Source organism: Paramormyrops kingsleyae, chromosome 24 (genome assembly GCF_048594095.1).
Source record: "Paramormyrops kingsleyae isolate MSU_618 chromosome 24, PKINGS_0.4, whole genome shotgun sequence".
Taxonomy (NCBI): Eukaryota; Metazoa; Chordata; class Actinopteri; order Osteoglossiformes; family Mormyridae; genus Paramormyrops; species Paramormyrops kingsleyae.
Genome location: NC_132820.1, coordinates 24,953,295 through 25,025,383, shown reverse-complemented (window position 1 = coordinate 25,025,383; position 72,089 = coordinate 24,953,295). Strand labels below are relative to the sequence as shown.

General features: G+C 41.3%; 1 protein-coding gene, 3 long non-coding RNA genes and 2 pseudogenes across 15 annotated transcripts; 3 read left to right on the top strand and 3 right to left on the bottom strand.

The window, feature by feature from the left end:
* The first annotated feature begins 10,578 nt into the window (after positions 1-10,578).
* LOC140582578 (U2 spliceosomal RNA) lies at positions 10,579-10,758 on the top strand (annotated as a pseudogene).
* Positions 10,759-26,434: 15,676 nt separating this feature from the next.
* Positions 26,435-26,667, bottom strand: LOC140582540 (U2 spliceosomal RNA; annotated as a pseudogene).
* A 6,945-nt stretch (positions 26,668-33,612) lies between these two features.
* On the top strand, positions 33,613-41,793 carry LOC140582172 (uncharacterized). The gene is made up of 4 exons (XR_011985092.1): positions 33,613-34,309; positions 35,264-35,363; positions 38,968-41,539; positions 41,657-41,793. It is a non-coding gene; the product is annotated as an uncharacterized lncRNA (long non-coding RNA).
* Positions 40,910-43,051, bottom strand: LOC140582183 (uncharacterized). Its single transcript, XR_011985106.1, has 2 exons — positions 42,785-43,051; positions 40,910-42,048 (listed from the first exon to the last, which is right to left on the bottom strand). It is a non-coding gene; the product is annotated as an uncharacterized lncRNA (long non-coding RNA).
* A 3,311-nt stretch (positions 43,052-46,362) lies between these two features.
* On the top strand, positions 46,363-51,349 carry LOC140582169 (uncharacterized). Of its 4 annotated transcripts, none has more exons than XR_011985085.1 (6): positions 46,363-47,480; positions 47,941-48,292; positions 48,524-49,294; positions 49,494-49,649; positions 49,730-49,822; positions 50,309-51,349. It is a non-coding gene; the product is annotated as an uncharacterized lncRNA (long non-coding RNA). The 4 variants fall into 4 exon arrangements; XR_011985083.1 differs by having other exon boundaries at positions 47,941-48,390; XR_011985084.1 differs by having other exon boundaries at positions 46,364-47,480; positions 47,941-48,610; positions 49,117-49,294.
* Positions 50,537-59,837, bottom strand: LOC140582160 (uncharacterized). Of its 9 annotated transcripts, none has more exons than XM_072706181.1 (7): positions 59,638-59,837; positions 57,161-57,857; positions 56,631-56,767; positions 56,310-56,401; positions 55,909-56,103; positions 55,743-55,813; positions 51,145-55,560 (listed from the first exon to the last, which is right to left on the bottom strand). In XM_072706181.1, the coding sequence occupies exons 2-7, from the start codon at positions 57,493-57,495 to the stop codon at positions 54,594-54,596; spliced, it is 1,797 nt and encodes a 598-aa protein (XP_072562282.1). In that variant the 5' UTR covers positions 57,496-57,857; positions 59,638-59,837; the 3' UTR covers positions 51,145-54,593. The 9 variants fall into 9 exon arrangements, with proteins under 9 accessions (XP_072562290.1, XP_072562282.1, XP_072562284.1 ...); XM_072706183.1 differs by having other exon boundaries at positions 57,249-57,857; XM_072706182.1 differs by having other exon boundaries at positions 57,161-57,711.
* Between the last annotated feature and the right edge of the window lie 12,252 nt (positions 59,838-72,089).

Here is a 72,089-nt window from a genome sequence, read left to right as displayed (position 1 = left end):
GCTTCTGCTTCCAGATATACGTAGCAACAACCAATGAGCACGCAGAACCATTCGAGGTCAACTTAGCCGACCGTTTCACGTTCTAAAGTTTACAGGATACAGTGGTACCTCAGAACTCGAATTTAAATTTTTTATTTTTTTTTCTCTCCCAAAATGGCGGCGCGTGCACACGCTGCGGCTTAAATTTAAATAAATACTGCAATACTCATTGCAGAAATAGATCTTTTCCAATATTGTGCAGCCTAATAATGAAGTACTTACTACTACGAGATATCTAACAACATACGATGCAACATTCAACAGGGGGTAGTGAAGTGATTCGTGGCTGATCAAAGTGCCAATTCGATGTGGGGCAGTGATTAGCATGTGGAGAATGCTGCAGCAGTATTACAAAATCAGCAACTCTTTTAAAAATAATAGTGATATAAATATATTATTTATTAATAAGTATATAGAATCAGTACACAAAGTATAAGTATATAAAGTTTAAGTATATAAGTATAAAAATCTTAAGTATAAAAATGATATAAGTATAAAAATGTTATAAGTATAAAAATGTTATAAGTATAAAAAATTTAAGTAAAAAAAGTTTAAGTAAAAAAGGTTTAAAGGCCTCAGAGGACTGCTGCTCCTACTCATCAGAGTGGTTCTGATGCTTGAACTTTTTCTTCAGAGCCTCTGCTAAAATGGCAGCAAAGTCCTCTGAGGGCATGGGCGTCCCCTGCGTCAGTCCCCTCCTGGTCACTGGCGTCCCACCTGGCGACCTCAGCACTGGGCGCAGTTTAATGTGCGGCAGCTCCACCAGAACATCCACCATGTTGGGGCCATTGGTGGGTCCTGTGCCACTTCCCTGAGGATGACTCCTCTTCTGCTTCGGGCCCTGGATATTAGCAGGCGGAGGAGGAGGAGGAGGGGGTGGGAAACAGCTTGGAGCTGAAGTGGGGACTACAAAAGGAGTCCCAGTGGTCTGCGAACTGCTCCGGGATATATGTGGATCAGTCAGGGCACCAGCAAGCACGGAGATCTCAGACCTTAAACGGCCCACCTCGTCTTCGAGGGCAGCAATCTTTTTCCAAACTGCCGCCCACTCGGACCCTGCCTCTGCTGCAACAGCAGCATGCTGGAGATCCCCGTGTCCACTGGGGAGGTGGATGCCACTCCCGACCTTTGGAGGGGCGTTGCCATTTATAGCAACCCCCGTTGCAACAGTCGAGGATGGTGCAGTGGGCTTGCGCACACGAAAGCTGGAACGCTTAAAGCATCCCAGACAGGTGTGTAGAAAACCACGCAAGTGACTGAAAGGAGCCATTGCAGACATTATTTAAAGCAATGGAACACAAACAGTAAATGAAGATCACCCAAATCAAGACCGAGAGAAATAAAAATTACAGCTTCTGCTTCCAGATATACGTAGCAACAACCAATGAGCACGCAGAACCATTCGAGGTCAACTTAGCCGACCGTTTCACGTTCTAAAGTTTACAGGATACAGTGGTACCTCAGAACTCGAATTTAAATTTTTTATTTTTTTTTCTCTCCCAAAATGGCGGCACGTGCACACGCTGCGGCTTAAATTTAAATAAATACTGCAATACTCATTGCAGAAATAGATCTTTTCCAATATTGTGCAGCCTAATAATGAAGTACTTACTACTACGAGATATCTAACAACATACGATGCAACATTCAACAGGGGGTAGTGAAGTGATTCGTGGCTGATCAAAGTGCCAATTCGATGTGGGGCAGTGATTAGTATGTGGAGAATGCTGCAGCAGTATTACAAAATCAGCAACTCTTTTAAAAATAATAGTGATATAAATATATTATTTATTAATAAGTATATAGAATCAGTAAACAAAGTATAAGTATATAAAGTTTAAGTATATAAAGTATATAAGTATAAAAATCTTAAGTATAAAAATGATATAAGTATAAAAATGTTATAAGTATAAAAATGTTATAAGTATAAAAAATTTAAGTAAAAAAAGTTTAAGTAAAAAAGGTTTAAAGGCCTCAGAGGACTGCTGCTCCTACTCATCAGAGTGGTTCTGATGCTTGAACTTTTTCTTCAGAGCCTCTGCTAAAATGGCAGCAAAGTCCTCTGAGGGCATGGGCGTCCCCTGCGTCAGTCCCCTCCTGGTCACTGGCGTCCCACCTGGCAACCTCAGCACTGGGCGCAGTTTAATGTGCGGCAGCTCCGCCAGAACATCCACCATGTTGGGGCCATTGGTGGGTCCTGTGCCACTTCCCTGAGGATGACTCCTCTTCTGCTTCGGGCCCTGGATATTAGCAGGCGGAGGAGGAGGAGGAGGGGGCGGGAAACAGCTTGGAGCTGAAGTGGGGACTACAAAAGGAGTCCCAGTGGTCTCCGAACTGCTCCGGGATATATGTGGATCAGTCAGGGCACCAGCAAGCACGGAGATCTCAGACCTTAAACGGCCCACCTCGTCTTCGAGGGCAGCAATCTTTTTCCAAACTGCCGCCCACTCGGACCCTGCCTCTGCTGCAACAGCAGCATGCTGGAGATCCCCGTGTCCACTGGGGAGGTGGATGCCACTCCCGACCTTTGCAGGGGCGTTGCCATTTATAGCAACCCCCGTTGCAACAGTCGAGGATGGTGCAGTGGGCTTGCGCACACGAAAGCTGGAACGCTTAAAGCATCCCAGACAGGTGTGTAGAAAACCACGCAAGTGACTGAAAGGAGCCATTGCAGACATTATTTAAAGCAATGGAACACAAACAGTAAATGAAGATCACCCAAATCAAGACCGAGAGAAATAAAAATTACAGCTTCTGCTTCCAGATATACGTAGCAACAACCAATGAGCACGCAGAACCATTCGAGGTCAACTTAGCCGACCGTTTCACGTTCTAAAGTTTACAGGATACAGTGGTACCTCAGAACTCGAATTTAAATTTTTAATTTTTTTTTCTCTCCCAAAATGGCGGCGCGTGCACACGCTGCGGCTTAAATTTAAATAAATACTGCAATACTCATTGCAGAAATAGATCTTTTCCAATATTGTGCAGCCTAATAATGAAGTACTTACTACTACGAGATATCTATCAACATACAGTACGATGCAACATTCAACAGGGGGTAGTGAAGTGATTCGTGGCTGATCAAAGTGCCAATTCGATGTGGGGCAGTGATTAGCATGTGGAGAATGCTGCAGCAGTATTACAAAATCAGCAACTCTTTTAAAAATAATAGTGATATAAATATATTATTTATTAATAAGTATATAGAATCAGTACACAAAGTATAAGTATATAAAGTTTAAGTATATAAAGTATATAAGTATAAAAATGTTATAAGTATAAAAATGTTATAAGTATAAAAAGTTTAAGTAAAAAAGGTTTAAAGGCCTCAGAGGACTGCTGCTCCTACTCATCAGAGTGGTTCTGATGCTTGAACTTTTTCTTCAGAGCCTCTGCTAAAATGGCAGCAAAGTCCTCTGAGGGCATGGGCGTCCCCTGCGTCAGTCCCCTCCTGGTCACTGGCGTCCCACCTGGCGACCTCAGCACTGGGCGCAGTTTAATGTGCGGCAGCTCCGCCAGAACATCCACCATGTTGGGGCCATTGGTGGGTCCTGTGCCACTTCCCTGAGGATGACTCCTCTTCTGCTTCGGGCCCTGGATATTAGCAGGCGGAGGAGGAGGAGGAGGGGGCGGGAAACAGCTTGGAGCTGAAGTGGGGACTACAAAAGGAGTCCCAGTGGTCTCCGAACTGCTCCGGGATATATGTGGATCAGTCAGGGCACCAGCAAGCACGGAGATCTCAGACCTTAAACGGCCCACCTCGTCTTCGAGGGCAGCAATCTTTTTCCAAACTGCCGCCCACTCGGACCCTGCCTCTGCTGCAACAGCGGCTTCTCTCTCTCCCGACTAAACAGTGTTTTCGTGTTTTTCGTCCTGGAAGTTGCAGTGTTTTTGTACGTCTTTGTCGCGTTTATCTGTTCTTAAGCCCGTATATAGGCGAACATTTTTGCTCAACATCGGCAGAAACAAACTTTTTAAGTTAGACTCTGTGGATGCCGAAGAGCTGAATGATCTGGGTCTGCTCCGCAGGCCTACTCAATCACCGACCCCCACTCCTGCACCTCGCCCAAAATGGAGGTGCCTCAAGCGGCGTGAGAGGAAGCAGAAGAGGGGTAAGAGCGGAGGTATCCGAGCTAGGCTGGTGGCTTGCCCACACAAACCCGCTATCCCCTCCATCGGTCTGGCCAACGTACGCTCATTGGATAAGAAACTGGCCGACATCCGACTACTATGTTCATCTCAGAGGAATGTAAAGGACTGTTGTGTTTTTGTGTTCTTGGAAACATGGCTCAACGCCTGGTGCTGCGATGCTGTTGCGGTCTGCAAATACTGTTCACCAGTGTTGGAGTTTATGGTTATTAAGTGCCGGCCGTTCTATCTACCGAGGGAATATACAGCTATACTGTTGTTTGCTGGGTATATCCCTCCCACCTCCAATGGCAGCAACAGGAGGGAGGCACTGAATGAACTGTACCAGCATGTATCAATAACACACTAGACCTTGTTTACACCACCCAAAGAGGAGCTTACAAGGCTTTCCCCCTCCCCCAGCTCGGTGCCTCAAACCACATTACTGTCATGCTAATGCATGCTTACAGACCGCTCATTAAAGTCACCAAACCGGTTCGGAAGCAGATACAAGTGTGGCCGGAAGGGTCTTCAGAGGCTTTACAGGACTGCTTTAACACCACAGACTGGAGTATGTTTAAGCAGGCTGCCACATACGACAACACCACTGACCTCCAGGAGTACTCACAGACTGTTACAGCCTACATTAACAAATGCACTGAGGATGTAACAGTCACGAAAACCATCACTGTCCGTGCCAACCAAAAGCCATGGATGACAGGGGAGGTCTACAGGCTGCTGAAAGCTCGGAACGTTGCCTTCAGAGCTGGAGATGAGGCAAACCTGAAGACAGCTAGGGCCAACCTGTCCCGTGGCATCAGAGAGGCTAAGAGACAGTACTCCAGAGGAATATCCCATCGCTTCAAAGACAGCAGAGACACATGGAGCCTATGGCCATCACAGATTACAAGCCCCCACCACAGACCTGTGATAGCACCATCTCCCTGCTGAATAGCACCAGTGCACAGAAGACCCCTCCCTCTCCTGGTGACCAGGTGATGACTGTCCCCAGACAGTGTGAGGAGATCCCTCAGCAGGGTCAACGTACGCAAAGCTCCGGGTCCTGACAACATTCCTGGTCGCGTACTGAGAGACTGTGCAGTGGAACTCACTGATGTCTTTACAGACATCTTTAACATCTCACTCAACCAGGCTATCGTCCCCATTTGTTTCAAAACCACCACCATTATTCCAGTCCCAAAAAAGTAATCTCCCTCCTGCTTTAACGACTACCGCCCTGTTGCACTTACTCCCATCTTAATGAAGTGCTTTGAACGACTAGTCGTGCAGCACATTAAGTCTGTCCTGCCCCCCTCCTTGGACCCCTTCCAGTTTGCGTATCGGCCCAACCACTCGACGATGACGCCATCCTCACTGCACTCCATTCAGCACTCACATATCTGGATAAAAAAGACTCATATGTCCGAATGCTGTTCATAGACTTCAGTTCAGCATTTAACACTATAATCCCCCAACAGCTCACTCAAAAACTGGTCCAGCTGGGGCTCAACACCTCACTGTGAAACCGGTTGCTGGATTTCCTTACCGGAAGACCACAAGCAGTACGGGTCGGCAGTAACATCCAGCACCATCATTCTTAACATGGGGGCCCCTCAGGGATGTGTGTTGAGCCCCCTCCTCTTTACTCTGCTGACCTACGACTGCACACCGTCACACAGCTCCACGGAAGAGCCAAGGCCCCACGTTCCCACGACAGCCGCGTCCCCACCCCAGCAGGAGGAGGAGGGAGGTCCCAGGCGCAGCCCCCGCAGCCAAAAGGGCACGAGAACCAGAGGCAACCCCGCGAGGGTGACGGCCGCTCCTGCACGGGCCAGGACCCCAAGCGGCCGGGAGACGGCCGGCCCCCGGCAGAGAGCCCCACCCGCGCCAGAGAGGCCCGAGCCCCCCCCAGGCCACCACCCGGGGAGGAGGGCCAGCAACCATGCCAAGGAGGCAGCCGCGCCCAGGAAGGAGCAGCTAGCCCCGGACCCAGGCCCACACAGACACACCTCTCAGCCATACACATAGACCATACACCCACTCACACAACATACACAGAGACAAAAAGACATAAGCCCATCCACTCCGGACCAACCTCCACCATGCGGGGGAACGGACGCCACCCCCAGCGCCAACCGCAACCCCAGGGCGCCGCCAGCCGGACGACTACCCGAGTGCCCCCCCACCATCGCGGGCAGGGAGCAGGGGTGTAGGAAGACCCGCCCACTCTCCTCCCCCACGCACCTGTGTGAGAGGTGGAGTGTTGGATGCATGTGTTGGTGCATGTGAGTGTATGTGATGTAAGGGATGAGTATGACTGTTGAGAAACTTAAGATGGATTTAAAATTGACGGGGGAAGCGAGGAGGAGCGCTGCTTGCAAACAGCTCTCCTCCCCATCACCCCCCCAAGACCCTCAATGTATATGGTGTGAGTAAAATTGAGGGGCGGGCAGCAGTGAAGAGGTGAGTGAGGCCACCTCAGCGGCCCCACCTACCAACCTCTGAGTAGTGCCCCCACCCCCCAAGGCCCTGTGTGTATACTGATATGTGATGACTAAAGTGCAATTAAAACAAGGGGAGGCAGAGGGCCGCGCCGCACAGCGAGTAAGGCCATGTGAATGGCCCCATCAGTGCGTGCGCGGCACATTCCCACCCCGAGATCCTACATGTGTGCGTGGCATGTTGTGTGAGTGAAGGAGGAGAGGGGCTGGGATTCATAATAGCAGGGGGGAGATTACTACCCCCCGGCAGAAGAGAGCCAGCTGGCTCAGTAGGCACCCCAGCCCCCCACCGCTACATGGGAAGGAGCGGACCCGAGGCCCCCGGCGACAACATCCCGGAGCAGTGCCGACGCCAAGAGCTAGCCCCCCCCACCCCGAAGGGCAGCCCGTACTCAGTCACCCACTCATTCGACGACAAATAGTGGCAGACCAGCCCGGGCTCGAGACATGCCACCCCCCACACAGCACAGGCTGGACCTCCTGACACGGACTGACCCACCCCCCCCCCGGCAGTGCCCCGGAGGGAGCACAGGCCACCCCCGCGCAGGAAGGCACCCACCGAGGAAACGGCCAGGCCCCGGGCACCAGACCCCCCACCCAAGCCCGCACCGAAGAGGCCAACCACCCATCCCAGGGCCAGCCCCCGTCACCACCGGTACCCCAGACCCCACGCCCCATGACTGCCAGGCAGCACCCGCCCAAGCCCCCCCCCACACCACCAGCCAGGGCAGACACCCAGACATCACAGGATGGCAGCCACAGCCCCCCCAGCTCCAAGAAGCCACTAGCCGCCCATATCTAATACACTTGCATCACCTAAAATGCACAATGTAGGTGAGGTTGGGATATAGCAATTAAACCAAATTCATAGATCTTCACATATCCTTTGCCAGAACTTCTGCACCGGTGTGCAGGACCATATGGCATGCATGTAGTTCTCCACAAAGTTACCTGAGCAGTGGGTGCATAGGTTTGAGTGTATAAGGCCCATTTGGAACATCCTTTGTCCTGTATAATGAGCTCTATGCAGAGTTTTGTATGGTATAAGCTGTAAGTTGGGGTTTTTAGTCATTTTGAAGGTGTTTAAACATATTTCTTTCCAAAAGTTTTGATCTGGATCGATGGATAGATCTTGCTCCCATTTTGAGGTTGGGAGGGAAATTGAGTCATCCATTTTTGACAATAACTTATACATTTTTTGCAATAATTTGGGGCTAGAAAGATTTAAAAATTCTAGCACCCATGGAGGTATTTCTAAGTTAAACTGATTAAGATTGAACCTTGCCTGAATTGCTGGTACTCAAGAAATTTACTGTTGCTAATTCCGTATTTTGAGACTAGTTCGTCGAATGAAATCAATTTCCCGTTTTGCATAACATGTTCAAGATTTCTAATCCCTTTATCATGCCATAAGGGAAAGCTCAATTTTATCTTTTTTCGGCAAATATCTGGATTGTTCCAAATGGGTGTTAATTTGCAGGGGATAAGTGGAGACCTAGTTATTTAAAAAAAAGTCCCACCAGGCTGTTAATGAGGTGTTAATACTAAGGCTCTTAAAACACTTATAAAAGGCAGATCAGACAATTTTACTTCTCCGCAGATTGCTTGTTCTAAGTCCAGCCATGGACTATCTACCGGGCTTGATTTGATCCAATTTGTTATATACTGCAGTCTGTTGGCTAAGAAGTAGTGATAGAAACTTGGTACAGTAGTTCTAGACCACCATTACCTTTGGCTTTTTGCAGAGTATTCTAGCTAATTCGTGATGGTTTGTTCTTCAATAAAAATGACAAGATGCTTGAGTCTAGTGATTTAAACCAAGCCATAGAGGGTTTATTATTGATCATTGAGAACAAGTAATTGATTTTAGGTAGGACCGTCATTTTAATGGTGGCAACTCTTCCAATGAGTGATAAAGGTAGAGATTTCCACTGCACAAGATCCTCTTCCACTTTTTTTTAACAAAGGAATATGATTCATCTGTACTAGATCTGAGAGTCTGGTGGAAAAATTTATGCCTAAGTATCTAAGGTTACCTGACTGTAAAGGAGTAGTAGTTGTGTTTTGGATACTACAATTCAAAGGCAAAACTGTTGATTTGCTCCAGTTGACGGAGTAGTCTGATATAGATGAGAACTTATCTATAAGTGATATTGTCTTCAGAAGAGAGGTTGGAGAATTCCTAAGAAAATGTAATACGTCATCTGCATAAAGGCTTATCTTATGGTCTGTTTTTTCTGTTTGAATTCCTTTAATATCTACATTTTGTCTAATTAGTTTGTTGTTTTTAATTGTATTTGATCATTTTAATATTTCATGGCCAATATTAATATTGTCACTTTGAATGTCAGGGGTTTGAGGAACGTTTTAAAACGCACGTTGGTTTTTAATCAGCTGGCATCTTTCCCTTCAGCATTTGTTTTCTGCAGGAAGTCCACCTCCGGGACCAGCGGGACAAGGCTCTCTTTTCACGACAATGGAAGAGGGGTAGATCCTACTGGAGTGTAGGTGGTGTCCACTCCTCAGGCGTCGGGATTCTTTTTGGCGACCGCGCCTTTGAGGAAGTAAGTTAATTTACCGTCCTTCAAGGCAGGGTTTTGGGAGTGGACGCCACATGGAGGGGACAGTGCCTCCGGGCCATATGCATCTACGCTCCAGTGGAGGCCTCGTCCCGTATAACTCTCTCTGAAGAGTTGTCCCCGTTCTGTGTCACAGATCGACACTTGATTTTAGGAGGGGACTTTAACATCGCGTTGGAGGGTAGAGAGGATGTCAGCTCAGGGCATTTTCGCCATTTTATTCATTCCTTTAAACTTGTGGATGGTTTTAAAACATGCAACCCCAGCATGCCGGGCTTCACCTGGCATAATAGTCGCGGAGCCAGCAGTCGCATCGACTACATTTTAGCTTCACCCCCCGTTGTTTTTGAAAAGGTGTCCCTCTCCCCACAGTGGCCCACTGACCACTTGGCAGTGGAGGCCACTGCCTCCATAGACGCTCCTGTATATGGGGGCGGCTATTGGAAAATGAACCTGCAGATCCTGGAGGAGAGCGATTTTAGACACCTTTTCTTAGATCACTTCTCCGAGTGGCAGAAGGACAAGCCTACCTTCCCCTCTGTGGCCGAATGGTGGGAGAGTGTGAAGGACAGGATCCGAACCTTCTCCATGCAGTATAGCAAGCAGCGCAGGATGGAGAAGAAATTCTCCATTCTGCAGCTGGAGAGAAGGTTGCGGGATGAATATGCCACTTACAACAATGGGGGCATGTATTAGGATGAATTCACGGACGATTACGTCACCCACGTGGAATGGAATTAATCCTTTTACTATAATATTCTGGGAAGTTGTAATTGTGGATTAATTCTGATCGTATGTGGACTGATCGTCCTGAAATTCAGATCAATCGTCCATGATTCACCCCGAATGTTACTAGACTGCACGAACATGTTATTTACCGATCCCCTGTAAAACCTAATTTTGCCATAAATAACTTGGGCTCATAAAAAGAAACCAGGATGCTCATCTTGCATCAAAAGCATGCATTTGAGATGACATTTTAATTGTATAAATGGCCATATGTGTTTACTTAGATTTTAATGGTGTGTAAATATATTGGTTGCTTTTATTGCTTTTTTTTTTGCTTATTTTATGGTGAATGGTTCTGCAGATAGTTTGTTTAACACTATTTTAAAATATTTTCAGTAATGTCTTATTGTATTGGCATTCACTTGTATGATGTGGGAAAATTTCAGCCTGTTATATTATGACTATTTCTGAATATCATTGTTTTAGTAGGAAAATGTTTTTAATTCCCTTGTTGACAGTGCCAATTTTTTAAGTGCAGTTTCTATTATATGTTTTAATGTGTTTGTGTCGATGTACATAATTGTGCAGAACTGTTTAATAAAGTATTTGGATCTGAAAAAAAAAAATCTGTTTTATCAGTTTAATATCTGATACGTCCCCTATGGAGGGGACCACATATTAAACGGATTTTTGGAACAGGGAGCCGGAAGTGGGGCTTGCCCCATCCGCTCCACTATTCGACCCGGTATTGCAGTGCTTCCGGGAACGGTGCACCTCTACTGCCCCCTATTGTTGAAAGGCAGAACTGACTGACTGACTGACTGACTGACTGACTATATAAAGTACATGATCTTACCACACTGACATTTCTGATTTTGCTAACAATCATGTACAGTAAATTTAAAAGCTTTTTGTTTTGTCATAAATTATTTATGCTATTTTACAATGCAGATAAAGTATTCCTGTCGATACAAGGAGGATATATTTTTTTTCTCGATGGATATCGTTTTGAACCTAAAGGTTGTTTTTTTGGAAGAGCAGTATATAGTTACTGGCTACATTTTTTGCTGTGCATGTGATTTTGATGAGAATATTACATTTTTATATCTCTGCGTAGATTTTTTCAGCAATAATTGAGTCTATCCTTGTGTATTTAAGGTTTTGGTAATTCATGATTACCAAATAAGATTTGGTGTCATTGTACAAATATAAGAAGATTCAGTGTGCAGTTACCAGGTTACAAATAAACAAACAAATAAATAAAATGGCATCAGAAGAGAAGTACGATGACAGTAAAATGTGTGAAAGTAGTGGAATGTGAAAAATGTGTGTGCATATAAGTCTCCACATGTATAAAGCAGCTGTATAGCATAACGAAAAGGAGCAATGGATAACTGACATAAAGTGCTTACTGTCCATAACGACAATGAGTCATGTACGGCGTAAGATAAACACAACATGCGTTAACTTTGGATATGCATAATGCACACACAAGAATCATATGTCTTTGGCATCGAGAGAACTATCAGATAACTTCAACAAGTTACCAAATGGATGCAAAATCAAAGATAGGCTATTAATTTCTGCCTGGCACTAACCTTGTATTCCTCTGTCACATGACCGGTGGGAAGTAGGACCCAAATGCAAGCTGTAGGGCAGAACCCCCTTTGCGGGGAGCTTTTCTGGCAGGCAGGCTTGGGCACAGAGACGCAAACAGACAAGGACAGAACTGGAGAACATTGGCCTGGGCACTTTACCAAACTAAGGAATGGGAAAACACAAGGCAGCTGGTAGTTACTGACAGAAGGACAGGAACATGAGGTGAGACTAATAAAGACCAAGCGTGGCTCATTAGGGCCACGTCAGGGAGGAGAACTGGAGAGTAAGGTTGACAGGACGGGCAGGCCATGACAGTAACACCCCCCCATCCCCCAATCCTGTGCCCTCCTGGTGCAAAGGCATCATTAAGGGGACACACAGACCAGGGTAAAACCAAGGACAGCAGGGGAGACAAACCGCCAGGACACAACTCATGACAGGCCAGGTAACCCGGCAGGGATGCAGACTAGGGACCAAAAGACAAACAGCGGGTGTCAGTGGGCAAGTGGCAACAAAGGAAACAGAAGAAGGAGACAAAGGGAGGGATTGGACTCCAAAAGGACCAAAGGTGACACAGGACAGACAGGGCAGGACACAACCAGACAAGCAATGTGCAACAAGAATAGGGCCAGGAGAGGGAGCCAGGGGGAACCTAAAGTGGGAAGCAAGAGTGACTGGAGTGGGGGCTGGAAGAGTGAAATCGGGCTAAGAGGTGAAACCAGGGAGAGCCACGGGGAAGCAAGACTACAGATCAAGCTCCGAGGTGCCGCAGAAGGGTCGCGGCCAGGGGGACCTTCGGAGTCCTGTCTGGGCCTGTAGAAGGACGAGCTCCTCTTGTCTGCGGCAGCCGAGGGAAGAACAGCATCGGTAGACGGCGAGGGGTCGGCAGAGCCGGAGGGCATCGAGGAGCAGGCAGGACAGGAACCGGACCACACCTTGGACCCTGCAGAACAAAAGCACAGGCCAGTACCAGTGCCGGAGGAAACCGCAGGTGGTTCCTTTCGGGAACCAATGGATGGGGTCCCCGAAAGACCCCCTTGGACCGAGCCGGGATCAGGTGGTAAGTCTGGGAAGCATACCCCAGATTTTTCCTCCTGGAGCCGAGCCCCCGACCAGTTTTCCTTTGACCCTGCCGTTGTCGCGGCGATAACCTCCTCGGCTGGGGAAACTCTGGTCACGGGGCTGACACCACGGACTGGGACATAGGGCAAGAACTGGAGGGTCCCACTCCATGTCCTCCGGGGGAATGTCCTCCGGGCCTGTGCCTTAATCCATACTAAATGTAATTAAACAGAATGAAGCTTAAAAGAATAAAATGGTAAAGAGAGGAAAATTTAATGTGTACGTTTCAAAAAACGGGCTCTTGCTTTTATCCAGATGTTTGCAGGCGTTGTGACTCTGTGATGAATGCTGACGTATGAGATCCTGAGAATGGGCTACGCCTCCAAGGGTGAGTGGCAGGTGGCATTTCCCAGGAATTACAGGCTGGAGATGTCTGAGGAGCTCTCCTGGAGTGAAGACAAAAGAGAAGAAGGGAACAAGCAGAGGGTGTGGGGAGAAAAAGACTGCAGATCCAGTTACAGGTGAATTGTACAAATGCCCTTGAAGTCTTGGTCCATGAGGGATCCTATTTTTAATTTAAAAAAAAAAAAAAAAAGACAATAAATTATTTAAAAATAGAGCTTATCATTTACATCTGTCTAGGAGTTAAAACACATAAAATCAATTAACTTACCTGGTGATTTTGGAACTTCTGACCCCAAATCAAAATAATATAGATTATAACTAAATGCATCATTTTATTTGGGAAAAAGGGATAAATTAAATAAAAGGTTAACTTTGGAATCTAAAACAAAAACAGCAATTTCACATCAGGAATAAATATCATTTCAAGGGTCTTCAGTACATTTTTCCTGTGTCTGCTCCATTTACACGTAGATAGTGATATAAACATGTACCTTTAAAATATATTATGTTCAGTTTATAAGCTTAATTATTTCATTTGTAACAAACAAGCACAATACACAAGTGCCCTAAAGCCCAACACCTGGTTCAGAAGCTTCCTACCCCACCTTACACCAGCCACATGGACGCCATCTGTCCAACTGGGCATCCTCAGTGTCTTGTGCCTCCTGAAACATCACATCAGTTTCTTCTTCTTCCTCACATCCTTCTTCCTGAATGGTTTCCAGCAATGATCTGCCTCCTTGTGACAAAGTATATCCCAAAACATTCCCTCTCTTTTCTCTCCTTCTCCCTTAACCTCCTCCACATTCACTCCCACCTCACATCCATTCTCCTCACCTCCATTTACCATATGCATTACATCCATAGCAGCCTCTGCCCCCTCCATCTCACCATCAGAGGCATTCCCCTCAAATTTACCCCTTTCTGATATCTCCTTATTTTCCCAAGTAGCCCTTTCTAGGGCTACTGACAGTTTGGCTGCCATTAAAAAGGCCCATTAGTGATATGAAACTGTGTGACGCTACCTTTACGTCAAGATATCTCAGCAACGACTTAAAAACCAAAGACCAAATTTTCTGGATATGTTCATGATATTATTAGCTAGTTTTATTAAAAAATTGATCAATTTTGAAATATAGGTTTTTTTCTTATTGAATTTTAAGGCACATGATCGAGCTGGACAATAGCTTCAAAACAATATGAGGACCATTTCTGTGCAGCTTATATTAAGGTAAATATAGCCAGTCAAAGTCATAGTTCCCCCAGAAAAAGTTAAAACTTTGTTCGCTTAAATCTCCCACAATATTGATCCAAGACTCGCCCAATTTCAGTTTCATGAGTTACTCATGTGACCAAATCAGCATGCCAAGTTTCATTAAAATCCATGACAATGAGGTTCGAAAGTGTGACGATTTGACATGGAATGACCCAATACACCATATGCACAATAAACAGCAAATGACACCAAATTATAACTAACATCAAATAGGAAACAACAGCGCTCCACAACAAGCGAAAACCCAGATGAATGCTACCAAGAACTGTGTTAACACTGATGAAACTAAGAGTATTTTATTTTTATTCTATGCAACATTGTTTTTTAAAAATGTAATAGTCAGCTTGAAACATTTACCTGATTCCGAAAGCAATGCCCCAAATTACTTAAACATTTTACCATACATTACCGTAAGGGTTCCCAGCCCCCGTCCACACTCAGTATTCTGGGGGAGGGGGGGGGGGGGGGGGCTGCCTACCGTCCCGTTTATTACGGGTTCACGCCGTATTAAAAAGAAAACTGTCCGTATTGATTAGTCCCGGATTTCCGTTCGCATCGCCAGTCTCCCACCACTCAACATATTTTATCGTGGAAACCCCGGCAAATTACACCGCCGTTTTAGCGGTCAGGGACATTTTTGGAAATATAAATATAAGATTTGAAACCCTAACTAAACTAACCTGTTTGAGAAGGATTTACTAACCAAATAACTGTCTGTCAACACTTCAGTATAAGAACATCCCCAATAAAAATAAAAACCACAAGTTTTAATGACATTAAAACGTGCAATAATTTTAATGTATTATTGACATGTACTACACTGTAAAAAAGATATTTTTTTTTACAGTTTTTGCCAATGAATTTGACAGTGTTTTCCCTGTTTTTTTAAATTACAGAAATGTTTTATTACAATTACAAAAAAAAACTGTTTATTGACTCATGTGACGTAATTTAACAGAGAAACTTTGTATAAATGGAATACAGTATATATCTGTTTTTTAACAGAAAGTGTTTGAAAAATCTCAACACTGCAATTTTTTATTTTTTTTTTGGGAACAGATTCATATTCTGTTTCCTTTGCTTCCAGTAAAAAAAACTGCAGACCTGGTCAAATTCATTAATAATTTGATTTGGAGTAATTTTTCCATTACATCTGATATATGGAAATAAAAGCTATTAAAAGTATTTATACTTTATTCACTTTTTTAAAACACACTGCTATTTATTTGAACTGTATGCAACTTGTCTTTAATTCTGTTTTCTTGTTGGGTTTTTTTACACATGTGAAAATGTCAAATAAAAATATTTTTTTTTTAACGTTTGCAGGCATACTTTCAACATTTCAGGGATTTTTGAAAAAAATGCAACATGAAAAACCAATGGCGCACTTGCTGCACGTGGAGATGGTGGCCCTAGTTCGAGAGCTCCTCAGCAAATTTATGAAGCCGGAAGCCATCCCACTGAGCACAAAGGATATCATCAAGGTTGATGTCCGGAGTAAAGATTTGCAACTATAAGACAAAAGGTTGTCTGTTGGAAGATACTGCTACTCGGCACTAAACAAGGCCCGTGTGGAGAGGCTGATATGGGTGAGAAACATTTACAACTCTCTCAGAGAAGGGTTCATGAAGTCATCAGAGTTCCTTCTCAAAAACCTTCCTCTGGACAACAAGATAATCACCTCACTTTCTGCACTCACTCCCTCTCTGATTCAAGATGACTCCATCTGTGGGGCTTTTATCACATCAGGAGAGGCCTTGCCTAATGTGGTCGCACCAGAAGAGATTGGTCAGGTGGAGGAAGAGATACGGGCGTACCAAATAGAGGTGGACCTGGTAACGTGTGCCCAGAACTACATTGAAGAAGAAGGCCGAGTTGATGTAGATTGGTGGAGCAGAGTTGTATCCATGAAAAATCCAGAGAGAGGTGTGAGATTTCCCATTCTGGGTCAGCTGGTCAAAGCACTACTTAGCATTTTCACAGGCCCCCTGGTTGAGGGATCATTTAATCTCATGGATGATATTCTTGAAGCAGACAGATGCTCCATGAATGTGGAAACTTATGAGAGCCTTGCAATTGTAAAATCCACGATTAAAGCAAGGGAGTGGACAGCATCGACAATGACAATAGACCAGCCATTAAGGTGGTCTTGCCTGTCATCGTATCAAACATATCAAAAACATCTGCAGAAAAAGAAAGAGGCAGAACAGGCACAAAAGAAGAAAAGGGTGAATGAGGCAGCAAGGATTCGGCCATCACAGATGGCAAACAAACTCATACGGCAGGCCAGGAATATCGCTGGATCAGCCAAAGCCTCCTCTAGACGAGCCAAACACTCATCCTCCTCCACTGGACCATCCAGACCTTTTTCAACCTCCTCTGGACCAGCCAGACCCTCACCAACCTCCACTGGACCATCCAGACCCTCACCAACCTCCACTGGACCATCCAGACCTTTTTCAACCTCCTCTGGACCAGCCAGACCCTCGGCCTCCTCCTCTGGACCATTCAGACCATTTTCAACTTCCTATGGACCAGCCAAACTCTTTCTCTCTCCCTCTGGACCAGCCAAAGCCTCATCTTCATCCTCTGGACCAGCCAAAGCCTCATCTTCATCCTCAGGACCAGCCAAAGCATCATCTTCATCCTCTGGACCAGCCAAAACCTCATCCTTATCTTCTGGACCAGACTCTTCTGGACTAGCCAAACTCTTTCTCCCTCCCTCTGGACCAGCCAAAGCCTCATCCTCATCATCTGGACCAGCCATAGCCTCATCCTCCTCCACTGTACCAGCTCCATCTTCTGGTCCAAATATCTTAAAAAGAAAGAGTTTGCAAGACTTTGCTTACAACCCAGAAAAAAAGAAAAAATAAGTGATAATGGCCTTGATGTCACTTCTAATCTTCAGTTTAGCAGTTCAGTTCTTTAGCACTTTGAGCACTTGTTATTTATGCACTTTAAGCACTTGCTATTGTTTAGCAGTTTTTTTGTACTTTATTTTTGTTATTATTGTCAATATTTGAAGTAAGTCCTTCAAATAAAAAAGTCCCCCCCCAAAAAAAAGTTCAGGCTCAGTTTTTTTTTTACTTTAACCCCTGTTAACCACTATACATGACATAACACACAGCACATTTATAATCACACAAGCGATTACTGAGAACTGTTTATAAGCTATCATCAGTCCAAGGAGTGACGCCGATGTTTCCGTTCTGCCTTATTTGCTGTAACTGTAGTTCCGCTTTTTGCCAGTAGGCTGCGCACAGACAGCGTTTCTGTGGGCAGCACATTGTATGTTGTTAGATTAGTATTTCATAACTGGACTGCAGGACATTGCGTAAAATCATTTTCTGCAGTAAGTATTGGAGTGTTTATAAAGGATCTTTTTAAAAAAATAAATAAATCAGTTTCTCACAAACACCTCCATTCATGACTGACTGAAATATCAAGGATGAAAGTGATTAGGATCAGCTCAGAGAGCACATGCCGAGCTGTTGCTAAAGTAGCAGCAGTCAACTTTAAACCAATGTTAAACAAATACTAGTTAATACTGAAAACAATCAGTCATTAAAATTAAACAGCTTGCTAAGTTGTGTTTCCTTTAACAATATAAATGTTATAGAAAAATGGAAACCCCACGCTCTCCGCGAATATTAATCACCAAGATTTATAAAAACCGCAACTGTACTGAAAAATAACGTTGCTTATGAATGTTGGCAAGTAAAAAAGTATTTGTACTTTGTGATCAAGTGCCATTCTTGGCACATCACACAACGACGAAATGTGTCCTCTGCATTTTAACCCATATATGACATATTAGCTATATTATTTAGCTTCATTCTTAAAATAATAATACTAATACCAATAATAATAATAATAACAAAACCAAATGTAGCCAGGTCTATAAAGCTACCATAAGGCTTTGAAGCTATTATAGAGCGTAATTTGTAAAGAGGGAGACATGAACCTTACAATAAGTGTGTGTATACCAAAGTGGGCAGCTGTCTCTTTAAGACGTTCCTGAGTGCCGAAAGGTAGGGTGGGAGTTTTTTTTTCCGGCGGGTTTTTCTAGACGGAGGAAGGCGGGTAAAGAGAGCGGAAAGAGGAGTGAACGGCAACTTAGGGAAATAAACGTATATATACATATATATATTTGTGTAGATGTCAACGTTTAGAGCACTGTTTATTTTTTTCGGCCTAAGCATACAATTGCAGCAATTAGTGGATAGAAAGATTTTGGTGCAAGTGCTCTCTTTTGGATATCCTGGTAGGTCAATTTACCTGTTTGAAAATATAGATACTGTATAGGGATCATTAGTGTGAAGGAAAAACAGTCAGGATATGAATGTGAACCTTTGCTGATTGTGTGGTTGATTATTTTCTTTACTAATGTATCATTTTTTGTAGTTGTATGTAAAATGCTAAAGCTACCTATAAGGCTACTTGCTAATTGATCGGAATACGTTGACTGTGATATGGTGTTATACAGTTTAGCCACCCTGTTAGTACCATTGCAGGTTGAAATGTTTATAATGTGCATATATAAGTATATACATGTATATGTGTATATTAATGTTATTCAGGAAATCTGTATAGTATGGCCTAATGTGGATCTGAGATTGCGCTGTATGTTAATGGATGATGGAAAAAAATATAATTTTGTGTGATGTTTAAGTAAGACATCTAACTCTCTGTACTTTGTGTGCAGACTGTTTTTTTTTTGGACTTGATTCCGTTCCGAATACAGTATTTTTTCGACCAAGGAAGATCGCTTGTTTCACAGAGTCGCCCCCTCTGCTTTGAACTGCGCAATGTAAAAAGTTTTTTGCAACTGGAGATTTTTTTCTTTCCCAGCGCTTTGTGAAGACATCCTCAAGTGTTGCAACGGGGATTGCTATAAATGGCAACGCCCCTGCAAAGGTCGGGAGTGGCATCCACCTCCCCAGTGGACACGGGGATCTCCAGCATGCTGCTGTTGCAGCAGAGGCAGGGTCCGAGTGGGCGGCAGTTTGGAAAAAGATTGCAGCTCTCGAACACAAGGTGGGCCGTTTCCGGTCCGAGATCTCCGTGCTTGCTGGTGCCCTGACTGACCCACATATATCCCGGAGCAGTTCGGAGACCACTGGGACTCCTTTTGTAGTCCCCACTTCAGCTCCAAGCTGTTTCCTGCCCCCTCCTCCTCCTCCGCCTGCTAATATCCAGGGCCCGAAGCAGAAGAGGAGTCATCCTCAGGGAAGTGGCACAGGACCCACCAATGGCCCCAACATGGTGGATGTTCTGGCGGAGCTGCCGCACATTAAACTGCGCCCAGTGCTGAGGTCGCCAGGTGGGACGCCAGTGACCAGGAGGGGACTGACGCAGGGGACGCCCATGCCCTCAGAGGACTTTGCTGCCATTTTAGCAGAGGCTCTGAAGAAAAAGTTCAAGCATCAGAACCACTCTGATGAGTAGGAGCAGCAGTCCTCTGAGGCCTTTAAACCTTTTTTACTTAAACTTTTTTTACTTAAATTTTTTATACTTATAACATTTTTATACTTATAACATTTTTATACTTATAACATTTTTATACTTATATCATTTTTATACTTAAGATTTTTATACTTATATACTTTATATACTTAAACTTTATATACTTATACTTTGTGTACTGATTCTATATACTTATTAATAAATAATATATTTATATCACTATTATTTTTAAAAGAGTTGCTGATTTTGTAATACTGCTGCAGCATTCTCCACATGCTAATCACTGCCCCACATCGAATTGGCACTTTGATCAGCCACGAATCACTTCACTACCCCCTGTTGAATGTTGCATCGTATGTTGATAGATATCTCGTAGTAGTAAGTACTTCATTATTAGGCTGCACAATATTGGAAAAGATCTATTTCTGCAATGAGTATTGCAGTATTTATTTAAATTGAAAATGCTTAAAACAGATCAATTTCTCACAAACACATCTATTCATGAGTGATTTGGCCCATATTGGAGATAAAGTCATGGATGAAGCAAAATTTCCTGCAGCTGAACAGCTCTAAAACTGAAGCTATGTTAGTAGGCACCCCACACCAGGTTAGGGCCTCTAACATCACCAGTATTACCTGGTGAAGATATCCCATTGTCAACATCTGTTATAAACCTTGGGGTTAAAATGGACACTCATTTGTCGTATGAGGCTCATGTCAAACATCTGTGTAAAACATCTTATTTCCACCTCAGGAATATAGCAAAACTGTATCATTACATCTTTTGAAAACTCCTAAGACTAAACTTCAGTGCATGGGAGATCGAGCCTTTTGCGCAGCTGCACCTAGACTGTGGAATGCTCTTCCTGAGTATCTGAGGACGCCACAGACTGTTGATGCTTTTAAATCTGGTCTTAAAACTTATCTTTTTAACAGAGCTATTCGGGTCGAATTAATTTTGTAGCACTTTGAGATTTGCTTTCAAATATAAAGTGCATTATAAATTAAATGTATTATTATTATTATTATTATTTAAACGGCAAGGATGAAAATGATTAGGATTAGCTCTTGCCAAAATAGGGCTTGTAAACTTTTGTGGTACTCAGAATTAACCCAAACAACTATGACTCTATAATCCTCTATAATCACTCTCACTCTGTCACACTTGAATCAAACTCCAGACCTCGCATGTAATGAGCAAAATTTTCTTCTTTATTCAGCAATCCAGCATAGTGTTCCAGCCACACTCGGGGACAATGCGCAATGCACCCCGCACTCAGAAATCAGCAGGTTAATATACTATAAGACGAATTCCCCTATATGGACTTCTAAGTCCTGATTGGTTACCAAACATCTGTAAACCAGGTGTCTTAAAATGGATGAGAGAGGGATATAGGGCTCTCGAAGGAACAAACAGGCACGATTAGGTTCACTCAAATACACTTTAATAAGTAATACAAAATGATCTCACATTAACACCAATACTGAGCTATCATATTGAAGGCAATGCAAAATAACTCGTACTACAACGGATATCAAATAATATATATCTTATAGCTAATAGTATTAGGTGCAAAGGTATGAATATATATAGAAAAGAAGCAATAATACATAAAAGAAGCAAGGAAACATAAGTTACGAAATATTATCACAAGCGGCGATAATTTACTCGCAACAATCAATGGAAAGCATAAGCAGTTGCAAAGCTATTTACACTCGGACGTGCTATCATCACCCACCTTCATGGACTGGGGAGCCCTTTCAGTCCTGGCAGGAGACCAACACGTGAGTTCCGAGAAAGTGCCGGGCGATGCGCGCTCTATCCCACGGCTGAACTCCGGTCAGTACTGGGATCTCCCCCTTCCTTTATACTAAATTTAGAGTTGCGTGTGGGCAGGGGGTAAGCTGGCCAGGCTCACCCCTTCCCCCCAGGCAATATATGGTGCTCCAATTCCCCCTTTTGTCCGAGTGATTCTGCTTACGATAATACAATACAATGGGCGTCCTGGCGCCAGGTGACTTTGCGCAACGCCTCCCTGTTCCCCCCTACAGGCAATATAGGGTGCTGTATACCAACCCCCCACCCTATCTCCCGAAACCAAGATAAGCATCCTGGCTTCTTTTATGAGCCCAAGTTATTTATGGTAAAGTTAGGTTTTACAGGGGATCGTTAAATAACGTGTTCGTGCAGTCTAGTGACATTTGGGGTGAATCATGGACGATTGATCTGAATTTCAGGACGATCAGTCCACACGCGATCGGAATTAATCCACAATTACAACTTTCCAGAATATTATAGTAAAGTTAATTCCATGTCACGTGGGTGACGTAATCGTCCGCAAATTCATCCTAATACACCAGGTTTCAAACATACAACAAACATAATACGCCACCTCTATTGGTCTACTTCAAGGATGTTCAACTTCCAATCCTCGTTAGGCCTAGGCCTCCTATGAGTCCCACACATAAGCCTGTCTATCCAGCCTAGGAAGGAGGGCAAAAACCCTAAACATTAGGGAAATTCCACTCCCAACCCAGCAAAAAGATGCAACCCCCCCTTCGGTGTCCATGGCTGGCATGGCTCACAACGCTATCAGTAAGGGAAACCCCAACCCTATATTACCTAAATAAAGACTTCAGCGTAAACATATACAACCCTTATGGGTACATAACTTGCTTGTGTGTTCAAATGCTACCATACAACAAACTGCGTCTAGCATAGTATAGCAGCTACATTTCAAGGCTTCCTGCAGGCCCCCTTTCTCCCCCCGGCGATGTTCCCTTCAGCCCAGTTCTCCAAGGTCTGTGGCCTGCAAAGCTGGTTCCGTGCAGGTGGCTGTGAGGCAAGGACACACGGCACCATCCCCAAAACAACAAAACCTGAGACACAAGAACAATCCCACAATGCCTCCCAACCCTGGCCTACCATCACTTTAAATTTCCCTTCCACACTTTGAACTAATGTTAAACATACACTACATAATCCTGAAAAGGAGTGGTCACTAAAATTAAACAGCTCGCAGATCTTCACAATGCAAGAAATGCAAAGATGGAGAAAGCGAAGAACAGTTCACAGCCGGCTGGGCACATTGTCATCATCAAAGATTTTAGGCATGTTTATTTATATAGCACAATTCGGGCACAAGGCAATTCAAAGTGCTTTACAAAGACAAGGATACAATCAAATTAAAATGTCAAAATCACATTTCAAAGATAAGTAAAAGAAATAATAATGAAAATAAATAATTTTATTAATCAATTACAATGAACACATAATAATAAGAAAAAGCCAAAATAAATAAATAGCTAACTGAAAAGACGTCACATTTTAATGACAGAAAATGACTGGTGCTGCACTAGGAAACTCTGACCATGCAACAATTCATCTAATTCCAGCATACAGACAAAATCTGAAAACTGCTAAACCTGTCGTTACTAGAGTGAAACACTGGAGATGTGGAGCTGTAGAGCAATTAAAATCATGCTTTGACTCGACAGACTGGAATGTTTTCAAAACTGCTATTAACAGCGTGGATGAATACACGGACACCGTAACATGGCACATAAGCTTCTGCGAGGACTCTCGCATTCCCAAAAAGTCTGTTGTCAGCTATAATAATGACGAACCATGGTTTACAACTGAACTCAGGCAGCTTCATAAAACAAAAGATGAAGCTTACAGGAGTGGTGACAAAAACCTGTTCAAATTCTACTGCGGGTTTGAAAAGCCACATTCGCGCATCATACAGCCCTCACCTTTTCAATGGCCTTCTTCACACCTGGGTACCTTCACACCTCGCCTACACTATACCCAGCTCACCCCCCCCCCCCACGTCCAGCCACCTCCCCAGGAGAATCAACGACAGAGATGTAAACAAGATCTTCAGTAGCCAGAATACAAGGAAAGCTCCTGGTTCAGACTCTGTCTCCCCAGCCACTCTGAAGCACTGTGCAGATCAATAGTCACCTGTCTTCACAGATATTTTCAACCAGTCACTGAACCAGTCAGTGACTACAGACTGGTGGCTCTCACATCGGTGGTAATGAAGGCTTTTGAGAGACTTGTGCTGTCATACCTTAAAACCATCACAGACCTATCGCTTGACCCCAGGCTACAGTCTGCCTACAGAACCAACAGACCTGTGGACGATGCAGTTAACACTGGACTCCATTTCTTGCTCCGACACTTGGAGTGCCCTGAGACATATGTTAGGATTCTGTTTGTGGACTTTAGCTTTGTATTTAATACTATTCTATCGGAGCTAATGCGGAATGAACTCTCACAACTGTCCGTGCCTGATCCAAAATAACATGTTATAACCACGATGGCCCAGTTTTACGCTACAATCATTGAGTCCATCCTCACCTCCTCCATCACAGCCTGGTTTGGATCAGCCACTGAACGAGACAAGGCCAGACTGCAACAGATCATTCACTCAGCAGAGCGAATAATCGGCAGTAACCTGCCTACCCTCCAGACACTGTAGATCACCAGAATCAGGAAACGGGCATACAAAATCTTTGAGGACCCATCTCACCCTGCTCACCACATCTTTCAAGCCTTACCCTCCAGGAGAAGACTCATGGCAATCAGAACCAAGACCACAAGACATGCCAAGAGCTTCTCCCCTCAGGTAGTCTCTCTCATTAACCAAACCAGTCTCTGAATGGACGTTCAATTAATCGTCAGCTGCAGTGAAATATCCACCAGCATAACCAGTGAACAACTGATAAACTTCCTCTATGATTATATTCTGCACTCTTGCACATTATGCACACATACTGCAAACTCTGTATACATATTGCACTCTTGCACATATAGTTGACTTGGCTGCTACTTAATAACGGCACCATTTAAGAGCCCTTTAAATTATTATACCATTTATATAGTTTATATTCATACTACAATAATTACTATGTACACACATATATAAATATCATAATACCATCATTACTACCATTAATAAACTTAATTATCATATAATTATCATATTACCCAATTGCCAGTCTATTGTTTATTACCTTTCTGCATATGTCTTTGCTAAATGTGGGTAACTCTCGCCAGTGTGGGGAAGCAATAAAAAAGGCCAACAGAATGTTGGGTTATATCTCTAGGTGTGTGGAGTTTAAGTCAAGGGAGGTGATGATACACTTATATAATTCCTTGGTAAGACCCCACCTAGAATACTGTGTGCAGGTTTGGTCACCATACCTCAAGAAGGACATTGCTGCCTTAGAAAAGGTGCAACGAAGAGCTACGAGAATGATTCCTGGTCTTAGAGGAATGTCTTATGAGGAGAGGTTAGCGGAACTGAATCTGTTTAGCCTTGAGCAAAGGAGACTAAGGGGGGATATGATTCAGGTCTATAAGATTCTAACGGGTCTGGATGCTCTTCAGCCAAATGACTATTTCAATATTATTCTAAATACTAGAACTCGTGGCCATAAGTGGAAATTAGCGGGAGAACATTTTAAAACAAATTTGAGGAAGCACTTCTTTACACAGCGTGTAGTTAGAGTATGGAATAGTCTTCCTGCTAGTGTAGCGGAAGCTAAAACCCTGGGTTCCTTTAAATCAGAGCTAGATAAGATTTTAACAACTCTGAGCTATTAGTTAAGTTCTCCCCAAACGAGCTTGATGGGCCGAATGGCCTCCTCTCGTTTGTAAATTTCTTATGTTCTTATGTTCTTTGTAATGTCATGTAAAAGCACCACCAAGGCAAATTCCTTGTATGGAAACATATCTGGATTCTGATTCTACATCCTTCATCAGTACTAGAAAACTTCCATCCAGCGTTGCATTTCACTTTGACACTGTCGCTTTTGAAACACTTTTCTGTGATCTAGCTCTTGTTTTGGTCGCCGACTATCATCCAACAAAAGGTTCATTTCAGCTCTCCTAATCTGACATAAACCACACTCACAAACACTTTCGGGTTACTGTGTCACCGGGAAGGGATGGACTCCGGTCGGGATGGGTTTCCAGCATTTCCTATCCTGGCTGTTCTCTTTAGGGACAAACACAGGAATGGAGTCTAGTGATCACACCGGAACCTGACTTACCTGAACGGAGATGTATGGAGCAGACTCTCATATGCGCAGCGATGCTCTGGAATGCAAGGTCTTTACGCCCCACCGCTAGAAGCTACGCCATCCGACGCCATTTCGTCAACTCTTCCACTTTTGCTCTTGTCTTTTCCAATCCAGAAAAGAGAAGAAACGTATACCGGTCCTGAAGACCGAAGAGAGACCCGAGTCGATATGGGGCCGCCGCTTAGCGGGTCGCCGTTAGCCGGGCCTCCGTGACGCCCCCGCGCAGAGTAGAATGCCCAGGGGCGTCGCAGCCACCGGCGTCCTCCCTGTCCTCCTGTCCTCTCAAAAAACAGCAATCATTTAAACAAACATGAGGGAAAATTCAAAAGGCAAAGATGAAGTCATGCCTTACCTCAGCACAGCTGCCCACCGCACAAACGACAGCGTGTCACCTTACTTTAAAAAAAAAGAAAAAAGGCGGGAAATGGGGGCCGCGCACGGACAGGGCCCCTCCCTCACACCACATGCGGCTAATTAGTTGGCCATCCAGAGGCACTCAGTCTATTAGTCACCCATTCAGTCAGTCAGTTCTGCCTTTCAACAACAGGGGGCAGTAGAGGTGCACCGTTCCCGGAAGCACTGCAATACCGGGTCGATGCCTGGAGGAGATGGGGCAAGCCCCACTTCCGGCTCCCTGTTCCAAAAATCCGTTTAATATGTGGTCCCCTCCATGGGGGACGTATCAAAATGACCTTTTCATACCAAAACAAAATGTAAATCAGCTCAAATACATGAATAATAAATATTATGCTTGTACTACTTACATTAACACATAATCACAATCTATAAAGCTGAAACATTCCCACACTATGCAAATCATGCCAACACAGTACAATAAGACTTTCAAAGATAATATTAAACAATAGAACTACCCACAGAGTGTTCCAAAGTGCATTTTGCAATGTCTATACTTTGAATGTCAAATTACAAACTTCACATAAATCTGACATATTTACAAAGTACACAAAGATTAAGATGAGTTTGTTGCCAAACCAAATATATAAGAAATAATTTATTTGCCAGGAATTAAGTTTATGATATTGAATGAAATGTGTGAGCATGCCCCAGTTAGTGAAAGTGTGTCCCCTACCCCAAGACTCCAGAGGGTTAAAAAGGAACACATCCGCAGACTTCCAAGCTCTGCACTAGGGCTGAACGATATTCTGTTTTGACATCGACATCACAATGTGCGCGTGAGCGATAGTCACATCGCCGGAACATACGATGTGAAGGGTAGAAGCCCATTGTGTATTAAGAGAACGGTAGCACAGTAAACACGAGTTTGTTGTATGGCTTGTTGCTGGGGTGACATGCACGTTCCGCGTGCCTGCACAGTGATTGGTTCACTGTGTTGCTGCTCACCGCTCACAGCCAACATTCACTGCTAAAAATGTGCGAAAAAGAAAGTCGAAATCAGCTATTTGGGACTATTTCGGCTACAAAAAGGAGGATGTTGACCAAAAAGAGGTACTTTGCATGGAGTGTCATAAAGTTGTGGCCACAAAACATGGAAACACCACCAATTTGTCTGATCACTTAAAACGGCACCACAAAGCTCTTTACGACGAATACAAAGCCAAATCTGGATGTCAACCAAAACAAACAAATATTTGTGATGCCTTTGCCAGTGTGACACCTTACCAGAAAGGCTCTCAACGACAGAAAGAAATAACAGACGCAATAACGTTTCATATCGCTAAAGATATGTTGCCATTAAATACCGTCGCCAAAGAGGGATTTAAGAAAATGATCCGAACGCTTGACAGGCGGTATGTTATACCATCCCGCACATATTTTTCCCAAGTTGCGATAAAAGAGCTGTATGAAAAATGCAAATCTAAGATTGAAGCAGAACTGTCGCACGTGGAATACTATGCAACTACAACAGACTTGTGGTCCAGCAGGACAACGGAGCCCTACATGAGTCTGACGGTCCATTTCATCACAGAGGACTTCGAGCTAAAAAGTCGCTGTTTGCAGACGGCATTTTTCCCGGAAAGTCATACAGCCGAGAATGTCGCAGAGGCCCTGAGAGAAGCGGTGTCCGCTTGGGGCTTAGATGAGACACGTCAAGTCTGTATAACAACAGATAATGCAGCGAACATGGTGAAAGCTGCCGATCTGAACAAGTGGACCAGGCTACAGTGCTTCGGCCACAGACTGCATCTTGCAGTTGGTGAGTAATGACCATGATCTTTATCCAAAATAAAAATAAATTTTTACTGAGCTGTTTTAATTAATAACCTGTCCTGAAACTGACAAAACTTGTAAAATGAATTTGTTGCATGTGTGTACGTAGAGCTTTAAAACGTAAGAAAAAATACAGACACTAAACATTTAATTTTAAACAAAAAATAGTTTTATGAGCACATTTGAGGAGCTCTTTTCCAAAACGCGATAACTCCATTTCAATAGTTTTCAGGGAAATTAATTGTTTTACCTAGACCCACACATTTTGTGAATATTCAATTTATCCTGTTAAAATGTTTTTTGCTTAGTCTGAACATGTTGAATAATGATTATTAAATCAAACAACTATATTGTTGTTGATAAATTCAAAGTAATTTTTTTTTTCTTTTCAAAACGCTATAAATCCATCCATTTTTCCCAAAAATTGATGGTTGTCTTTTTTTAAAAGTCTTTTGTCTTTTATTTTTCATGTTCGCAGTTATTAATAAACAATTAAAATGTCTCATTGCAATATTTTACATATTCCTAATCATTACTTTTGCTGGTTCTTTGTGACAGCTTTTAGGTGCCGTGTACATGAACGCGTCCTGCATCAGCACCGAAAACTTAGAGAGAGAGAGAGAGAGAGAGAATAAGATTTTTTTACTTATTTTGAGGAATTATAGCCTAATGAACAAACATCTGTTAAGAGCGCAGCCACGTTGGATTGCGAGAACGTTCACTAGGTTAAAATTAAGTTCGGCGCTTATTGGGGTTTGGAAAGAAACTGTATCTTGCAGTACATTTTAAACAAGGAAATTATTATTGCCGTTTATCGCGTTTTGGAAAAGAGCTCTTCATTTATTGTTTGAAATAAAACAGTGTGCTTCAATAATTAAAGTTCGCAATGTTTTGTTTGTTTTCTCCGCTTAGAAAATGCAGTGAAAAAGGATGATCGTGCTATAGGAGTCTGCAAGAAGCTGGTGAGCCACTTCTCTCACAGCTGGAAGGCCAGCGATGCCCTGGCAAAAGTCCAGAAGGAACTCAATCTACCATCACATTGTCTCATCTCAGAATGCCAAACAAGATGGGGTTCCAGACAGATGATGATCAGCAGGATATTAGAGCAGCAGCAGGCTTTAACTCAGGTCCTGTCTGCAGACAAGAAGCTGCGGCATCTAATTCCAACCTGGCAAGATACAGATGTGCTGGAGTCTGTAAGCAAGTCACTGAGCCCAATGCTGGATTTCACTGATGCACTTTCAGGCGATGAATACGTCAGTGTCTCCTTTGTAAAGCCAGTTCTTCAGCTCTTCAACACTTCACTACTGGAAATGCGAGAGGAAGACACAGACCTGATCAAGAACATAAAGATGAAGATGCTGGACTACCTCAATGAGAAATACGAAGATGATGATACTCAGAAGCTGCTAGATATGGCATCTTTTTTGGACCCCCGGTTCAAGATAGACTTCATCAGTGCAGACAAGAAGACCCAAGTTAAGGCCAGAGTGGTATCACAGATGATGGAATGCCAGGAGAAATCAAGCTGCAGCACTGACGTGGAGCCCAACGTTACCAGTGCACCCCAGGCAAAGAAAGCAAAGAAGTCATTGGGAAGCTTCTTTAAACAGAGAGAAACTGAAGCAAAGGGTGATTCCCTAAAGGATGCTTTGGAAGCAGAGTTAAACACTTACCTGCTAACACCTCCAACAGACAAAGAGGAGGATCCACTTGCATGGTGGAAAGTACACAAACTAAGCTTTCCTCATCTCGCCAGACTTGCCCGCAAAAACCTGTGTATTCCTGCGACAAGCTCGCCGTCAGAGAGACTTTTCAGTACTAGTGGCAACATCGTCACTTGCCAACGAACCTGTCTCAAGCCTGCAAAGGTTGATAGACTTGTATTCTTAGCTGGAAACCTTGAGTAAGCAAAGCATACAGCATGCATGATCATGATCATGCTAAAGAATACTCAGTTTAGAGGTTTTATTTCATTTTGTTTAGCCATGATTATGATGATGACCAACACGGTTTTACTTTGGCACTTTTGCTAAGAAAAGTTGACTTAAAAACAAAAGATTGTGAACCAAAATGCTTATAAGTTGTTTTATAAGAAAATATATATTTAAGTTATGTTATGAACCAATCAGGGGGGTTGGTGTTGCAAAGCTGCTGTTTAAATGTGTTCAGCTTTTCTGTTTACAGGAATATGTTCTCTAATCTGTTTAGAAGATTTAATGCAAAATATATAAAATTTTATTTCATTTTGTTTATTTCATATATTTAGCCATGATTATAATGACCAACACCAACACTGTTTTACTTTGGCACTTTGGCTAAGAAAAGTCGACTTAAAAGATTGTGAACCAAAATGCTTATAAGTTGTTTTATAAAAAATATATTTATTTTAAGTTATATTGTTGTAAATCAATCAGGGGGGTTGGTGTAAAGCTGCTGTTTTATTTAAAAATGTGTTCTGCTTTTGTGTTTACAGAAATGTTCTAATTTTGGAATAAAATATTAAGTAACCTTTTTGTCACTTGTAATGAAGCTTGCTTATTAGTGAAATTATTAATATGTAATTATTGGTAATTATTGACTTTAGCCTGGATTGATGGCTCTCAATATCGCAATATATATCGTTTGGAAAAAAATATCGCAATGTAATTTTTTTCCAATATCGTGCAGCCCTACTCTGCACAAGGGTCGGGCTAAAACGGCATCATACACCTTCCCAAGACACATAAAATCAGTAAGCCTGGGAATGAAATAGGTTAATTGCACAATAAACAGCACAACAGATCAAATAAAATGCTAATAAATGTTAATAATGTTAATATTGATGAATAAGTGCTACAGTGATCAACCAAAACAGTGCTCAGTAAAATCTTTACATGTCAATAAATAAAATCCATACCAAATAAAACACACGCACAGAAAAACAAAGCACACTTACCTAAAACCCGACGTGTCCTCTGTGTGCTTCAGGAAAATGCATCATGTCAACCCTGTAGGATGGAGTGTCATCACCTAGACGTACCGGGGCAGCTTTCGCCTAGGATCAAGGCAGTTGGATGGATGTCAACTTACCTCTGGGGGTAGGTCGTTTAAGTAGATGGCAGCTTCCTTCTGGGGCCTGGGGGTTTGGGTGAATGTCAGCTTACTTCTGTGACCAGGGTCTTTGGGTGGAAGTGAGCTTACCTCTGGGGTCAGGGGGTTGAGTTGAAAGCAGCTTGCCTCTGGGGTTGGAACATTTGGGTAGATGTGAGCTTACATGAGGGGCCTGCATTTTTGGGTGGACAGCAGTTTGCCTCTGAGATCGTCTGCCGCCGCCCCCCAACTTTCACAGCCAGGACCCCCTCCCTTCCCTAAGGTAGAATACTTCAGACTTCCCAACCTGCAAAAACTCAATTCAGGGAGGTGCCCCCAACCGCCCGACAAGGAGTGAGATGTACTGTACAGTAACTTCAACAAACTTGATTTCACAGTTTAATTTCTTCATTAATTTCCTCTAGTCAGCGCACTAAATTACGAAGGTCAATATTATGTATTATTTTGACAATAATATAAGTAGATTATTTTACCATTTATGCAAATTCCTTAATTATATCCCATTGCTTCTTTACAAAAGTCTTCAAGGAGTCTTTCATGACAGCATTAGCAACTAACCAAGTGTCTAACTAGTGTAGACCTGAATAATACAGCACATGAAATGACACTTGTTAAACTCACCTCAACATGCATTTTACAGTCGTTTAAACCGTCATGAGCAATGCTGAAATCACTATTGCTAACATTATTTTCATCCTTATTAAACATGGATACACTTTCTGAAGTGAAATGCGTTTTATATTTCCGTTTTTTGTGGCACTCTCCCTCTGTCATGATGCTCCACTGAACCGATAACTTCGGTCCTCGAGAAGTTAAATAGAAGCCCGCCCACATTGAAATCTGATTGGTTTATTTTGCTAAGTAAACCAATCAGGATGCTGTCTGTCTAGCACGGGCTACAGGGCACACACGCAGGGATCCACACATATGCACGTTCTCTCTTTCTCTCGCTCATTCCGTCGTACGCGCGCGTCTCTCGAGTGCGCAATGCACACACTACTGTCTCGCATGCATGCTCTTGTTTACTTCCTCTTCTTTCCGGGATATTTTATTCAATTTGCGGGTATCAGGGAGTCGCTGTCAATATGTGGGAGACTCCCGGAACTTCCGGGAGAGTCGGGATGTCTGGATAACTGCTTATTTGTACTATAATGATAGCTGTTAATTTTCAGGGAGCTGTGATGATATTCGAAATTGTGCAGGGTTATATAAGTACTGTGAAGCTGTCGTTATCCAGTTAAATGTTTAAAAATATGTATTATTTTATCATATTTTTTGTATACTTTAAGCTTATTCACAGGTCTCTCCTGCATTCATCTTACCGTCCGTCCATGCCTACTTCAATGTAAAATCAGACAGATTGCTTAATTTGCAGCTGTCCAATTACGCGTACATATTTTATTGCTGCAGATAATTAAGGTAGGTAATACAACGCTGAAGGTTAGATGTATAGTACGATTACATATGTACAACATGTGGTCATTTCAGTCAGACAAACGTTTAAAATGGAAAACCAGCTTTCCGTTTTTACCGGCAATTTCCATAGCACGTCTTAGTCGAAGTACTACACTGCCATCTATTGGACAAGTCAGGTTACTGAATCGTGAAATGTGTCTGTACTAAAATGGATAATATCTTTAGTCATGTTTTCTTTTAGGACCACTACAAGAGGATTATCAGTATGAAGGTTTATCAATAAAAATAATTTATTAAACTAAATATTACAGGGCTCTCCCTGAAAATAAGACGCTCTTAGCTTCCAAAGGCAAGGACACATTCTAGTGATTTTCCAGGAGACTGGACCTAACTAACCTGGGGCCTTATGAAAAACAATCAATCAATTCATGTTGAAGCTCACAAGGTGTGGAGAACAAGAAACACAAGTAAGGGAGAAAGGCAAGGTGCAAAGCATACACAAGCAGTGTAACGACATATCAGTTACAATGTATGATTAAACATACATCATTTCTCACAGTATGAATAGTGGCCCGTTGCTCCTACTATAGCCTCACGCCTCCAGGGTCATGGGTTCAATCTGCACCCCTGCTGTAATAAACAGTGACATTATTACAGTAACATACTGTTTAAAATAGTACAATACTGTAGAAAAAATGCTTTCTGGGCAATATTTATGAGAACCTTGTCGATAAAATACTGTAATGTACTGTAATTCTGTACATGAACTGGAAAAAAATAAACTGTAGAATTTACTCAGATTGAATGATGTAACAATTTGCACTCACTTTTTTGGGTTGACTTTATACCCAATTCTAAGAAACATTTTAAATAAATAAAGCTATAGTCTACCCACTGTCACAGTACCATCCTATAAGATTTACTCAAATCAATATTTCAATATTAATATTAATTAATTTCAATATTAACATGAATTAATATTTCAAATCAATATTTGTGCTCACTCGTTTGGGTAAATTGGGATATTATTTTTTATGAGTAAAGTAAACCCAAGTTTAGCAAATAACATACCTAATGTATTTAAATGGTCCTTTTCAGCATTCAACGCAAAGTGGTACCAGGTTTGAAACAAGGGTCTTTGCCAGCATGGCCTGATACAGTTTTCTGTCCCTTTGGGAGTAAAGGTCTTTGCTCAAGAGCTCATTAATATGGCTATTCTGCCAAGACTGGGCTTTTCTGCAGCTGTGGTATATTTCACCCACCGTCATGAAGGAAACTCTCCCAAATACTGACCTTGCAAGATGTTCTCTGTTGAGATAAAAAAAAAAATCGAATAGCTGTGATTGCTCATGTAATGCTTTTTTGGGGTGATGTATTTGTTAATGTAAGGCCATTTTGATTACCCACACTTGGCCTTGTAGCCTTATATTTGCAGAAAAGAGCCTGAGTTGTATGTATATGTATATTTCCATAGCATGACATGGTACTGCCTTTGATTCAGTAGATTTTTAATTAGAGGTCGACCGATATATCGGCAGGCCGATATATCGGGCCGATATTTAGCATTTTTTAATGTATCCGCATCGGCCGATATCCGAGTGCACTACGCCGAATTTCAGACAGGCACGTCTGCGGGTAGCCCAGTGTTATTGTTGCTGTGGAACACGTGACCCATGCTGCCTTGTGCAGGACCACAGCCAGAAGTTTTGGAAGAGTCCTGGGATAAAACGGTAAGGCTTAAATTCTGATCTTTCAATGACCTGTTTATTTAAGTAGTTTGCTATGAAATGTTGCTTTAAAAGAAAACGCGAATTACGCTATTGGGAACTGCGGTAATGATAATGAGCCTTCAACCAACTGTAGCTTACAGGTAACATTAAGGATCATTGATTCTAATAGAGTTCGTTTTGTGCGCTTATTGGTGGGCTCACAGACGTTTTTTAATCGTTAAAAATCATTTTAATTGTTAACATTTTAATTATTACCATATCAGCCCGATGTTATCGGTTATGTTTTTTTTCTTGTGTCGGAGAGTTTCACTCTGTGAGTGTGTGGGGCGGAGCAGGCAGCTCTCAAATACTGCAGCATGTGTGAGAGTTGCGTTACTCTGCCCTGATCACAGACAGCGCCGTCCTCGGAGACACAGAGCTGCTAAGAACAATGCATGGCGGAGAAAAGTGTTTGTTCGAAAGCGTGGTTACCATTTACTTGAGCTGATGCTGACAATGGTCCTTCTGTGCAACTTTTTTTCATTTGAGACCGGAGATTCAAACAATTTGTCAGACGTCTAGATAAAAAGTGCATGACTTTGCGCAGTTAGTTTCCTCATTAAACATGTCTATCCTTTATACGGGCGTATACGTAGACAACGTCACAATCACTAGGGGCTTATGTTGTCCTTGCATACAAGGCTGTGCAATACGACAGTTATTTTATTTTATTTTCCGGGATCACTAGATTCTGATTGTGAATTTGGCTTTAAGCTATCTGTCTGCTAACAACAGAAACAACATGTTAGTGTTACACTACTCATCAAACCATGATGCATTAAGTGTTTTTTTTTCTTCAAAATGTATTAGAGTGTAATTGTTTTAATGTGCATGGAATACTGGAATTGTAGAATGAATTGAAGATGAAGGTACTATAATAAAAATTCTAACCTTGCATTTATTCTTCTGTTTTAGTAATTGCTGTCTGATGGCTGAACAAAAATCTAATCCTGTATGGCAGCATTTCACAAAGCCAACACCAGGAAAAGCCAGGTGCAATATCTGCAGCAGACTGGTGAGCTTGGGAGCTGAAGAATGAGTTTGCTGCTAAAGAGATTCTGATGCTGCTATCTTTATTGTTTATAAGTTTAAGTTGTTTATAAGTTTTATTGTGTTTTTGTTATTTAAGTTTATATTTAAATTTACACAAGTCAGTATTCAGTAAATGCTAAGTTGAGAAATTTTGTGTATCGTTTGTTATTATTAATGTGATATTTTATCATGCAAATAGAGGGGAAAACGTCCAATTTTCGGCCAAAAAATATCGGCAGCATATATCGGCCATCGGCTGACCCTGACTATGACCTATATCGTCATCGGCATCGGCTATTGAAAAACCCATATCGGTCGACCTCTATTTTTAATTCACTGTTATGATGTTGAATAGGACAAGTGCATAAATCCCCAAATATATTGGCTACCACAGCTAAAACGGATCTTGGTGGGGTGTGTTGGTTCGTGCTCCATGGAGTGATCTTGGGTGGGAGGCTAAGATTGGATGTACATAGAATAAAAAACCTCAATGTCTTCTAACATCCCCACCATAAGAAAACACATTAAGTCCTGCTCATACTAATTCTGGTATCTAAACCATCAGCTTTTCAGGACTCTTTGGCAATTATACATCTCAAAACACACAAAGCCAACTGATACAGAGCAATCAGTTTAAACAACCAAAGGAATCCTGAAGTAAAACAAGCAATGATATGTGGTGGAGACTAATATCTGTGGCATTCCATTCTCAACTGCAGTGGGATTCTAAATATTATGTAAACATGGATATCCAAAAATTAAACCTAATTAAAATCGAAATATTAAATGAGCAGAATGATTAAATTTGTTGTTCTATCCCAAGTTGTGATTAAAAAGCAATGAGGCTGCCACCCATTATATCTGCTCTAGGGAAATGCACTTCTGCGGCCACTAGGGGAGCTCTCACCTTCTCTCAGACCTGCTAAATAATGTTGCATAGTCTAACAAGCTTTATAATCTGTGTCAATGAGCAGTGCCTTACCGGAAATGCTTTCCCTGGGAATTATTGTAAACATTCTCGCCAGTGCGGGGAAGCAATAAAAAAGGCCAATAGGATGTTGGGGTATATCTCCAGGTGTGTGGAGTTTAAGTCAAGGGAGGTAATGCTAAGATTATACAATTCCTTGGTGAGACCTCACCTAGAATATTGTGTACAGGTTTGGTCACCATATCTTAAAAAGGACAAAGCGGCCTTAGAAAAGGTGCAGCGTAGGGCCACAAGAATGATTCCTGGTCTTAGAGGAATGTCATACGAGGAAAGGTTATTTGAGCTAAATCTGTTCAGCCTCAAGCAAAGGAGACTGAGGGGGGACATGATCCAGGTCTATAAGATTCTAACAGGTTTGGATGCTGTTCAACCGAATAGTTACTTCAGCATTAGTTCAAATACAAGAACTCGTGGCCATAGGTGGAAATTAGCGGGAGAACATTTCAAACTGGATGTAAGGAAGCACTTCTTTACACAGCGTGTAGTCAGAGTATGGAATAGTCTTCCTGATAACGTAGTGCAAGCTGAATCCTTGGGTTCCTTTAAATCAGAGCTAGATAAGATTTTAACAACTCTGAGCTATTAGTTAAGTTCTCCCCAAGCGAGCTCGATGGGCCGAATGGCCTCCTCTCGTTTGTATAGTTCTTATGTTCTTAAATGAATTAGATTTATTAACTGGCTCCTGAAATTAGGAATTGTAAATGAACTGACCTAAATGAGTATTAATTAAATTAATTCAGAGACATTGCAGTTCATTCCACATGAAAAGTTACAACTTAAGCTAAATCTGCTTAAATCATTTAGAGCATAGTCATAGTGATCAATGAAACACCTATACACACACACACACACACACACATATCCTTATGGGGACCGCTCATTCATTTCTATGGGAAAAATACTAATGCTAACTTAACCCCTACTCAGCCCTAACCATAAGCATAAGTAGGCAACCAAAATACAAGAGTTTTTGCATTTTTAGTTTTTTCATTGCAGTCACGGATTTTTATAAAATAGAGTTTTTCCCTTATAGGGACCAGGACCAGCTACACCTGTACTATTACACAGGCTACATGTGAAGAATGCGAGACAAAAAAGAAGAGCATTTAGACAGCCAGAGAATGTTAACTGCCAGTTTAATTATATTTATTACAGAGCTTATTGAATTGTTCAGTGAAATAAATCCATCCATCCATCATCCATCCATCTAGCAAACGGGCTGGTAGCCTCTCCTCAGCAGCATATGGCACAAGGTTGGTGCTCACCCTGGACGGGAGGCCAACTCAAATGTAATAGTGAATACTGAAAATAGGACAGGGGTGTAAACAGGAGAGATGATTATTTACTAATTCTATGTTTGTAATTTGATTAATTAATCACTTAATTCACGTTCCACAGCCACTTGTCCCATGTAGGGTTACAGGTCTCTGGAATATATACCTGATAATAATGGGCGCAATGCAAGGAGGAACCCAGGAGGGGATGGCAAACCCATCGCATGGCAGGGAATAACCCAGATGGGGACACCAGCCCTTTAGGAGTGCAGGGAATAAGCAGGGGGCGGTGCCAACCCATCACAGGGCAGGGAATAAGCAGGGGGCGGTGCCAACCCATCACAGGGCAGGGAAAAAGCCAGGAGGGGGGTGCCAACCTATCACAGGGCAGGGAAAAAGCCAGGAGGGGGGTGCCAACCTATCACAGGGCAGGGAAAAAGCCAGGAGGGGGGTGCCAACCTATCACAGGGCAGAGAATCTCCCAGGAGGGGCGGCAGTCCATCACAAGGCATGGCAGCTCATTAGATCACAAAAACCTGCTTTGTCAGTTAGACTGAAAAAGGCATTCCTAAAACTCATTTAAAAATAATGAAAAATACTAGAGTAGCTGGTTGGATACAGAACAACAAATTAGGGTTATGAGCATCTCTCAGGGATCCACCCATCTATCTTCTAACCTCTCATCCTGGTGAGGGCTGTGGGGCCTGGAGCCTATCCCAAACAGGACAGGGCACGGGGATGGAGTACATCCTGGACAGGATGCCAGTCATACAGAGGACACATAGACACTAATACAGCCAACTGGACCCCATCTACCTCTTCTAAAACATCCATATAGTTTCCTGTCTGTTTCTGACAGCTTTCACCATTTTTATTTTGCTCCAGTTCTTTGTACTTTTTGAGGTCACAGGTTTTAGTATCAGTACCTTTGCAATCTAGAGGAATGTTACCCTCCAACTATCAATTATTGTTTGTGGTCAAAATGACCCCATTTGTGTTAATTTGCACAATTAATTATAGTATAAATCGATATATTCCAGATCAATTTTTAAGGTGATTTCAATAAAGGCCTGAAATATCATTATCGACCATCATGTGACCCCAAAAGCCATTGGAAAGCCAGTAAGAGGCCCATATGATGCTTAGAGCTGAAAATAGGACAATATGCTGTTTTTGTTAAAAATATCACAGTGCAGTTGTTTTAAAAATAAATCAATGGCTTTGCACAAAATGTAGATGCATGTGGTTTACTAACATAACATACAAGTAGCACAAAGTGTGGTCGTCTTGCAGTCCTTTGTAATGGCATCTCTGCCTTTTCTCAGGTCGGGGCTTTTGTTCCATTGCCTGCGCAGCCAAACTGCTACCAGGACTGGAGGACCTGTACCAGGGACCTTGGGAGGCAGCAAGATAAAAGATGAAGAACATCTGGTGATCCTGTGCGGGGACGTCATTCACAGAAAGCGTACAAAAATGGATGCTGATTTGTAAGTTGGGGCTTTTCTCCTCTATATGTGGGGAACCCCTGTTCAAACAGATGCAATTAACAGGAAACTTCTTCTAACTTAAGGTGTGAACTGCTTCATCTGAGAAAACTAGACTTAGGAAACAGGGAGCATAAACGACAAGTCAATGACTGACATCTCATACAGCCATATTGCAAACAAATACACACATAATGAGGATACAACATGAAACGGTCTGGGGGAGGGGGAAACATTTCCACATGTAGGGGGTTGGAGGTATTTAATCATTTACAGAAAATTCCGTGTAGCCAGTGTAGGAACCTGAGGTCAGGTTAACACAGATCACTGTCCGTGGTGCTGAAATCTCTACTTGATGGGCTGGTGCTGAATGAATAGGACGGCTGGCCAGCATATCTCACTGTGTGATTCCACTGACTGTCACCTTCTAATGTATGGGATTTTTAACAATGAGGAAAAGAATTTTTTTAAAAGTTATTACAGGAAACAATATTTACATGCCTGTACTGTAGCTTTAATCTCTCACGACAGAAAACCCAAAAACTATAACTTTTGGTGAGAAAGAAATACATTCATGTTATATCAAGTATATCACATACTCATTTAAAATCACAAAACACACCTGATTTAATCTCTATATTTTAATTATTTCAATAGTATTGCTTAATTACAGCAGTTAAACATTATCTGTATTACAATGGTACAGAAAAGTTGGGCTTTGGCTTTCCTGAGAGAAGTATGGCCTTGCCAGGATAGATGTCCTGTATGATTTGCGTTCTCTTTCATGCAATTATAGACACGTTTGTATTCATCTTCCTGGAGACCATCCATTCATTTCTGTGGTCAAAACACCTTTTTTAGATTTTTGATTGCAGTCACAGATTTTTTTTAAATTGAGTTTCCCTTTGGGGGACCGAAAAAGCTGGTCTCCACATCGTCAAAATTTCAGGTTTTATTGCATTGTGGGGACATTTGGTCCCCACAATTTAATATATACATAATGCACACACACACACACACACACACACACACACACAAGTTGGTCTTCTTTTCTAAATGGGGACCGTCCATTCATTTCTATGGGAAAAACCCTAATCCCAGTCACGACACCCTTAATCCCTACCCACCCCTAACCTTAACCATAAGTAACCAACCCAAATACAAGACTTTTGGCATTTTTACTTTTTTGATTGCATTCACAGATTTTTATAAAACTGACGTTATCCAAATGGGGACCTCAAAAGATGTCCCCAAAAGTATGGAAATTTTAGGTTTTACTACACGTTGGGGACAATTTGGTCCTCAAATGTGATCAATGCAAATCCACACACACACACACACACACAGGTTTGTAAGTATATCTTTGTGGGGACTGTCCATTCATTTCTATGGGGAAAACTCTAATTCCAGCATCGCAACCTTAACCCCTACTCAGTCCAAACATTAACCATAAGTATGACTTTTGGCATTTTTACCTTTTTGATTGCATTCACAGATCTTTGTGGGAACCTGAAAAATTATCCACACAACTTAAAAATAACAGGTTTTTATCACATTGTGGGGAACATTTGGTCCCCACAATGTAATATAAACATAACCCCCCACTCACACATACACATTCTGCTCTTTTCACCAGCCTTTTATCAAGTTCGGTGCTCTGAGTGTCAAAATGGTGCACAGCTTTGCACGTCCTTCATATGGTGTTGCAGCCATATTACACACATAAAATTCATCAGTGAAATGTACTGTATATGTGCATATGTAAATAACAAGTAAACATGAAAATGATACCTAATAATTTATTTCAAAGTATTTGTTAATATAAGCTTCATTAATTTTGATAGACAATTCATCATTCAGTTTTCCTATGTCAGTCTTTAATTCCAGGGAGAGACTATGTAAATGAGATATACGACACGGCTGAGGGAGGGCATATTTCAGTTCAGGTGGGTAAATTTTGGAACAGGTCAATGTAATTAAGCACAATATTTTTTTTCCCCATTTTATCTTGTTTTGCTTGAGTGTTTGGAATGTCTTCCTTCCTTTCAAGATCGACAGAATATGCCATAGTTCTTGCATTCGTAGATTTTGTTTGGAAAAATAAAGTACAAGATTTTAGTACAAATCTCGTTTGGGTTGACGTGTTGTTATAATTATGCAAAAATATTGAAAATTGTACAAATAAAGTTTGTTATAACAAGATGTATTCTGACTTTTGATTGATACTGAACTTCAGTCTGTATACTTCCTGTTGATTTTCATTTTCAGCATTACATCATCATCACCAGAATTCTAGAATTCTATTGACACATCACTACAGACTGTAATTCATTCCGCTTCATACTATCGCAAGAGTTAGCTGTGTTGGTCTTCAGTTAAAACGTATTTGCTACTTGCAGTGATTATGGAGCAGGTGAGTTTTAACATGAATATTTATAACAGCTTTTACTTAGCTTAACTGAAATTATTATGGATCAAGTTAGTCTGTCCTGATAAGTAATTTCTTAAAACTGCCTTTATGGCTTTGCAGAAAAACGAGAACAAACGCAGAGAGGGAAAGTACAGTCTGCGGGAGACGATCCTGTTAACACAGAAGTTGGCTGACTACTGTGTGGAGGATCTACCAAAGTCTGGCAGGGCTCCAAGGACCACCAAGAAGGAACGCCTGGAAGGGTCAGGAGGACTGGAAAGGCTGAAGGTCAAATATATAAAAAATGCTGCAGTCCTTCCTGACCTCCAAGCCTCCCCATCCACAACACCAGACACAAAACTGGACCTTCTTTCCTTGCCGGTCCAAAACGAAGAGCCCCTTCTTGTCCATGGTCTTCCGGAGAAGCAGTACCAGGACGTGTACCATGCGGTGGTGGACCCCCTGCTGCATCACCGGTCTGGGCAGCCCCGCTCCTACTCCCTCAAGAGAGCCTGCAAAATTAAACGGCGGCTGTGGAGAGCGGTGCAATGCCCACATTTCAAGATGACGGAGGACCCTGATGGGAGGGTCCACTACACGGAAATGTTTACGGCCTCCGGGCTCAAACGGCGCCCCCCACAGTTTCAGCTGGATACCAGCGGGGAGCCTCCAATGAAAAAAAATAAGACTTATTTTTAATTATTTGTATATAGTTCTTTAAATAAAATAATATTTTATATTAATCAATCGTCAGTTTCTTTGTTCATTCTGTAACAGATCCGCACACAACCTCATAATCAAAGTTAAACTGTTGCATATTTCGTTGTCAAATAAGCAACATAAAAATTAGGGATGTCCCGATCAAGATTTCTTTTCCCCGATACCGATCCGAGTCTCAAACCGATACATGTATTTTCCAACAGCACACGGTGCAAACTATAGACCATAAGTACATTAAAATTATTAAAATCTATGGCGTATATGCTTGACAAATTAGTAGGTCTGCAGTGCAGCAAGTACCATCAACATGGTAAAAAATGTGAAATTCTTTTGGAACTTTCACATAGCATGGGTTTATTAAAAAGATAATAATCATTGTAATAATAAAATAGATAAATTAAAAATGAAAAAGGGTTTTAAACCCGAAAACTCAAATGCAGCAGTTTCAATGAAATCAATATGAACGGTGTTCATATCAATATGAGCAGTTTAAACAAAAAGCGTTATCGCTGTCGTGTGAAAACTTACTTTTTTTCTTGAAAGTTTCCTCCAGTTTGCGTTGCTTCTGCGCAGCCTTTCCCCGAGTGAACCGAGTGAATTCGCTGTACTCAGCCGCGTGTATTAACTTTATATGTCTGATCAAATTTGTGGTATTAAACGAAGATCTATTACTACCTCCTCATGAAATGCTCAGTTTACAGACAGTACAAGTTGCAGTTGCACAGCTCTCGTTTTTCAGCGTAAAATATTTCCACACTGCAGGCATCGTCTCACGGTCCCACTTTATAAAGCAGCCGCATTGTGGCGCATGCGCCGCGTACAGAAACGTGGGTGAGAAAAAAATGATCGGGAGATGATCTACTCATTAATCCCGATCTCGATAAGTCTAAAATGCCTTGATCGTGACATCCCTAATAAAAATTACTTACAATTGTGCTCTTAAACTAACAGTGTAAGTTGCCATAAAAGCCAACTGAAATGAATTAACTGTTTCCTTAATTGTTAGTAGTAAACCGGGTTATGTTTTGAACCCCTTTAGTAGTTGCTGTTGTAGGATCTGGCCTCAGCTGTTAAGAAGCAAAGAACTACAGTGACGTAATTTTGTAGTAGGAAATCGAGGTCGTAGTGCATCCTGGGTATATTGAGGTGACCGGTAAAAGCGCGGTCTCCATTTATAAACTATATAAATGGCATAATAATTTAAAGGGCTCTTAAATGGTGCCGTTATTAAGTAGCAGCCAAGTCAACTATATGTGCAAGAGTGCAATATGTATACAGAGTTTGCAGTATGTGTGCATAATGTGCAAGAGTGCAGAATATAATCATAGAGGAAGTTTATCAGTTGTTCACTGGTTATGCTGGTGGATATTTCACTGCAGCTGACGATTAATTGAACGTCCATTCAGAGACTGGTTTGGTTAATGAGAGAGACTACCTGAGGGGAGAAGGTCTTGGCATGTCTTGTGGTCTTGGTTCTGATTGCCATGAGTCTTCTCCTGGAGGGTAAGGCTTGAAAGATGTGGTGAGCAGGGTGAGATGGGTCCTCAAAGATTTTGTATGCCCGTTTCCTGGTTCTGGTGATGTACAGTGTCTGGAGGGTAAGCAGGTTACTGCCGATTATTCGCTCTGCTGAGTGGATGATCTGTTGCAGTCTGGCCTTGTCTCGTTCAGTGGCTGATCCAAACCAGGCTGTGATGGAGGAGGTGAGGATGGACTCAATGATTGTAGCGTAAAACTGGGCCATCGTGGTTATAACATGTTATTTTGGATCAGGCACGGACAGTTGTGAGAGTTCATTCCGCATTAGCTCTGATAGAATAGTATTAAATGCAAAGCTAAAGTCCACAAACAGAATCCTAACATATGCCTCAGGGCACTCCAAGTGTCGGAGCAAGAAATGGAGTCCAGTGTTAACTGCATCGTCCACAGGTCTGTTGGTTCTTTTGGCAGACTGTAGCCTGGGGTCAAGTGATAGGTCTGTGATGGTTTTAAGGTATGACAGCACAAGTCTCTCAAAAGCCTTCATTACCACCGATGTGAGAGCCACCAGTCTGTAGTCACTGACTGGTTCAGTGACTGGTTGAAAATATCTGTGAAGACAGGTGACTATTGATCTGCACAGTGCTTCAGAGTGGCTGGGGAGACAGAATCTGAACCAGGAGCTTTCCTTGTATTCTGGCTACTGAAGATCTTGTTTACATCTCTGTCGTTGATTCTCCTGGGGAGGTGGCTGGACGTGGTGGGGGGGGGGGGGTCGAGCTGAGTATAGTGTGGGCGAGGTGTGAAGGTACCCAGGTGTGAAGAAGGCCATTGAAAAGGTGAATGCTGTATGATGCGCGAATGTGGCTTTTCAAACCCGCAGTAGAATTTGAACAGGTTTTTGTCACCACTCCTGTAGGCTACATCTTTTGTTTTAGGAAGCTGCCTGAGTTCAGTTGTAAACCATGGTTTGTCATTATTATAGCTGACAACAGACTTTTTGGGAATGCGAGAGTCCTCGCAGAAGCTTATGTGCCATGTTACAGTGTCCGTGTATTCATCCACGCTGTTAGTAGCAGTTTTGAAAACATTCCAGTCTGTCGAGTCAAAGCATGATTTTAATTGCTCTACTGCTCCACATGTTCAGTATTTCACTATAGTAACGACAGGTTTAGCAGTTTTCAGATTTTGTCTGTATGCTGGAATTAGATGAATTGTTGCATGGTCAGAAGTTCCTAGTGCAGCACCAGTCATTTTCTGTCATTAAAATGTGACGTCTTTTCAGTTACCTATTTATTTGTTTTGGCTTTTTCTTATTATTATCTATGTGTTCATTGTAATTGATTAATAAAATTATTTATTTTCATTATTTCTTTTTCACTTATCTTTGAAATGTGATTTTGACATTTTAATTTGATTGTATCCTTGTCTTTGTAAAGCACTTTGAATTGCCTTGTGCCTGAATTGTGCTATATAAATAAACATGCCTAAAATCTTTGATAACGACAATGTGCCCAGCCGGCTGTGAACTGTTCGTGCGCTTCAAGAGATTTGTAGTTTTTAAACTCTTTAAAAGTGTACGCACTAATGACAGAAACTAGGTGCTTGACAGTGTCCCCATAAGAAAGCCAAGGTAGCGCATCGGGATCCCTTGTCCATGTGTTTGCTGGCATTTCATAAGGGTCGATGAGGACACCATAAACAGTGGTGTCCTCTCACTGTTCTTCGCTTTCTCCATCTTTGCATTTCTTGCATTGTGAAGATCTGTGAGCTGTTTAATTTTAGTGACCACTCCTTTTCAGGATTATGTAGTATATGTTTAACATTAGTTCAAAGTGTGGAAGGGAAATTTAAAGTGATGGTAGGCCAGGGTTGGGAGGCATTGTAGGATTGTTCTTGAGTCTCAGGTTTTGTTGTTTTGGGGATGGTGCCGTGTGTCCTTGCCTCACAGCCACCTGCACGGAACCAGCTTTGCAGGCCACAGACCTTGTAGAACTGGGCTGAAGGGAACATCGCCGGGGGGAGAAAGGGGACTTGCAGGAAGCCTTGAAATGTAGCTGCTATACTATGCTAGACGCAGTTTGTTGTATGGTAGCATTTGAACACACAAGCAAGTTATGTACCCATAAGGGTTGTATATGTTTACGCTGAAGTCTTTATTTAGGTAATATAGGGTTGGGGTTTCCCTTACTGATAGCGTTGTGAGCCATGCCAGCCATGGACACCGAAGGGGGGGTTGCACCTTTTTGCTGGGTTGGGAGTGGAATTTCCCTAATGTTTAGGGTTTTTGCCCTCCTTCCTAGGCTGGACAGACAGGCTTATGTGTGGGACTCATAGGAGGCCTAGGCCTAACGAGGATTGGAAGTTGAACATCCTTGAAGTAGACCAATAGAGGTGGCGTATTATGTTTGTTGTATGTTTGAAACCTGGTTTGCAGATGTTTGGTAACCAATCAGGACTTAGAAGTCCATATAGAGGAATTCGTCTTATAGTATATTAACCTGCTGATTTCTGGGTGCGGGGTGCATTGCGCATTGTACCCGAGTGTGGCTGGAACACTATGCTGGATTGCTGAATAAAGAATAAAACTTTGCTCATTACATGCGAGGTCTGGAGTTTGATTCAAGTGTGACAGAGTGAGAGTGATTATAGAGGATTATAGAGTCATAGTTGTTTGGGTTAATTCTGAGTACCACAAAAGTTTACAAGCCCTATTTTGGCAAGAGCTAATCATAGGAGCTAATCCTAATCATTTTCATCCTTGCCGTTTAAATCACTCATGAACAGATGTGTTTGTGAGAAATTGGTTTGTTTTAAGCATTTTCAATTTAAATAAATACTGCAATACTCATTGCAGAAATACATCTTTTCAAATATTGTGCAGCCTAATAATGAAGTACTTACTACTACGAAATATCTAACAACATACGATGCAACATTCAACAGGGGGTAGTGAAGTGATTCGTGGCTGATCAAAGTGCCAATAGGGGGTATGCAACGAGAATGCTGACGTATTTCCGCTCATACTTTATACCGGCAGGAAAGCTTCCGGTTTGCAAGAGAAACTAGCGGCTGTGTGGGAGTATCGCGCCTTCACTTAAATAACAAAGCGAAAAAAGTTTTATGTAATACAAGTTTTGTGTTTACTCTACATAACCATGGAGAAGACGGTTTTGCGACGTCAAAAACAAATTAAAGCAGCGTCGGAGCACTGTAGTGTCCCTTTGTGCTCGGTATCTTCACGGTACAACTCCTGTGTAAGTTTTCATTCCTTTCCTGTGGAAGAGGAGATTAGGAAAAAATGGATAGTGAACATCAGAAGAGACAACTTCCAAACAACAAAACACACAAAGGTGTGCAGTGTCCATTTCAGACCCGATGACTTTGTGGAAGGATCAAGTAGGAGGCGTCTGAAAAAAGGTGCTGTCCCTACCGTATTTGAGTGGAACCGTGAATGCCAAATGCAGCCGCCGAGGTTAAGTGTTTGGGAACGACGAGAGCGACCATCGCTGCCAGAATCAGATTTGGAAGAAAACGAAATGGAAATTGATCATCTACGTACAGTTGGACATGATTATTGTTCAGTTCCGGAGCCTGCAGCTGTGGACTTAACATTGTGTGAAAATGAGAAGTTGAAGAGAGAGATAGAAGATCTGCGGAAACAGCTGGAGCAGGCGAAGATGGTTCATCGCTTTGGCCTAGAGAGATTCATGGGGTCTGATGAGGACATTCGCTTTTACACAAGGTAAAACTTTTCATCTGTAACTATTATTTATATATAGTTTTTACCAACCATCATCGAACATGTTCTGTATGTCATCATAAATAATCACGTGCTTTGTCCGTCCACCTTACCCTAATCACTGAAATTGTTTACCCACCTCTTTTTTACCACTACACCCGGTGAACCTAACACAACAGTATGTCTATTATAGTAGCTCAAACAGCAAGTATTTGAAAAAATGAAGGCATTTGAATAATTTACTGAATACAGCCAATACTCATGATGTAGGTCTACCGTGACTGATTTATTGTATTTGTTTGAATTCAGTGCATTTCTTATATTTGCACCTGAAATGGCCTATGTGATTCAAGTATAACTTTCATAATCTGAGAATCAGTTTAATACTGTAGTAATCATCTAATTGTACCATCTATGTGTTATGCATTAAATGTTTTAAAAGAAACAACTTCTTTCTTTGCAGATTTGCAACCTATAAACACCTGATGGCCTTCTGGGAACTGATTGAACCTGCAACGCACAAGATGATTCGCATCACCAGCCACAAAGTCACCAGGGAGACTGGGCTATCTGTGAAGACTCGGGCTCTTCCTGCAATTGATGAATTCTTCCTCTTCATGATGCATCTTGCTTTGGGCCTCAAGCAGAAAGACCTGGCTCATCGCTTCTTTGTCCATCAGACTACAGTGAGCCGCATCATAACAACCTGGGCCAACTTCCTCTATTTTCTTTTAGGCTCCTTGCAAATTTGGTTGCCGAAAGAGACTGTACGAGCCTACCTGCCAGAGGAATTTGAGAATTATCGAGACACCCAGGTTATCCTGCACTCAAAAAAATGAACTATCGCTATAGTTAGTTTTACTAAACCCATCCTTGTTCACAGTACATAAATAATGCAAGTAACTACATTAACGTAAGTTAATTAAGTTATTTATACAAAAAATGTAGTACTGTCGGTTTTACTTAACAAGTGTTTGTTTGGTCAACTCAACATTGCTGAGTAAAACGCTAAACTCCATAAAATTGGACCTTTGCGGATACCGTAGCAGCTCACCTTGGAGGCGGAGCAGCGGAACGGAAGACAAACGAAAGCGCGAAACACCATAAGGAGAAGACGTTAGTGATTGTGTCAGGTATGAATGTTTAATACTTATTAATATTTCTTGCCCATCCTGATAAATACTGTCAGGAAAAAGTGATGTAGGTGTACACAGAGTGTAATTAATTTACGTTATTAGTTTATTTTGTGTTTTGCTTAAAAAAAATATTTAGGCATTTATGCTAATTTTTCAAGGAAAGCATGTGGCAGTGTAAGGACTGCAAAATAACAGTGTCAACTAGATATCAGTTGTTGAAGCACTATAGATTAATGCATGGACATTATGGACGCCGTAATCATTTCCCGTGCACTTATTCTGATTGTCCCTGTAGATTTAAAACATGGAATGCGCTACACAGCCATCTTAATCGTTACCATGCTAAAGAGAACACTGAATTACCATCAACGTTAGCCACATTCAATTGTCACGTCTGTTCTTGCAGCGATATAGCATCAGAACGAGAGTATTTTAGTCACATCTATAACCACCTAAAAAGCAATGAAACGGTTCATTGTATGTTTGAGCACTGTTCTTTTCAGACAAATGTGTGTGGAACGATTAGCATTGCTGTCTGAGGTTCAGAAAAATGACAACTATCAAATTATTAAACAAAAAATGGAAAGAACATTTGCCTACAGAAGACATGAAGTAATTGAAGATGTGCCCTTCATTGTTGACTTCCAAAGCAGATGGCCAGCTCTGTTTTGTGAATATGAGGTAAATATGATTATATAACTGTATTTATTTCTTTAGTAGTTTTAAATGGTGAAACAAATTCCCTTATGTAAAATTATTCTTTATTCATGTCCATGCATAAATGCTGTTTTGTGTTCAGATGTCATTGAATAACCTAGGATATATATTTTTAAACATGAAAACTGTCCTTACAACAATCTTATGTCTCTTAAATCCATAGATTGCTGCTGAGTTCACTCGAATCAACACCATCCCACTAATTCAAACATTTATGTCAAAACTGGATTGTTACACAAGCAAGCTGACCAGCATCTACGGAAGAAAAGGAGGAGTTGCAGGACGTAAAATTAGCAAATTAATGGCTGCCATTGACCAGGTATGTGATCTGTATTTATGATGCTTGTGTATAATTTACATAGTGATTAGCCTCTACTTAATGTCTCTACTCGTCTACAGAATGATACCATCTCAACTCGGAGAGCGTGCATTGTCAGAGCACTTTCTGTGTATCTAAATGAAGACTATGAAAACCTCATGAAGGAGTATGCAGTAAGTATTCTCAGACAGTCTTTTGTGCATATTTAAAGTAAAAAATTATTCCCCAAAATCATTAGACAATACAATAAAGTGCTCACATATGGGCCAAATTCACATAATATAGTCAAGAAATATAAATATGCGAAGTATATTTAACTCGGTCAAGAACAAAAACAACCAAATTGAGTAGTCTGTTAATGAAAAATTTAAACCGAATAGTTCATATGTAACTTTAGTGCGGCTGCAGGAACATCAGTGGTGCTTTATCATTGCTTTATAGAACTTTTGAAATCTAGTGTGCTCTGCCCTTCTCTCTTCCTTCTTCTTCTGGCAACTCATTGATGTGAAACATTAAGGAATGGACAATTGATACAGAATTCTCTGATTATTTGCTTTTTCTGGATGCACTGCTAAGCCATGTTAAATTTGCAATCTGCATTTTTGATGCAAGATGCAGTTAAAATGACTGAACAGTGTTACTGTTTTTGTGTTTTATAGGACGCAGACTCTGAGAATGCAGAAAGAGACATGGCCAACACAGTCATTGGAATTTACATCATCAGACCTGAAGATGCAGAAGTCTGCGACCTACCATCGGATGTTGGACTCATTGTTGAGGGAGTGAAAGTCCTTCAAAATCTTGGCGATGAACACCAAGGCTTGTGCTCTTCTTTTGGGAATCATATACAGCTTGAATGTCAGCTATCCACCAGACCTGAAGTATACTTTTGAGTTCTTTCAAAAAGTTTTACTAGGACTTGATGCACAGAAACTTTCACACAAAATACAGGTGCTCAAAAACAAACTTGTTGATTGAATCAACACATCTTTATTTCTCTTTCATTTTGTTTTTCCGAGATCTGTGACGGTTAAATTGTCTGTGGTTTTAAAAATTAGGGGCCAGTTTTAATGTTACCATTGTTGATGGCCATTTGGAGCATGCTGCCTATCTTAAGCAGACTGGTTTTATTGTTTTTAGGAACTGTGAAGTTAAAATTGTTTGCAGTTGTTTACAAAAAAAATGGAGGCCAGTTTGAATGTTTCCTTTACCAAAGCTTCTAAACATTTTAAATATGGTGTGCTCCCTGACTTGAACAAAATTTCCTTTTGTTTTATTTTTCCAATTAAAATTATTCATTACAATATTTGAAGGCAGTTGCACATTGTATGACTTTGGGAAGAATGTTTGCAATTGACTAGAATTTATTTATTTTTTTAACAAACTGTGACATTTAAGCTGTTTGTGGTCATTTACAAAAATAGAGGCCAGTGTTAATGTTACCTTAATTGTTGGCATAAAGGATCTGAAATATCAGACAGGGAGTTGTGCAGCATTTGGAGGTATCCTGTTTAATTTCAACAGACATTTGATCCAAGTAAGATTTTTATCATTTCTTGAAGACAGTTGCACTTTAAAAGAACTTGTAAAGAATGTTTACTATTGAAATGATTATGCTGTAGTCTAATTGTTTCCAAGGACCTGGTTGTCTATTGCAAGACCTTGCAAAAAATAAAATAAACGTGTTTTGTTTCTGGAAATATGCTTGTGATTATTTAACTATTAGCTCTACAAGTCGAAACCTTGAAGTAAATAAAATCTATAAAACGTGTGTTACATATTAAAAGTTTGTAAATGTAACAAAATTAAGTTAAGTTTACATATAATTTATGTGTAATAGTGACAAATCTGAATTGTTTGGATTTACTTTAAAACGTTTTGTCAACTTTGCCTGAATTTCTGTTGTTCATATAACTAAATTGTTAATTGTAGAAACTACTCAACCTACTTGCGTGGAACCACTTGACACTACTTTTTTATGTAAATCCAACAAATCATTTTTTTGAGTGTGGACTGCACTGAGCTCCGCTGTCAAACGCCTTCCTCTCTGCTATTACAGAGTGAGGTATTTTCTAGTTACAAATCTCACTGCACCTTCAAGGCTTTGATAGGAATGGCACCTCATGGCGCAGTAACTTTTGTCTCTGGACTGTATGCGGGGCCAATCAGTGATCGGGAACTGTTCAAGCAATCAGGGATCATCGACGTCCTTACCCCTGACATGGCCATAATGGTGGACAAGGGCTTCTTAATTGAAAGCCTAGTACCATGCAAAATCCACTGGCCTGCTTTTGTGACCAAGGGTGCACAAATGTCTGCTGGAGAGGTGAGACACACTCAGTCTGTGGCCAGGCTCAGAGTGCATGTTGAACACCTGATCCGGCGGGTGAAGGAACACAAGCTGTTTGATACAGTCATCCCCTTGTCCATTTCTGGTAGCAATAATCAATTGTTTACAGTGTCATGTCTTCTCCTTAACTATCAGAGTGGATCACTTGTCAAGGCATGGGCCCAGTGATTCGACACACTGTTGTAAATATGGTCTGCAACAGTATGTTGTAAATATTCTGTTGCAGTGTAAATATAGTGCTATAAATATCTGCAAATTGTCTAATATTCTTACTATGACGCCCTGTTCTTATTTTTGCTTGTTGCCACGTTTTGTCTTACCACATACAATTTGTACCAACATTCTTTCTGATTAATCTTCTTCTCGACCAGTTGGTTCATTAAAAAAAGTTTACAATCCAGACTTTGTCTCCTTCCTTTGTTACAGCAGCCATACTTAAACCTGCAATTGCAACAAAATCCAGAGTCTAGGGGCTGCCACTGCAAAAGCTCGATCTCCTCTATACTCTAAGTGCTCTTTTACAGTTAAGAAAATGAGTAACTTGGTGAAAGACAAGACTAAAATACAGTATCGCAAATGGCTTTTTAGTTTATTTGAATATTCAGTCATAATATGTGTGTGTGGTGTATATATGTCTTATGACTAGGGCTGCAACTAACGATTATTTTGATAATCGATTAATCTGTCGATTACTTTTTCGATTAATCGATTAATCGGATGGGGGGGGGGGCAAAAAACTATTTGATTTCCAGCAATTTTTAATAACCCAGTCTGTCTTTGTACAAAAGTTGTTTCCAGCAACTCACATAAAAAACAAATGTATGCTACATTAAGAGTATACAAAATTTTTTTATAATTTGTAGCAGCTGAATCAACGTAATGAAATACACAAAATCTTGTTTTATAAAGTGCAACCAGCATGGTGCTTTAGATAATGTATTCAGTACTCCAGTTTTTCAATGTAAAAGCACAGACTACCGCTGCTGCTACTAAGAATATTATTAAATAATTGTCTAATGTTATTTAATGTTGATACACATATATGACAGTGGGAGAGAGCACGCCAGCGAGTCTGTCTGCATTTATTACGGACAAATAAAGTAAACATTTATTGCGAAGAAAAAGCCTTTTCCGCATCTTACGCTAAAAATTACTGAGCAACGCAAATAAGACGATTGGTGACGAAAAACCCGTGAACGGCAGGCGGCAAATTTTGTTTTAAAACGTGTCCGGTTGTTTCAGCATACTACAGTGATGAACTGTAAATAAGATAAATAACATAAGGCTATTTAGTTTGTTTAATAAAAGGACAAGATATAAACCTGTTCTATCGGAAAGGTAGCCTTAAATGACTTCTGTTGCGATCTGGAGCTATATAGAAAATGAAATTAAATAAAATTAACTTGGGGCGCCCACCTAATAGAATGGTAGGGTAAACACGTTGTGGTATACTGTATGTAGCCGCATTTCTAGCCCCATAATAGCTGATTGTGTTGACAACCACGACTTCCCCTGCGTTCATTTAAACACATGTGCGTGTGTGAAGGGACGGGGCGGGTAACGCGGCCGGCAGTAACGCCATTGGTTGCAGTTATTAGTTATCCAATCCGACAGTAAACGGCTCATTAATAAGAATATTCTCAGAGTTATGGTCTCGAAATAAAATCCCGAGTCCTTGACAAGAACGAGTACAAATACGGCTGCTTCAAAGACAAGATCGAGACCTTCAAAAACTGGTCTTGAGTACTACAACATTTGATATTGCTATAAATTTCTATCGTGAAGAAATGAAGCAGTGGTGTAGTGGTAACAAGAAATTTAAGGTGGGTAAACTATATGCACAGCAGTAAAAACGGTGGGTAACTATATCATTAACATTAGTGATCTTAAAAAAGGTGAGTAAAAGCTGTTTTGTAAATTTAAAAGGTGCGTAAATGGCGTTTATTTTTTTCTTTTATGGCGGTCGGAATCGGTTTATGTGCATTACTGCCACCGCGGCTTTGGTTAGCTTACTGCTCCCAAATTAGGAGGTTGCCACTGTACTTATAATTTAATTAATTGATTAATTGATACTTTATTGATCCCCGTGGGGAAATTGTTTTTACGCCTCCCTCAACTTGCTCTTTGTAGAAGGGCAGCCACCCGTAGCGGCGCCGAGGGAGCTGGGGATTGAGGATTGAGGGATTGGGGATTGAGGACCTGCTCAAGGACCTGCAGACGTGCTGAGGCTGGGCTTGAACCGGCGACCTTGTGATTACAGGCACACGGCTTAGCCCACTGAGCCACACGCTGCCCCCATAACTATATGTGTATAATAACGTAGACCCAACTAATTGATTATTAAATTAGTTGGCAACTATTTTAATAATCGATTTTAATCGATTAAATCGATTAGTTGTTGCTGCCCTACTTATGACAGTCACCTATAACATTCCTTCAATCATTTAAATAAATAGATACATAACTAAAGCATACACACATGCAAACAAAAGACCCTTTTGGAGCACATCACAATTGTATGCTAGCCTACATAACATTCACATAGTAGTATAAAAAAATTTGGGAACAAGAGTAGTATACAGCGTCGGTGAGATTTACTGCAAACACTTTTGTATGTAGTGGTAAAAGAAAAAATAATCTGCTCTGTCTCTAATGGTTTGCATTATATCAAGGTCTTTATATATTCGCTCAACTAGCATGTCCTCCTGAGCACAAACAACAAAATCACACCACTCTAGCCCTGTCAAGAGCATCTGACCTTGAACTTGACAGTAGTACTTGTGCTGCCTCTTGAGTTTCAAAGCACCACCTATCATTTTTATATAGGGGCAGTCCACATAGCTCTGGACATTGGGGCATTTGATATCAAGGAGACCAAAAGGTGGGTTCCCAGAGGGATCAAAGATGACTCCATCAGGAGAGCTACCTAGCCAAGGAGCATCAGGGTGTACAATGAACCCGCATGGTGAATAGTTCGCATTTTTAAGCACGCAATACTCTTTGACTACGAGTGGCTCCATATCAATACCTCTCCTCATGTCCTGGGTCTGACCAGTCCCCCTGAAAATCCTCTCAGCCAGATTCTCAGCAGATGTATGTCCACCAACATGGCATATCTCATGGAAACGTGTAGATGTCACTCTCAATCTTCTCAGACGATGCCACTCCTGGCACGAACTCTGCCCTTTTGTAGCAGCTTCTATCCTGTGTGCCATGTTGAATGACACCTCCAGAGACTTCAAATGCAAATGTTCCTGTGCTGATAGAACATAGGCACAGGAAGGTGGTTCGAGTCTATAGCTGTCGATGGGAAGGGAAGGTAAGGCAGGGGCAGATGGGATGTTGATGATTTCCCGCATTGCCTGTTGTTTCTGCTGAAAGGACAGCACGCTCCCTGCCTGGACAGGTCCGAAAGCAGACTGGACTAACGGGACAGCAGCCGACATGCCCATTGTTGTTACCAAGGGAGCAAATGAAGGGGTAAAGTCCTTGTACACCTCTGATACTCTCAACATGGCAAGATTCGGCATTTCCCCATCCAACGCCTTGTAGAGAGAACTCCTGAAAATATTAACAGTAAAAAAAAAATGTATGTGTGTCTGTATATATATATATATATATATATATATATATATATATATATATATAAAGTAAAAATCACTTTACCAAACTTCTGCCATAACATATGTAAAACGGGTTACATGTAAAAACCACACTGAGAAACAAAGTTAAGATAATCTCACCTTATGCAGTCTGTTGTGGAATTTCTGGGATTTCGAATCTCCATTTGTCCAACTGGGCCTGGCCTAACACCCTGACAGCAGAGACACATTCACCATGGCATAACAATAGCTATAATGTGCACAGAAATAGCTATAATGTGTACAGTTGACATGTTAAATGACTTACCAGTGTCCTTGGTTTATGCCAGATCTGCTCAGTGTCTGTGCAGCTGTGCACCGGGGGTACAGCAGGAATGTTTAGCTGCGAATAATGAGCAGTCTGATAAAGAAGTGCAACCAAATGATTGCATAAGGCAGAGCCAGCCACACAGGAACAATGGGTGCTCAACAAAACAACAGGTTTTGAGTGATTTAACACCATCTAGGGAGAAAAAGAAGCTTGGATGAGCTATTGCTTGACAGCTAAAGCATTAATAAGAACAATTATGCTGAATTCTATATGAGGTTAACAGACGAAATATCAAAATATATTAATTTTTAGAAATATATTTTGCTCGGATAATATTACTTTTAGGCTGACAAGCACTTTATCAGTTTGCCTAATCATTGCCCTATTAATAACCCTACTCTCAAGTCGTGTGGCTTTTCACTTTTCCTCATTGATCTATGACAGACTGCCCTCACGCTGACCTCTCCTGTCACCTTGTTTTTCATTGACACTAGGAGGAAGGACGATGAACAGACAATTTGAGACAGTAACGTTACATTTCTATACAGTATCTTGATAGTATCTGTATGAAAGAAAACACACCAACTCACAATCCGAAAGTTAGTTAACAAGTATGTCGGTCTTATTCAAACAAAACAGCTAAATTTTACTTTAGCCATCTAAACGATAGCATTTTAACGCTAGCTGCTAAGACGTAACATTTCAACGTAACGACTTACCCTCATAATTGTCGATGTAGCTGCCGATATACATCTTAAATCCCTTTTCCCGTTTGCTGGAAGGAGTGGGGCATGATGTCCTGACAAGTCTGTCCACATCATTGACTGTCAGACGAGGTAGGTCTTGAAGACAGCGACTGTAAAAAAGAGCCATGTCTGTCACGCCGGTGTAACCGGAAGTTAATCAGCCGGTATAAACCAACCCGGAACTGTGACGTGCATTGAGCGTATTCGATGTGGGGCAGTGATTAGCATGTGGAGAATGCTGCAGCAGTATTACAAAATCAGCAACTCTTTTAAAAATAATAGTGATATAAATATATTATTTATTAATAAGTATATAGAATCAGTACACAAAGTATAAGTATATAAAGTTTAAGTATATAAAGTATATAAGTATAAAAATCTTAAGTATAAAAATGTTATAAGTATAAAAATGTTATAAGTATAAAAAATTTAAGTAAAAAAAGTTTAAGTAAAAAAAGTTTAAGTAAAAAAAGTTTAAGGGCTCAGAGGCCTGCTGCTCCTACTCATCAGCCTCTGCTAAGATGGCAGCAATGTCTTCTGAGGGCATGGGCGTCCCCTGCGTCAGTCCCCTCCTCGTCACTGGCGTCCCACCTGGCGACCTCAGCACTGGGCGCAGTTTAATGTGCGGCAGCTCCGCCAGAACATCCACCATGTTGGGGCCATTGGTGGGTCCTGCGCCACTTCCCTGACGATGACTCGTCTTCTGCTTCGGGCCCTGGATATTAGCAGGCGGAGGAGGAGGAGGCGGTGGAGGAGGAGGAGGGGGCGGGAAACAGCTTGGAGCTGAAGTGGGGACTATAAGAGGAGTCCCAGTGGTCTCCGAACTGCTCCGGGGCATATTTGGGTCAGTCAGGGCACCAGCAAGCTGGGAGATCTCGGACCGTAAACGGTCCACCTCGTCTTCGAGGGCTGCAATCTTCTCCCAAACTGCCGCCCACTGATCCCCGTGATCCCCGTGTCCACTGGGGAGGTGGATGCCACTCCCGACCTTTGCAGGGGCGTTGCCATTTATAGCAACCCCCGTTGCAACACTTGAGGATGTCTTCACAAAGCGCTGGGAAAGAAAAAAATCTCCAGTTGCAAAAAACTTTTTACATTGCGCAGTTCAAAGCAGAGGGGGCGACTCTGTGAAACAAGCGATCTTCCTTGGTCGAAAAAATACTGTATTCGGAACGGAATCAAGTCCAAAAAAAAAACAGTCTGCACACAAAGTACAGAGAGTTAGATGTCTTACTTAACCCTCAATGGGTCCTTGTCAGAAAGTTACGTTCCAGGTCCTTGGGGTTCAAGTTGCACCCCTATCCATTGGCATATATAATTCAATGGTACCAAGCTCAAATTCAATTAACTAAAGTTAAGATACATTTATTAGTTAACTGAATGATGCTTGCACAGCTTACGCAGTGAGATAGTGCAGTTAAAGGGGTTGCGGCAGTGGGGGGGGGGCAGCAGAGGGGACTGGTCATATAATGCACATTCCGACTGTATCCTCTTGCAGAATGTGTCGAAGAGCTTCAGCTGTGGAATACCTAGCCATGGTGTTATATCTTTTCTAACAGTTGAAATGTAAACAAAACAAAATGGCTGACTTTTTTTAATATCCGAAAATGTTCTAGAATATAATAACATAAAAAATTATAGTAGCAATTATCACTAATTAACTGAATTTGTCGATCATATCAATCTCATAAATTAACCCTAAAAAGGGTTATGTAATAGCAACTGGACTTTGTTTTTCATAGAAGACGTTTTGCACTCCATCCAGAGTGCTTTCTCAATTCTGACTGACTGGCATAGCAGGTTGATGAACCCTGTGGAATCCTCAAGTTGTTAGCACTAGATGGTCACCTGTGGGTTTTTGTTGTTCCTCCTGGCTTTCATGTGTTTCACTGATACCACCTGAGGCCGAGCGTGAACGACTTTGGAAGCGTCTTGGCAAAGTTGAAAGAACTGCATTGTAGGTGGACCGGGAGGACAACTGCTTCAAATGAACGACCGTCGTTGAACAGAGGAGGTGGCCTAAGACGTCTATCACCTACCTACAATGCAGTTCTTTCAACTTTGCCCAGACTCTTCCACAGTCGTTCACGCTCAGCCTCAGGTGGTATCAGTGAAACACATGAAAGCCAGGGGGAACAACAACAACCCACAGGTGACCATCTAGTGCTAACGACTTGAGGATTCTACAGGGTTCATCAACCTGCTATGCCAACCAGTCAGTCAGAATTGAGAAAGCACTCTGGATGGAGTGCAACACTTCTTCTATGAAAAACAAAGTCCAGTTGCTATTGCATAACCCTTTTTTAGGATAACCATGACCTGGATAACTGAGAATCTCCACAGACATCTGTCATAAATTAAGTTTTTTTTGGGGTGCATTTTGCACCCCCGAAGAAAGTATGCCAGCGATAATTGACGTCAACACTTTTTCTATCATTTTCTGCATGACCGTATGTAAAACTGGTGCACTTACAATGTCCTAGAGGATAACTGCTGTAATTTTAATAACAACATGGTAGTAGCCATAGAAATGGGCAGGGGGTGCAGAACGCACCCCAAGGAACCATTGAGGGTTAAACATCACACAAAATTATATTTTTTTCCATCATCCATTAACATACAGCGCAATCTCAGATCCACATTAGGCCATACTATACAGATTTCCTGAATAACATTAATATACTGTACACATATACATGTATATATTTATATATGCACATTATAAACATTTCAACCTGCAATGGTACTAACAGGGTGGCTAAACTGAATAACACCATATCACAGTCAACGTATTCCGAACAATTAGCAAGTAGCCTTATAGGTAGCTTTAGCATTTTACATACAACTACAAAAAATGATACATTAGTAAAGAAAATAATCAACCACACAATCAGCAAAGGTTCACATTCATATCCTGACTGTTTTTCCTTCACACTAATGATCCCTATATCTATATTTTCAAACAGGTAAATTGACCTACCAGGATAACCAAAAGAGAGCACTTGCACCAGAATCTTTCTATCCACTAATTGCTGCAATTGTATGCTTAGGCCAAAAAAAATAAACAGTGCTCTAAACGTTGACATCTACACAAATATATATATGTATATATACGTTTATTTCCCTAAGTTGCCGTTCACTCCTCTTTCCGCTCTCTTTACCCGCCTTCCTCCGTCTAGAAAAACCCGCCGGAAAAAAAAACTCCCACCCTACCTTTCGGCACTCAGGAACGTCTTAAAGAGACAGCTGCCCACTTTGGTATACATACACGTATTGTAAGGTTCATGTCTCCCTCTTTACAAATTACGCTCTATAATAGCTTCAAAGCCTTATGGTAGCTTTATAGACCTGGCTACATTTGGTTTTGTTATTATTATTATTGGTATTAGTATTATTATTTTAAGAATGAAGCTAAATAATATAGCTAATATGTCACATATGGGTTAAAGGAAACACAACTTAGCAAGCAGTTTAATTTTAATGACTGATTGTTTTCAGTATTAACTAGTATTTGTTTAACATTGGTTTAAAGTTGACTGCTGCTACTTTAGCAACAGCTCGGCATGCGCTCTCTGAGCTGATCCTAATCACTTTCATCCTTGATATTTCAGTCAGTCATGAATGGAGGTGTTTGTGAGAAACTGATTTATTTATTTTTTTAAAAAGATCCTTTATAAACACTCCAATACTTACTGCAGAAAATGATTTTACGCAATGTCCTGCAGTCCAGTTATGAAATACTAATCTAACAACATACAATGTGCTGCCCACAGAAACGCTGTCTGTGCGCTGCCTGCTGGCAAAAAGCGGAACTACAGTTACCGCAAATAAGGCAGAACGGAAACATCGGCGTCACTCCTTGGACTGATGATAGCTTATAAATAGTTCTCAGTAATCGCTTGTGTGATTATAAATGTGCTGTGTGTTATGTCATGTATAGTGGTTAACAGGGGTTAAAGTAAAAAAAAATCCTGAGCCTGAACTTTTTTTTGGGGGGACTTTTTTATTTGAAGGACTTACTTCAAATATTGACAATAATAACAAAAATAAAGTACAAAAAAAACTGCTAAACAATAGCAAGTGCTTAAAGTGCATAAATAACAAGTGCTCAAAGTGCTAAAGAACTGAACTGCTAAACTGAAGATTAGAAGCGAAATCAAGGCCATTATCACTTATTTTTTCTTTTTTTCTGGGTTGTCCTGCAAACTCTTTCTTTTTAAGACATTTGGAACAGAAGATGGAGCTGGTACAATGGAGGAGGATGAGGCTTTGGCTGGTCCAGATGATGAGGATGAGGCTTTGGCTGGTCCAGAGGGAGGGAGAAAGAGTTTGGCTAGTCCAGAAGAATCTGGTCCAGAAGATAAGGATGAGGCTTTGGCTGGTCCAGAGGATGAAGATGATGCTTTGGCTGGTCCTGAGGATGAAGATGAGGCTTTGGCTGGTCCAGAGGATGAAGATGAGGCTTTGGCTGGTCCAGAGGGAGAGAGAAAGAGTTTGGCTGGTCCATAGGAAGTTGAAAATGGTCTGAATGGTCCAGAGGAGGAGGCTGAGGGTCTGGCTGGTCCAGTGGAGGTTGGTGAGGGTCTGGCTGGTCCAGAGGAGGTTGGTGAGGGTCTGGATGGTCCAGTGGAGGAGGATGAGTGTTTGGCTCGTCTAGAGGAGGCTTTGGCTGATCCAGCGATATTCCTGGCCTGCCGTATGAGTAGGTTTGCCATCTGTGATGGCCGAATCCTTGCTGCCTCATTCACCCTTTTCTTCTTTTGTGCCTGTTGTGCCTCTTTCTTTTTCTGCAGATGTTTTTGATATGTTTGATACGATGACAGGCAAGACCACCTTAATGGCTGGTCTATTGTCATTGTTGATGCTGTCCACTCTCTTGCTTTAATTGTGGATTTTACAATTGCAAGGCTCTCATAAGTTTCCACATTCATGGAGCATCTGTCTGCTTCAAGAATATCATCCATGAGATTAAATGATCCCTGAACCAGGGGGCCTGTGAAAATGCTAAGTAGTGCTTTGACCAGCTGACCCAGAATGGGAAATCTCACACCTCTCTCTGGATTTTTCATGGATACAACTCTGCTCCACCAATCTACATCAACTCGGCCTTCTTCTTCAATGTAGTTCTGGGCACACGTTACCAGGTCCACCTCTATTTGGTACGCCCGTATCTCTTCCTCCACCTGACCAATCTCTTCTGGTGCGACCACATTAGGCAAGGCCTCTCCTAATGTGATAAAAGCCCCACAGATGGAGTCATCTTGAATCAGAGAGGGAGTGAGTGCAGAAAGTGAGGTGATTATCTTGTTGTCCAGAGGAAGGTTTTTGAGAAGGAACTCTGATGACTTCATGTATCCTTATCTGAGAGAGTTGTAAATGTTTCTCACCCATATCTTCCTCTCCACACGGGCCTTGTTTAGTGCCGAGTAGCAGTATCTTCCAACAGACAACCTTTTGTCTTATAGTTGCAAATCTTTACTCCGGACATCAACCTTGATGATATCCTTTGCGCTCAGTGGGATGGCTTCCGGCTTCATAAATTTGCTGAGGAGCTCTCGAACTAGGGCCACCATCTCCACGTGCAGCAAGCGCGCCATTGGTTTTTCATGTTGCATTTTTTTCAAAAATCCCTGAAATGTTGAAAGTATGCCTGCAAACATTAAAAAAAAAATTATTTTTATTTGACATTTTCACATGCGTAAAAAAAACCCAGCAAGAAAACAGAATTAAAGACAAGTTGCATACAGTTCAAATAAATAGCAGTGCGTTTTAAAAAAGTAAATAAAGTATAAATACTTTTAATAGCTTTTATTTCCATATATCAGATGTAATGGAAAAATTACTCCAAATCAAATTATTAACGAATTTGACCAGGTCTGCAGTTTTTTTTACTGGAAGCAAAGGAAACGGAATATGAATCTGTTCCCAAAAAAAAAAAAAAAAATTGCAGTGTTGAGATTTTTCAAACACTTGACATAAACTTAAGACATTTTTCAAGATTTAGCTTAACTTTAAATTACTGAAGTAATATTTTGGTGCATAATCATTGTTTTTGTCAGATGTTAATCAGATCATAATCAGATGTTATCATCAGTTAAATCTTTAAAATGTTTTAAGTGTATGTCAATGTTTGTGGCTGAAGAGAAAAGAAAAAATTCACAACACTGCTATATTTTTTTCTTAAGATAAATATTCCTTCTCTTCATTTCCTGTAAAAAAAATGCACACTTAATAAAGTATTTTACATTTTTTGCCTTGGAATTGAATGTCTAATCTTTCCATTACATTTGAAATATGGAAATAACATACTGATTAAAAATAATTTCACTTTATTCACTTTTTTTTAACAATAAACTGCTATTTATTTGAACACTTCTATATAACTCTGCATAACTTCTAAAGCTGGTTATGATTGCTGTAGTAGAGACCTGGCTGTTCCCTTTTCGTAAAAAACAACAACTGTTATTAACTTTCATTACATTTAGCCTAAAGTTTTTGCCTTCACAAGTTAGCCTGCTACAAGATACCTCTGAACATGTCGACCATGACTTTGAATCGGTCAAACTCTGTAAAGATCACAGAGATTCGTGCCTTCCGGTCAAGGTTGGCTTGTGTTCCCATTCGGGATGTTGTGGCTTGTTCTTGTTGAAGAATTTCTACTCTGGTCTTTTCCTCAACTGTTAGTGCATATCTCGTCAGCAATTCATTAAGAAGCCTTCTGTATCACACAAACACACACACACCACTGTGGCTATTTTCATTGCTTATTCCTACATAAAACCTAACAACACTCTAAACTAGCACATCACTCTACATGCAATATAATACAATAAAAATGGTTAACTGCAGAGACAGCACATTAAAAAATACTTAATTTATACTACAAAATGATTAGCATTACCTGTATTTGTGTTCTTCATTTGGATTCCCTCCCCTGTTGCAAGTCTCGACTTTAGTGTTGTGAGATGTGGTGACTATGTGCTTATTGCTGAGGTGTTTTTTTTTCTGTTCCTATATTGTACTTCCTACTGGAGTACAGTCTGGGGGCTGTTTTTTTTATTCACCTCCACTCTCCTCACGTAATCTGTTTCTCTGAGTTTTCCTACAGTCCCCTGTCTTCCTGACCTGTCTGCCCCCCTATAATGTTTGTGTATGTATGGTCGGGTTGATGGCCCGCTTTTCGCTGATACTTGTGACTAGTGACATGGAGAATTGCAACAGCAATAAAGGGAATCAATCAATCAATCAATCAATCAATCCAGCACATAGTAATAATGCACCACCAGTACATCCATGAGTTCATTCAGCCTGGTGCACACCTCCAGCATCTGAAGAAATCTGTTGCTAATAGGTCTTATCAAGCTCTTGGAAGGAAGATGGAGCAGACTCTGAAACTCTGAGAAAATCTCCTTCTGTTTTGGTGACTTCTCAATATCATAATAGACATCGGAGCAGAAATTTTCCACTTCTGTGCTGAACGGACTCATGAGGGCCTTGGCAGCATTGGAAACCATGTGCACGGTGTCTCCAGATATGTCAAGGAGGTATGGGTTCGCCTTCCTTGCTTGAGTTTCAAGGCCAGACTTTTTTCCTCTCATGACTGCACAGTTGTCAAGGAGGATGCTGGTAACTTGTCTCCACTCAAGACCATAAGTCTGCATGACATCTTTAAGTTCCAGCATAAGGTTTGGGGCATTTGCAATGTTGACTTTTCTGCTTGCCAGATGTTGTGTTATTACTCTGTTGCTTTCATTATCAAAAAAGCGAACAAGCACATTGAGTGTTTTATCCATATTCAAGGTTGTTGCTTCATCAACATTGAGTGAGAACATGCATTTTTTTAGCTTTTCAGACAAACATTTTTTGAACTGTAATGCAATTCCATGAGTGTTCATGTAACTCGCATGTTGATTTGAAACCGACAGGCTAGTTAACGCTTTTTTGTCTTCTGCCAGTTTTTTACACAGGGTGACCAGTGGATGCGAAATTCTGAATGACAAATCATGTTCTGCTATAAATGTGCACAAACGTATTTTTAAATCGCAGACACGGTCAGTCATAGACAACGGTGTGTCAGCTGTAACAGTTGCTCCCGGCAACGTCGTGGTAAGTTTGAGTGCACGGGCAGCGGCTCTATGACCGGAGTCTAAATCATGACAAGCAAGCACTTTCTTACCGCTGCTGGCATACAGTAGCTTCCTCGAGCAAGTCGTGCAGAAACAAGCCCCGGGCTCTCTCAGTTTCTTGCACCAACTGCCAAAAGGCTCGCCATTTCTACTTTCTTCAATCCACACCCAGCGCCATTTATTTTTGAGTCCTTTATCTATTGCTAGGACATCATCCCCAGGCTTCATAAACTTGCGCTCCATTTTTTTTTCTCCGACAACGCTAACGTGACATTGACGTATGGGTGTCAATCATACCGTGTTGCAAGGACCCGCCCTTCTCTACTTCTGATAGGCTTGTAACGTTAGTTAAAGCTGCGTTCCTCTCATATGATTGGTAGGTGAAATAAATTGGCTCGAAAATATTAAACCGCATGCGCAGGCTCTAAAATATTATTATTTTTTTCCCTCACGGCCGCACGCCGGAGATCCGGCACGGTGCCGGAATACTTTAAGCCCTGCACTAAAGATCTGGTCTCAGTTTCGTAAACATTATGGCCTAGCCTCCATGTCTGTTTACGTCCCTGTCATGGCCAACCTGCTATTTCCAGCTTCTCTATTAGATAATGCATTCAGACAATGGTTTAAAAATGGAGCGTTGAATATTAAGATGTTATATAAGGATGGCGTCTTCATGTCATTTGATCAGGTTAGACAGGAGTTTGCTCTGCCAGCAAATCACTTTTTCAGATACCTACAAGTTAGACATTTCACACAGAATAACGTCAGTCATTTTCCTTCACTACCTCAGACATCATTTCTTGATTCAATCATAGAAAGTCAGCCAGAGGTTAGGGGAACCGTCTCAAAGCTGTACACAAATATATTTGACATGGAAGGTTCTTCACTGACAATAGTAAAAGAAGGATATGGGTACAACTATTAATGATGGTCAATGGTCTAACATACTTCAAAGAATCCACTCCTCCTCTATTTGTGCGAGGCACTGCCTCATTCAGTTCAAGATTGTACATAGACTTCACATATCTGGGGTTAAGTTATCCAAGATTTACCCCGGGGGTTAATCCTATTTGTGACAGATGTAGACAAGCACCTGCTACTCTCTTTCACACTTTTTGGTCATGTCCAAGTATGACTGCATTCTGGTCTTCAATATTTGAGGTGTATTCTGTGATTTTGGGGGTAACCTTTGACCTTTGTCCTTTTATCGGACTTTTTGGCGTACCATTGAATGATCTCCCATTACGAAAGACACAATTAAATTGTATAGCCTACTCCTCCCTTTTGGCTCGGCGACTCATTCTTTTAAATTGGAAAAATGAGAAACCCCCCCTCCTTTGTTAGATGGATATGTGATGTCATGTTTTTCCTTAAGATTGAAAAGATTAGATATGCATTGCATGGATCAGTGGGAAAGTTTGATATGGTATGACATCCTTTTATTTCTCATATAGAACAGCTGACAATGCACCTTGACTCTCGATAATGTGTGATGTGTACAAAGTAACTGAGTGACTACTTTTTTTTTTTTTTTTTTGTCTTGTGGTGTTATGTTTATTTGTCTTAATACTTGTATCTGTGGGGGGTTTTTGTATGTCTGAAAAAACCAATAAAAAATACATTGACAAAAAAAAGAAACAATTGCATAACATAGGATACCATAAAATCAAGATAGGATAGGTTAAAAGAAGAAGTTTAAGATAAGATTGTATAAGATAAAGGATAAGATTAAGATAATGATAAGTAGAGATAAGGTTAAGATAACATTATATAACATAACATAGGATACGATAAAATTAGGATAGCTTACGATAAAATAATATATAATAAGGATAGGATAGGTTGTATAACATTAGATAACATAGGATATGATAAAATTAGGATAAGATTGTAAAAATCGAACGCGAGAAATTGTGAAATTTACGTGACGTCCCCTTGTCCGCATCTGAAAACGAACACGGAAAAGTGAAGCGTCAATTGGCCTTAAGTGTCACGCCAGATGCGTTAGTTGGCAACCCTGTTAAGCCCCCTAGACCCCGTCCATGAAAGAATCATGATGGCCATTGAAAGGATGCAGGCAGACACTGGAAACAGTATTGAACACCTGGTCCAGACCATTCAAAAAAATCCCCCTGGCCCGGCGCCCATGGAGAACATGTGTTTTGAGAAGCCCTGCAGGACAGTGCAAGAGCTTGAGGGATTCAAATTCCAGTTGGAGGGCCCAGAACAAAAACAAAAGATGGAATGTTGATATGCTATATTGCTGTTTAAAAGGGTTTGTCTAATTGCAACACTAAGAATTGTTTTTAAGTATTTATCTTCATATGTTGTATAGATCCGTTTTTTTAGTCTGATGGGAGGCTGCAGCATTGGGGATGTTGTGAGGAGAATCCTCAGAAAGATGGCTACAAACGAGGTCTGGTCACGTTACAGCCTGAAAGGCCGAAAAGGAAAGCTGTCCTTCTTGGGAACAGCACTCCACCATGTTGTTTTAAATTACCTATTATGTTAAACGGTTAGATTTCACAAAATGTCCATTACATTGCATAGACCCATTATTTAATATTTATTAAATACTGCATTTTTTTCTAGGAGCTTGTGCTGCACAATTTCCGAGGGTTAGCGAGAAGGACATTGAAAATTATATAGGGGATACCCTAAAACACGCACCTCACCTTGCAAAGATCCACCCAATACCTGTAAGTTTTTTTTGTTTTTCTTCGGAGCAGTTAACACTTAAAACTGCACTGCACATTGATGCCATTTTTAAATTCATAGTACCTGTTCACTTAAATCGGACAAGCCAAGGTCATCACGCCCAGGTCGTCCGATCCTCATGTGTGCCACGTCCCCTCATTACTCACGTGCACTACCCTGATTGTGATCACCTGTTTCCTGTTATTTTGACTTGTCTTGTGTGTTTCAGTCCACGTTCGAGTCTGTTTCCCCAGGTCTGTCATTGACGTTGTTAACCGAGTGCTCCCCTGTCTGCTTGTTCTCCATAATAAACCCCGTTGCCCTTGGATTGCGGTCTCCCTGATCCTGCTTTTCCGCACCCCACTCGCTCGCCCGTCACCCGGTCGTGACAAAGGTGCTGTAACATTTTATGGCAACACAGGAGGACATCCAAGATATTAGTGTAACTCGTTACTTTTATTACCCTTCACCTTGTCTCTCTATTAAACCTTTGTTTCTGTCACAAATTCATGGACACCTACTCATAGTCTAACCACTAATAATCTCAGTTTTGTCTTATATTTCCACACTTTACATGGCAAACACATTTGGTTAATATGCTAAGTTACCTCATAGCCTGTACACCTAAGGGTAATCAAACGCAATTAAAAAGTAAACGAAGTGACTGGGAAATATTGTTATTTATGATTTTCAGGCAGCGGAAGAAGAACCTGGGCCATCTACACGACATCAAATTGAAGACAGTGACGGAGTTTTCTCTCAAACGTTTCTTTCTTTTTTATTGATAGTGTTTTTGGATGGTTTCAGCTCAGTTTGAGAAAAGAACATTTTAGATGTTACTACAGTGACTGAAGTAATTGTTTCATGTAAATAATTTGTTTAAATAATTGTTTTACAAATCATTTTTGGTCCAAAACCAAAACATCTCTCTCTCTCTCTCTCTCTCTCTCTTGCTCGAATTATGAACAATAAAAGAAATAATAAGAACTGAAATGCATTGGATATAATTGTTTTATAGTGTAAACACGTTTTGGTATTGCATATATTAAACTTTAAGTCACCTAAATGTTGTGCAAAAGTCCCTGTAATGTTACTAAAGTTCTGCAAACGATCTGAGTTGTGCTGTACGAAAAATCCACCTCCACATCATTGCGATGTGCGCATGCACAATATTACTCATTGGATTAGGTACTGTTTTGTGTCTGTTGTTGCAGCTTGGGGTAACACCACTAAACTATTTGTCACACTATGTTAATTGGTAGATAATAACAAGTCCTATTTCATTACAGGTTATTTCGGGTAATCTCTCCTTTTCTGTTGCATAAAAATCTCAGTATTACTCGTGGAAAGATCACATATGGCGATGTGATCGTACAGCCCTAGCTTTGAGAAGGTGGTGCAAGGACTAAAAAATAACATTCCAGGTAGGTCCCCTAAAGGTTACTGTAATTGTCACTCAAGATCTATAAAAATCCTGGGAAAGTGATGAAAAGACCAAATAGGACCAAAAAAGAACATTAAAGTTTGGTGCCCGAAACGTTACCAACACGTCCTGAAAGTTCCCCGAATTTTCCCAAAATGATGTTCCCCGAACATCTAAAGAACTCCACATCGTGACATCCCGGGAACGTTCTGGGAAGGTTACACAGCGACGTCCTTTACACCAATGGGTACGTTCTCTGAACGTACAGGGAATGTACAATTTCCAGCTGGGTAGACTCCATTCTTGTGTTTGTCCCTAAAGAGAACAGCCAGGATAGGAAATGCTGGAAACCCATCCTGACCGGAGTCCATCCCTTCCCGGTGGCACAGTAACCCGAAAGTGTTTGTGAGTGTGGTTTATGTCAGATTAGGAGAGCTGAAATTAACCTTTTGTTGGATGATAGCCGGCGACCAAAACAAGAGCTAGATCACAGAAAAGTGTTTCAAAAGCGACAGTGTCAAAATGAAATGCAACGCTGGATGGAAGTTTTCTAGTCCTGATGAAGGATGTAGAATCGGAATCCAGATATGTTTCCATACAAGGAATTTGCCTTGGTCGTGCTTTTACATGACATTACAAAGAACATACCACGTTTAGCAAAGACATATGCAGAAAGGTAATAAACAATAGATTGGCAATTAGGTAATATGATAATTATATGATAATTAATTTTATAAATGGCAGTGATGATGGTATTATGATATGTATATATGTGTGTACATAGTAATAATTGTAGTATGAATATAAACTATATAAATTGCATAATAATTTAAAGGGCTCTTAAATGGTGCCGTTATTAATTAGCAGCCAAGTCAACTATATGTGCAAGAGTGCAATATGTATACAGAGTTTGCAGTATGTGTGCATAATGTGCAAGAGTGCAGAATATAATCATAGAGGAAGTTTATCAGTTGTTCACTGGTTATAGGCCTGTCACGATAACAAATTTTGCTGGACGATAAATTGTCCAAGAAATTATCGCGATAAACGATAATATTGTCGATCTGAGACCATTTTCATCTAGAATAATGATAATGGCATAATAATGTACATACGCCTTTCAAAATTCAAAAACGTTTATTTTTAGACTATTTAACACTGAAAATGGAAAACATTTTAAATATCCACAATAACAATGAACAAAACAACCAAAAACAATAAAAGCAATGGACTCTCAGTCTCTGTTAACAAAAAATGCACTTGAATAAATACCAAAAACAATAAATAAAATGGATGTAAACAAAATTGCACTTCAAAAAATATTAAACAATAGGCTCAACCAAATTTTCAAAACCCATTCCCATCCCATTCAGTCCCGTGGGATGTCATTCCCATACCGTCCCATTCCCGTCAAATTTCAAAAAATCTACCGCTCCCGTGTTTTTCATATATTTCCATTAGCGCTTGTTTTCCGCGACCAGAGTGGCAGATATTTTTGACTAGGGTCCTGGGAAAGTTGCACCAGCATCATACTGGTGCATGCCATGGCAGAATTTCAGAATAGAAAAATATGCAGGACTTTATTTAATGTGCAGTTAGGCACTTTGTTAAAGAAAATTAAGTTATCTGTGACAAAGCACTCCAGTGAGTGTCATGCCTCGATCGTCCGCTCTTTCCGTGTGCCACGCCCCCTCGTTAACCCTGTGTGGATTCCCCGTGTTTACCAGCTGTTCCTGATTGTTGTCAAACTTGTCATTAGTCCATTGTATTTAGTCCGTGTTTCCGTTTGTTTCTCCAGTCCTGTCATTGTATTGTAATTCTGCTTTACCGCTAGTGTGTGTTCCTTTTGCTCATTAAACCCCGCATTTCCCTGATCGATCCTATATGTCTCCTCGCCTCTGCTTCCCCAGTCAGCGTTGTGACAGTGAACCTACTTCCATGCTGCAATGTGAACATTTGCCATGTTCCTAAAAATTCTGTTTATTGCACAGTGTCTGACCACACAGACCTAGATCATACTGGACATATCAACTGGACATATTTTCCACTATTACAGATTGATGTCTTGCATATACTGATTTTATCGATTACTCAAGGACATACAATATAATTAATATCAATTGTTTTCACTGTAAAAATAATTCCCATGGTTGTTCATATTCTCATTCTTACTTAATATTTACTTTTTAATAATATATACACTCACCTAAAGGATTATTAGGAACACCTGTTCAATTTCTCATTAATGCAATTATCTAATCAACCAATCACATGGCAGTTGCTTCAATGCATTTAGGGGTGTGGTCCTTGTCAAGACAATCTCCTGAACTCCAAACTGAATGTCAGAATGGGAAAGAAAGGTGATTTAAGCAATTTTGAGCGTGGCATGGTTGTTGGTGCCAGACGGGCCGGTCTGAGTATTTCACAATCGGCTCAGTTACTGGGATTTTCACGCACAACCATTTCTAGGGTTTACAAAGAATGGTGTGCAAAGGGAAAAACATCCAGTATGCGGCAGTCCTGTGGGCGAAAATGCCTTGTTGATGCTAGAGGTCAGAGGAGAATGGGCCGACTGATTCAAGCTGATAGAAGAGCAACTTTGACTGAAATAACCACTCGTTACAACCGAGGTATGCAGCAAAGCATTTGTGAAGCCACAACACGCACAACCTTGAGGCGGATGGGCTACAACAGCAGAAGACCTCACTGGGTACCACTCATCTCCACTACAAATAGGAAAAAGAGGCTACAATTTGCACGAGCTCACCAAAATTGGACAGTTGAAGACTGGAAAAATGTTGCCTGGTCTGATGAGTCTCAATTTCTGTTGAGACATTCAAATGGTAGAGTCAGAATTTGGCATAAACAGAATGAGAACATGGATCCATCATGCCTTGTTACCACTGTGCAGGCTGGTGGTGGTGGTGTAATGGTGTGGGGGATGTTTTCTTGGCACACTTTAGGCCCCTTAGTGCCAATTGGGCATCGTTTAAATGCCACGGCCTACCTGAGCATTGTTTCTGACCATGTCCATCCCTTTATGACCACCATGTACCCATCCTCTGATGGCTACTTCCAGCAGGATAATGCACCATGTCACAAAGCTTGAATCATTTCAAATTGGTTTCTTGAACATGACAATGAGTTCACTGTACTAAAATGGCCCCTACAGTCACAAGAAATCAA

Excerpts from the sequence above, each read along its gene's own strand:
- LOC140582160 (XM_072706181.1), bottom strand. The coding sequence starts at position 57,495 with ATGCCCCGGAGCAGTTCGGAGACCACTGGGACTCCTCTTATAGTCCCC. Across the intron at positions 56,402-56,630 it reads CTACATCGACAATTATGAGG|TGTCAATGAAAAACAAGGTG; the intron begins GTAAGTCGTTAC and ends CCTTCCTCCTAG. Across the intron at positions 55,561-55,742 it reads TCCACAACAGACTGCATAAG|GAGTTCTCTCTACAAGGCGT; the intron begins GTGAGATTATCT and ends TAATATTTTCAG.